This window comes from Aegilops tauschii, chromosome 4, assembly GCF_002575655.3.
Source record: "Aegilops tauschii subsp. strangulata cultivar AL8/78 chromosome 4, Aet v6.0, whole genome shotgun sequence".
Classification (NCBI taxonomy): Eukaryota; Viridiplantae; Streptophyta; class Magnoliopsida; order Poales; family Poaceae; genus Aegilops; species Aegilops tauschii.
Genome location: NC_053038.3, coordinates 159517194 through 159589282, shown reverse-complemented (window position 1 = coordinate 159589282; position 72089 = coordinate 159517194).

Sequence of the window (72089 nt, the reverse complement as noted above, 5' to 3'; positions counted from 1 at the left end):
ATTAATTTAAAATGGAGGACATGCCCTTCCGACAGGCTGTGGGTGCGGGCAAAAGTCTTCCAGCCTCGACGGAAGTACATGAATTGAGGCGCGGGGAAATCTACATCCACCTGTATGCTGCCATTCCCACAGCCCCTCATGTGATGTTTCAATGCACGCGGCTACTCGAGCTCCATCGCCCTTGCAAATGGGGTGGGGAGACGGAGACGGCCATGCGGGGGCTTGTACAGCCTGATGACGAACTCCAGGTGCTCGTCCCCAATGCGGCCTTCCATCGAGGGAGGAGCATCCGACGCAAGCACGGTCGAGGCTCTGCCTCATCCCCCCCGGCCTCGTGCACCATGACGACCTCAGCCATGTCCCCTTCCACCTCCTCTCACCACGGGCTCAGCACCCACATCGTTAGAAGGAGGAGGGAGGCGCTGTCGAGCAGAATTTCTCGTCGCCACTGGAGAAACACCAGATCCCGGACCTCTCGCCATGGTAAGTAGAGGCTATGGTTAGAATGGGGGAGCACGAGGTACGGGAAAGCGTCTCCTCCGCGTCCCCTTTTATATGTGGGTGAGGGTAGGGGCTGGGTTTTTCCGTGGAGATCACCGCCATGTTCGACCAATCCGACTCCTCACCATTTGCGGCTAGAAGAATCAAGGCCGACCCTCTACTCCAATCCATGGCGCCCAGCATTCTGCCAGGGCACGCATTCACGTAACCTCCTCATCCGCCACCAACCCTGCGCAATGCATGCAGTACACGTGGCAGAAGCGCTTGGAGCGTGAAGAATAGTGGGATCACAGTTACCGCCCCGTGAACGTAGGACGTGGGGCACTCCGCAAGGCATGGCCTGTTATATACCTCACTACAATTGGCATTCCACGACGCGCAGGAGAACCAGAAACAGACCTGGGCTCAGGTTAATGAAGAAGCAAAGAAAATCTCAAAAGGGAAAGCCACCACTACGCTCCTGCCTGTGCACTGGTTAGGGCCTACCCCGACGACGCCCGGCAGCATGTTCGGGCCAGCCTGGGGGCTCCTGTCGGTGCAACAAACCCTGGGTTCATTGCCAGATTGTGCACATGCCTAAGGACAAGTTTGCAATGCCCAAGATCAAACCAAGCACGAAGGGGTCAGCTCTTTGAAGAATCAGAGAGCTGGTCAAGAAGACCAAGTCAAGCCAGAGAGACAAGGTTTCACTAAGGGGAAAACCTCCCTTGCCGGGGAGGCGAGCCTAGCGGGGTCGGGGTTACCTCGGAAGCAAGCCTCCAGATCGTCCCGGTAGGCCTACCGGGGCTTGCGGAGGCGAACCACTCCACCGCACCACCTCACAGCGACGCAAGTCATTGATCAGTGCGGTGTCAAGGCCCTAAGTGACTAAGTGGCTGCTTCCTTTCATATGGAAGCCACTTCCTACAGAAAACACCTCCATATGACACCCGTCCTGAGACATGTCAAACAAGCAGGCGCGAAGCTGGCAAAACAGCCCAGCAGGGCCTGCCGGGCACGCTGTGATGTCACACTAAGCGGTGCTTTTAATGCGCTATGTCTGCCTGCATAGTTAGGTATGATAGCACTGTTTGCTCTCTAATCGGTATGTAAAGACTGATTTGCCACTGTGGTGACCCCTTCATCAATAAAAGGAGGCCCATGGCAACCGTAGAAAGGATTCGGACCCTCGCGTATTCATACGCGGGTAGCCACTCTTGCCCCGAGGCAACCCTGCCGGGAGAGAGCGCCGCGTCCTCCACCATTATCCACCATCAATCCACCAAAGCAGGAGTAGGGTTTTACGACTCACCGTGGCCCGAACCTGGGTAGAACTGCCCGTGTGATCTTTGTCGTGCTGTGTTACGTTTCTCCGCTCTTTGTGCAACGTGCCCATCCCTCCGCCGAACCAAAAGGGGCTCATGGCCCGATAGGTGGTTGTGGTTTCCCACGACAACAGGTTAAGGGACTAATGTGTTTATGAGTATACATAGGTGTTATAGTCCCTGAAAATTTGAGTTAACCGACGAAAGACGACCCCAAAAAATGTATTTCTTCAAGTGAAGAATTTGGTGCGGCCTTTGAAGAAATTGATGTGAAGACTTTGAAGCTTGAAGACTTTTGCTTTTGTATTTTCTTTCTTCGTATTTGAGTCATAGGAAAAACCGTTTGATAAAGGGGGACTATGTGAAACATATATCATACTTCTAATGTGATGCTCAAAACTATACACAATCTTACCGCTTCGAGTGAAGCCTTTGGAAACCTCCAATACAGCTTACAAATTTGCTAGCAGTAGTGACGCAGTTCATCTGGTTGCTAACAAATTGTATCCGGCTAAGGAGTTAGGATTTCAAAAGTGCGATTTGCCTATCGTGAGTAAATTCAGTGCCCTGACAAATTTAGAGTTCAATTCTCCTACCGTTGCTGCGTCGCGTGCCAGCTCTCGAGTGATCCTTATCCTGACAACTGTCATGTTTGATGCGTCCATTTCGCATCATGTTTTCCTATTGTTATTTATAGTGTTCTTAATCAATATAACACATTGTAGAGCAATTCTAATGCCTATTCTCTCATAATATGCAAGGTTTACACAAAGAGGGTGAATACCAGCAGCTGGAATTCTGGACCTGAAAAAGCTATGTCAAATATACCTATTTTGCACATATCCAAATGAGCTGAAACTTTACGGATATTTATTTTGGAATATACAAAAATTATTGGAGAAAATAAATACGATAGGGGGTCACCCAGGTGCCCACTAGGCACGAGGGCGCATCTACCCCCTAGCGCTCCCTGGTGGGTAGTGGGGCCCCTGGCCAGCCTTCGATGCCCATCTTCTGGAATATAAGCCCATTTGCACTAGGAAAAAATAAGGATAAGACTTTCGGGATGGAGCATCACTGTCTTGAGGCAGAAATTGGGCAGGAGCACTTTTGCTCTCTGACGGAGAGATTCCGCCAGGGATACTTCCCTCCAGGATGGGGAAATTAAAGCCGTCATCACTGGTACGCGTCGGTCCTAAACAAACGGTTTTTAACCCCTTTCCACGACGGCATTTGGAACCGTTGCCAAGTGAGGGTGTGCGATAGGGTTTCCTTCCCACACGACCCAGAAATCATTGGGGATAGGCCCTCCTGGGACCTAGGCTGGGGCCGTGTGCGATCGGGCGAGGCATCGAAACCCAATCATTTCCGTAAGTATGTACATCCCACACGGTAATCCGAGAAAATCATTTCCATAGGTATGTACATCCCACATGATGAATCCCAGAAAAACATTTCCATTCATATGTATATCACACACAGTCTATCCAAGGAATACATTTCCGTTCTTATGTACATCCCACACAGTCAATCCAGGGAACACGTTTCCGTTCGGACGTACATCCCACACAATTTTATGTGTAGGCTCGTGTGTGAAAGGTGTAACTATCACATACGGTCTGCCTTGGTTAACTGTTTTCTTTTATCAACTATATCACACACGATTTTATGAAGAAATTTGTGTGGCATTGGGCTATCCATCGCAAGCGCTTTTACTGCCAGAACCATTTGCAAAGTTCCATGACCGTCTGTTCTCTTTTTATTTTTGCCTGTAATTTATTATTCTAATTGGAAATTTTGAAATACGAAACGTGCAATTCAAATTCTCAACACAGTGGTTCAACAACGAATCCATAAATAAAATTGCCAGTACAATATGTTCCGTAATTACAGGATTAGGCAGCAATTAACTATGATGAACCACAGTATTTAAAGGCAGTAAAGGTGAAGAGACAACTGTAAATCATTTTGACTGCAGACGGTCTTGAAGAAGCGGAATGCCCATAATGTGCCTTCCTGCATTCCATAGGCACGAACCACTTTTGTCCAACCCCTTGTGACGATCACCCGCCCATCCTTCACTGCCATCAGGAAGACTTCTAGAGCATTATCATGGTAGCATGAATTATATACTTTAACCTTAGTTGCCTCCACTCTGGTCATGTAGTTTGCAAGGTAATCATCAGTAAATAGCTTCAGAAACCACTGAAAAGAGAAAATATCAGATACTGAGGTCTAATAGAGTAACTTGTTGTGGGCAGGGGGAAAAGGCAACACATTACTTACCATCCTAAAGTTCACTGTTGTCTTCGACAAAGTGTAAATAAAGAGCTTAATTCCAATCATCCGTTTCTTTCGCCTAACAATCTCTCTTAGTTTCCTCACTTGACGCTTGTTCATGAATATCTCATTACCCCATACGGAAAAGGGATCGAAGCGTGGATCAGTACCGCTCATATATGTACCTACAAGCAACAAGTAAATGTTAGAAGCTAAACTGAGATTGCACAAATGATGTAAAATAAAACTACCTATGTTCCTAAGTATAAGTATTTTTCTTTGAGATTTCAATATGAACTACATATGGATATATAGAATTATAGATATAGTTTAGATTAGAATCTAGATTCACTCATTTTGCTCCTTATGTAGTATATATTGGAATCTCTAAAAATACTTATATTTAGGAATAGATGTTGTATAAGACATGGGATGTGGCTAACCTCGACGGCAAACAACAGCATCGCCCATTGCAGCCCTGTGTAAGTACATGGAAAGCCAATGTTAACTACAACAGGGTTAACATCCAACAGAAATAGCAAATGGTAATAAAATGAGAACATCTGTAGTGATATCTTCATTTCGAAAGAGTAGCATAGTAGCAAAGGGACGGGTTAAAAATGGATACAAGTGTTAATTGCAACAGGCTTAACAACATCATAATTTATGTTTTGTAAGTTTGTAGCCATTGAAATACAACTCTTTAAAAATGGATACAACTGTTAATTGCAACAGGCTTAATGGGCATTGAAACCGGTATTGATAAAAATGCAATTGGCAGAGTGAAACATCACAGGGCAGGTGCTGCAAGAGCAGATAATGGCCCAGTTGTCTATAAAAAGGTAAGGAAAATGGCTCAAACATGTTAGGCATGTTTACTACAACATGCTTAATACATCAATAGTACAAAACATAGCAATTAATTGCAACTGGTATTGGTAAGATTGAACTGGTGGGTACATACTTGGTAAGTCCTGAGAGGTAGTTGCTGGGGCACTTCATCTTGGCCAGAGCCCGCCCAAAGTCAGCGGCGGCGGAGGCGAGCTGTTCCTCCGGGTCGAAGCATGGATCAGTGCCATTGACATGTGTATCTACAGGCAACCAGTAAATGGTAGAAGTTAAACTGCAATTGCACAAATGATATGAAATACTGTAAGACATGGGATGCAACTAACCTTGACGGCAAAGAACAGCATCGGCCGTTATGACCCTGCGTAAGTATATGGACAAGCATGTTAAGTAAAACAGGGTTAGCATCCACCAAAAATATCAAATGGGGCACCGTCTCTAGTATATCTTCATTGCGGAGAGTAGCATGGTAGCAAATGGACAGATTAAAAAATGGATACAACTGTTAATTGCAATAGGCTTAACATCATCCTAAGTCATGTTTTGTAAGTTTGTATCCATTGAAATATAACTGTTTAAAAATGGATTCAACTGTTAATTGCAATAGGCTTAATAGACATTGAAACTGGTACTGATAAAAATGCAATTGGCATAGTTAAACATCACAAGGCAGGTGCTACCAGAGCAGAGAATGGCCCAGATGTCTATAAAAAGGTAGGGAAAGTAGCAAACATGTGTTAGGCATGTTTACTAGAACATGCTTAATACATCGACCATACAGAACATAGCCATTAATTGCAACTGGTATTGGTAAGATTGAACTGGTGAGTACATACTTGGTAAGTCCTGAGAGGTAGTTGCTGGGGCACTTCATCTTGGACAGAGCTCGACCAAAGTCAGCGATGGCGGAGGCGAGCTATTCCTCCGGGTCGAAGCGTGGTTCAGTGCCACTGACATGTGTACCTACAGGCAACCAGTAAATGGTAGAAGTTAAACTGCAATTGCACAAATTATGTGAAATATTGTAAGACATGGGATGCAGCTCACCTCTACGGCAAACAATAGCATCGGCTGTTATGAGCCTACATAAGTACATGGACAAGCATGTTAAGTACAACAGGGTTAGCATCCACTAAAAATAGAAAATGGGCAGCATCTCTAGTGATATCCTAAGTCATGTATTGTAAGTTTGTTGCTGGTATTGGTGAAATTGAGCTGGAAACGGTAAAATTTGAACATCACACAGTGTGCAGTACTGAAATAAACAAGGAACGAACATGCTTAATACATCAACCGTACAAATCATAGCTGTTGCAAGTCGTATTGGTAAGATTTAGCTGGCCAGATCTTACCTCTTAATTCCTGGGGGTAGTCGCTGGGGGACTTCATCTGGGCCAGAGCCTGCACCATGTCGGCGGCGGCGGCGGAGGCGAGGTGTTCCTCCGGGTCAACAGGCACAGCGGCTAGCGCGCCATGGACTGCCATCAGCTCCTGGCGGGGGGGGGGGGGATTTGGAGGCATGAGGATGTTTCGCAGGCGCCATTTAAGCAATCCAGCCGGGGACATGATAGAGATCGGTGGGTTACCTGACTGGATCCGAGCAGAACGTAGATGTGGTTGTAGCTGTGGTTGCAGCGACGGCGGTTTGAGATGCCGGTAGGGGGAGGCGCGAGGGAGGGGGGATACTGAGGGGAAGGGGATGTGGTTGGAGGAATAAATTTTGAAATTGCGCGCCTAATGAAAATTTCGGTGCGAAACTTGAAACTTGGGCGGGGGAAGCACACAACGCAAACCAAGCGCGTAAAATACTCATGTGCAAGAAAAAAGAAAGTTGCAGATCCCGTCTCCAAAAAAATGTACACGTGTACTTGATTTTTTCTGTCAATGGTACGCCTGGTTTATTAGGAAATATCGCACAGGTAACTGACTTATGGGTCATTAACGCAAAAAAACGCCGACGGGTACGGCATAGAAACCGTGTGTTTTGTGATCTTCTAATGATTAACGCAAAAAACGCACACGGGCACACATGCTAATCAACGCTCAAAGCCCTCAAAGGATGCTCTTACTGACATTGAATGTTAATACTAAAAACTTAAAGTACTACTGGTAATTTGCTCTAATACTACAAACTTAAACTACTTCTCACATGCTGCCATCAGGGCATGCAGGCCAGACGCCGGCGTTCTCCTTCCCTCCCTTCTAGGCGGCAACCCACCGTGCTTGGATCTCCGCCAAGCTCTCCTCACCATGGCGTGCAGCCTCTTTTTTCTTGCGGCGGCGGGACTCTCTTTTCTTGACTGCTTTCTGCCTTTTCCGCTCCTTCTGTGCGGCTTTGGCCGCCTCTAGATCCACCACCCATTCGGCCATGGCAGCCTCAAAGTCCGCCCATGTAACTGTCTGGCCGCCGCCGGCGATGAACTCAGCGCGGCGAGATGCCATCGCTTCCTTACCATGTGTGCGGTCGCGGGCGGCGAGGAACGTGGCCCGGCGGGATGCCATCGCTTCCTTACTAGTTATTGTGTGCCGCGGTGCCATGGATGACGCCTGGAGAGAGCTCTGGGACGGAGGGGCCGGGCAGCCGTACAATGCGGTGGTATTCAAGATCTCAACGACAAACGACAACAAAAGTTTAGCTTCCCTTATAATTTTGCTCGTTCATTATCGCACACGGTTCATCTCCGTCGCTTTCGAAAACAGTGTGCGCTAAGCCTATTGTGTGTTGCGTTATGATTGGCCGGAACCCCAGCCATGAGGATCACGAGTGTGCACCGTTGGATGCGCCGCGATCGAACGGCAATCCACGTCCCTCACATCACACCCGTGCACCTGTAGCTGGATTGGATTTATATGCGCTAAATGCCTAGAAAATGCATATAATCCCCTAAATATGGTAAATGAGCCCGGAAAAATGCCAAATTTGAACACGGTGATTTGCAGGTTCTATGTTCATTGTAGAAAAAACTCATGGACAAAGGAAATTTGGACCCCCCCCCTTCAATCTTGGTGATTTCCCGCTTGAAACCATGAAACTTCCTCGGTGATGGTTCGATTTATGAAAGGCGCGCATCACGACATACGGAAAACATTCTCCAATTTTTACCAGGGCATGGTGAGGCCATAGCATGGCACCACGCCAGGCGTCATGTTTTCCAACCATGTGTTTCATTTTCTGTATAGTTGTTAACCGAATAAACGACGCGTTTATGGTTGACTATTGCCACAGAATTCCTTGAAATATCTTCCCATTCCTTGTAAAAGGCATGAGAATGTACTAAATAACACGAGCATGGTTTTCCAGACCGTTCTTGTGCACCTTTTCATGCACGGATTGTTCAAATTTGGATTATGTGCATTAATGAAGGGCATGCATGATGACATAAGCCAAACCTTCTCAAATTTTTACCACGGGAAGGTGAGGTCATACCATGGCACCATGCCAGGCATCACTTTTTTAAGCATTTATTTCATTTTTTCAATAGTTGAAAACCCAACAAACAAACATTTGTGGTTGACTATTGCCACACATTTCAACGAAATATCTATCCATTATCCTTGTAAAAGGCATGAGAATTTACTAAATGGCATGAGCATGGTTTTCCAGGCCGTTCTTGTGGACCCTTTCATGCACCGATTGTTTGAACTTGAATTATGTGCATTAATGCCTAGGAAATGCACATAATCACCTAAATATGGTAAATGAGCCCAGAAAAATGCCAAATTAGAACACGGTGATTTGCAGGTTGTATGTTCATCGTAGAAAAAAACTCGTGGACAAAGGACAAAGGAAATTTGGACCCCCCTCCATCTTGGTGATTTCCCCCTTGAAACGATGAAACTTCCTCGGTGATGGTTCGATTTATGAAAGGCGTGCATCACGACATAAGGAAAACATTCTCCAATTTTTACCAGGGCATGGTGAGGCCATACCATGGCACTACGCCAGGCATCATGTTTTCCAACCATGTGTTTCATTTTTTGTATAGTTGTTAACCGAGTAAACAACGCGTTTATGATTGACTATTGCCAAATATCTACCCATTCCTTGTAAAAGGTATGAAAATGTACTAAATAGCATGAGCATGGTTTTCCAGACCGTTCTTGTGCACCTTTTCTTGCACCAATTGTTCGAATTTGAATTATGTCCATTAATGCCTAGAAAATGCACATAATCCCCTAAATATGGTAAATGAGCCCGGGAATATGTCAAATTTGAACATGTTGCATTTGAGGCGGTATGTTGATCATTGGAAAAAACTGAATGACAAACTAGGACGGAAATTTGGATTCTCCTTCAATCTTGGGGATTTTCCCTCTCAAAAGCACGGAACTTCCTCGGTGATGGTTCGATTTATGAAGGGCGTGCATGAAGACATAAGCCAAACCTTCTCAAATTTTTACCAGGGCATGGTGACATCATACCATGGCACCATACCAGGCGTCATGTTTTTAAGCATTTATTTCATTTTTTCTATAGTTGAAAACCCAACAAACAAACATTTGTGGTTGACTATTGTCACACATTTCAACGAAATATCTATCCATTATTCCTTGTAAAAGGCATGAGAATTTTCTAAATGGCACGAGCATGGTTTTACAAGCCGTTCTTGTGGACCCTTTCATGCACCTATTGTTTGAACTTGAATTATGTGCATTAATGCCTAGGAAATGCAAATAATCCCATAAATATGGCAAATGAACCCGGAAAAGTGCCAAATTTGAACACGGTGATTTGCAGGTTGTATGTTCATCATAGAAAAACACTCGTGGACAAAGGACAAAGGAAATTTGGACCCTCTTCTATCTTGGTGATTTCCCCCTTGAAACCATGAAACTTCCTCAGTGATGGTTCGTTTTATGAAAGGCGTGCATGACGACATTTTTACCAGGGCACGGTGAGGTCATACCATGGCACCACACCAGGCGTCATGTTTTTGCAAGTAAACGACGCGTTTATGGTTGACTATTGCCACACATTTCCTTGAAATATCTATCCATTCCTTGTAAAAGGCATGAGAATGTACTAAGTAGCATGAGCATGGTTTTCCAGACCGTTCTTGTGCACCTTTCCAGGCCCCGACTGTTCGAATTTGAATTATGTGCATAATTAATGCCTAGAAAATGCACATAATCCCCTAAATATGGTAAATGAGTTTGGAAAAATGTCAAATTTGAACACGTTCCATTTGAGGCGGTATGTTTATCGTTGGAAAAAAACTGAATGACAAACTAGGACGGAAATTTGGATTCCCCTTCAATCTTGGTGATTTCCCTCTCAAAAGCATTGAACTTCCGCGGTGATGGTTCATTTTATGAAGGGCATGCATGACGACATAAATAAAACCTTCTCAGCCTTTAACCAGGGCACGTGAGGCCATACCATGGCACCATGCCAGCCGTCATGTTTTTCAAGCACATATTTCATTGTTCTATAGTTGATAACCCAGTAATGACGCGTTTGTGGTTGACTATTGCGACACATTCCGTTGAAATCTCTGCCCATTCCTTGTAAAAGGCTTGAGAAATTACTAAATACCACGAATATGGTTTTTCCAGACCGTTCTTGTGCACCCTTTCATGCACCGATTGTTTGAATTTTGAATTACATGCATTAATGCCTACAAAATGCACATAATCCCCTAAATATTGTAAATGAACACGGAAAAGTGCAAATTTGAACACGGTGATTAGCAGGGTTTATGTTCATCGTAGAAAAAAAACTCATGGATGAAGGACAAAGGAAATTTGGATTCCCATTCAATCTCGGTGATTTACTACCGCACACGATTCAACTTCGTCGCCTCTCAGAACCGTGTGTGTTCACTCACACTTGCGAAAGGAAAAGAAAACCCTCGCCCACTTCATCCTCACTCACTTGCCGCGGACTCCTCCGCAACTCTGCACCCTAAGCTCGACGACTGTTGGCGGCAGGCGTAGGTCGCGCTCCAAACGGCACCGGATTTCGCCTCCACCGCTTTCCGCCGCCTATCTGCACTGACATTCTAGACTCTGGTCGACTGGGGTTTTCTACGGGATTGGGCCGGGGATTTTTCTCATGGAGAAGGTAATCAACTTAACTAGCTAAATATTCACTTATCTCTTATCGCAGTCCGTCCGTCGCTCTTAATCAACCGGCGGAAATCGCCGTGGAATCATTTTTGTTCTAGCTGATTCGTGGGAGTTCATTCATGTGTCCACAGTGCGAGCACAAATCGGGCAACTGTGGTCATGGCCAGTCGGAAACGAAGTTCTATCTCACCATTCCGGATGACTTCAGGGAGCACTCGATATGTTCAATCTCAACCTACCACGGTCGGCATGGCCTAAATTTTTGAAAATATCGTCTATTGCTACATTGTCTATATATTTGCACCAAATCTTTGTTACATTATCTATTATTAATTCTATATTTGTGTACTTTGCTTTCATCTATCTATATATATATATATGGATCTGTTCTATTAGTTACTCTCATGTTTGCATCTTGCTCTGTTATTTCAATATATCTAATTTACGATCTTAATTTTCATTTCAAGCAGAACATCCCTTGCTTTGCAAGAATAGGAGTAGGAGGAAATCCTTAGCTTTACTTTGCTCATAACATCCCAGGATGTCATATTGGCAACGCAGCATGGATTTACAATGACAGTTAGTGCAAAAATTGATAAAGATGGTCACTCCTATTTTAATGCGGACCTTTGGAGAAAAATGTCTAAGTGTTATGAACTGAAAGCTGGCAATAAAATTCTAGTGCGTGCACCACAGCCTGGTCTAATTAACATGGATGTTTACTTCCCCGACGTCATCAGCCAATCAAAGTCTGATCGAGGTTAGTGTCCTTTCAACTTTCTCCTTGCTTTCATATTATTATTTAAGCAACCAATTGATCACTATTTAAGCAACCAATTGTGATATCATATTCTGACTGCATTCCTGGGCAGTAACAAATTATATGTACCAATTTATGTGCACTATATATTCTTCTGCCATGTTCTGAATAAACAATACCTTTCCACCTTTTAAGCAGGATATGTTGGATGCATAGTGAACAATCTGTATGTTACTAAGCGTACCAACTTTCACTGGAAGGACTTGAAGCATGTCATAAACTTTGTTGATAATCTGACAGAGATAGCACAACGTATGAACGATTGATTTTGGATGGGATTAATTACACATATGGTGCACACACTGAACAAGACCAATTGTGTGCACAAACGCTGGTAAAAAGTCTTATTTTAATGTTGATGCTCATAAACTATATATATATATCTTCAAGATATGTTACAATTGTTTTTATTCTACATGTCAACAACAATTGCCCCCTGTAGCAGTTCCTTGTCGGTGGAAACGACACCTATGGGATCACGGGGAATCCCTTCTACGGTCGGCGGGCGCGGGGCTGTGGAAAGAGCGGGTTTAAGAGATCAACACGGGAGATTTATCTAGGTTCGGGCCGCAAGTGATGTGTAATACCCTACTCCTACTGGCTTGTGTTTATCTGGTGTTCTTGGACTAGCTACAAAGCGTGCAGGGTCCAAAAAGTCAGAATCCTCTCTTTGTACACCGTGGGCCTCCTTTTATAGCCAAAGGAGGTGGAAAGTTGTACACTGTACAAGCTTATCGCCTGACATCACGGGACAAAACGCATTCAATGTGCTACTTAGGTCTCCTCTTACTTTATCAGGGATGGCAATGAGGCCCGTCCCGTCCGCCGCCCCTTCGCCTTGCTCTGAAACGCGTCCAGGCTGACTAGGCGCCCAGCGCCATGCTGGCTGGCTGGCTACTGAGTTGGCGCGATGGCAGAGTCTTCACGAAGATCTGCATGCCACCACGCAGGTGCTTGCCGAGTTGGCCTAGAAGCCGCACGTCGCCACGCAGGTGCCTGCCTTGTTGGCGGGTTCACTTCTGTGTTGGCACGGCGGTGGAGACATGGCGGGTGGGGGCCGAGCTGCGGCCCCGTAGATGTCCCCGGCAAGGGTCTTGCCGGGGCCCCGGCAAGGGCCTTGCCGGGGCCTCGTAGGTGTCCCCGACAAGGGTCTTGCCGGGGGTCTCCGTCTTCTAGTTCTCATCTACTACTGCATATTCTTGGTCTTCACAAAGATCTGCATGGCACCATGGAGGCGCCTCCCGAGCCACGGTTCCAATGTGGTTGATGGCGTCGGAACTTATAGACTCAAGGGTGGCGGGCCTGTTGGTGTTGGGCAAGTTGCCCCGGCAAGGATCTTGCCGGGGTTGTGAAGGCCGCCCCGGCAAGGACCTTGCCGGGGGAGTTTCACCTCGCCTCTCAGCTCCTCATGCTTCTGGTCTTGAGGATGGCTCTGGTAGTCTTTACTTCTTCCGCCTCGCCAAGCGTGGCTGCGGGCGTGTTGCTGCGACTGCCCGCGCACAAGTAAAGGGCTACAAAAAGGACCACTACTTTTGTACACCGACAGGAGCTCCAGGCCTGGGTCACATATAAGCACGGAGCGTTATTGGGCCAGGCCCATAACGGAGCGCGGGCGTTCGCGCGGCAGCGTTTTACCGCAGTAACTCCCTTGCCAGTTGCGCTTCCCCACGACCTGCGTTGAATGCGTGACGTTGGGGTCGTGCGTGGGGTGGTGGCAGCACGCTTGCGTCACATTGTAGTAAATGGTAAAGAGGCGGCCCGCGCCCTCCCATAAAAAAGAGGAAAACGCAGGGGCGCGACTCATTTACTAGGTGGACTCGAGTCGCGGCCTCCAGGGCGCCCGCGCCTGACGATCATGGGGTGGAAAACAGTCGCTTCACCTGTCTTGTCGACTCTGGCCTACTCGCCACGTGCCCCCCAAGCCCCGAGGATGGTAGGTGGTGGACGCGGAGGGCACGGGCCTTAATGGTCGAGGCGGGAAACCGGGTCGTCGCTGATTGGAGCAGTGGGTCGGTCCTGATTCCCTGCGCCCTGACGGCCGGATTGGTTAAGTTGGCGGCCGAGCCCCGGCCCCTCCCCTTTATAAGAACAGGAGGGGGGATGCCACACCTCAATCCTTCAACATTCAGCTCCTTCCACCTTGACTCCTTCCTTCCCTTTGCTATGGCGAGAGGGCGCGTCGGCACTCCGGTGGCGGCGACGAGGGTCTCTGCTCGACAGCGTGCCCCTCCTTCCCAAGAGCTCGTGGCGGCGGAGCCGGCTGCAAGAGGAAGAGGGAGGGGGCAAGGCCGAGGCTGCCGTGGCGCTCGTGGAAGAGGAGGACGGGGTGGCGCACTGACCTCGCCTCCGCCAGCGGCCCCTCCTCCAATGGAGGGCCATGTCGGAGACCAGCCCCGCGAATTCTTCATCAGGCTGCACAAGCCAGCGGGCCATCGTCTTTGTCTCCCCACTCCGTTCGCTCGGGAGATGGAGCTCGACCCGCCACAGGCTTTGAGGTTGCCTATGAGGGGCTGCGGGAATGGCAGCATGCGGGTCGACGTCGACTTCCCTGCCCCCCATGTTATGTATCTCCGCCGTGGATGGAAGACCTTCGCTCGTGCCCATAGCCTGTCGGAGGGGCTCATTCTCCACTTCAAATTAATGGAGAATGGCCTACTCTCCGTCAAGGTGTTCGGGCACTTGGGAACTCGCCTAAGGTGTTGCGTGGAGGGCTCCTCCGATGATGAAACCTCCTCCTCGAGCGGGAGTGACGAGGAGGACAACGACAACGACGACGAGGGCGTCAAGCGGGAGGACGCCGACTCCGACTCCGACTAACCTTGTCGCCCCCTCCCTCGGACACGCGCCCTGCCGAGGGTCTTCCTCGTCAAGCTCTCCATCGGCGCTTTCCCCACCGCTTCCTTTTTGCCTTCACCTGCCGCACCTGGGAGGAAAAGGGCAAGAACGGAGATCACGGGGCACCCATATTTCTTTTAAATTGTAGGTACTTGATAAATCTTAATTTCTAGATAATGTAATCTCTCGAGCCCATGCTTGTGCCTCATAACCTTTGTTCTTGTATCAGCATATTAATGAAAAATTCCAACCTTGCCGGGAACCCGTGCACGTGTACGCTTGTGTACGGGCAAAATGCCTCCTTAATGTAAATAAACGAGTCCTCCCGGCAAGCTGTCTTGCCAGTGCCCACTGCGCCTGCCAGAGAATCAGATCTGCCGGGTTACAGACAAAGGGTCCAGCCCCCCGTCCACTTCCTTTTATCAAGGGCTACTACGACCACTCCGACCGAAGCAGCGTTCGGGAAGGAAAATGGGAGCATCCGAGTTTTTAAAGGAGGGTGGTGAGGTTTTCTAATGCACAAGTCATACGTTACGAATACGAATGGGCAAGAGGTAAACTTTATCTGTTTAGTTTGCCGGGGATCGCCGCGCCGGGCGGTCTTCTCGACTTCTTGCTGGAGCGGGGTCCTTGGCGGGAACGCGTGCCCTTGCCGTGGCTGGAAAGAAGATATGGCAAGAGCATGGAACCTCGGTGGTCCACTAACATTTATTGGAATCAAAAAAGTAGTACAATACCCTGGACAAGCATGCCTATACGTATACACATAAACATGGAAATCGACAGGAAACTATACATACTAAGGGATTCCTTTCCTTGACTGCGCTTAGGGTCTGCGCCTGGCTCTGTACATAGGGTTACTTGCCTTGCCGGCAAGGCTAGTACAAAATGGGGGTTGCCGGGGCTCCCGGCAACCGCGCCTTAGGGGTAAAACTTTCAAAGATGTTCGATATTCCAGGAATTGCTCACCGGAATGCCATCTTCTGTCTCCAGGCGGACTACGCCGAGCCTGGTGACTCGTATTACCCGATTAGGGCCTTCCCACTTCAGCGTCAACTTGTTTCAATTGTTGGCGGACTGGATCCGCCGAAGAACAAGGTCGCCTTCCTCAAGGCTTCGGGCACGAACCTTGCGACTATGGTAGCAGCGCAAGGCTTGCTGATAGCGAGCGGCTCGCACAGCAGCCCGAAGATAATCTTCCTCAAGGAGTGTGGCATCATCTTGGTGCAACTGCAATTGCTCAAGCTCATCATAAGCGAGCACTCGAGGTGACCCGTATATGAGTTCAGTGGGAAGAACTGCTTCTGCCCCGTATACCAGGGCAAAGGGTGTCTAGCCAGTGGCTCGATTTGGTGTCGTCCTAATTGACCAAAGAACCGTTGGCAATTCATCAATCCAGCGCCTTCTGCACTTGTGAAGCTTGTCAAAAGTTCTGGTATTGAGGCCTCGCAACACTTCTGCATTCGCCCTCTCAGCCTGGCCGTTACTTCTAGGATGAGCAACAGAAGCAAAACAGACCTTGCTGCCGAGGTCTTGAATGTACTACATGAAGGTGCGGCTCGTGAACTGCGTGCCGTTGTTGGTGATAACTATGTTTGGCACACCAAAACGGCAGACTGATCCCTTGAAGAACTTGACGGTTGACTGCGCTGTCACCTTTCTCACTGGTTCAACTTCCGACCACTTTGTGAACTTGTCAATCACGACGTGCAAGTACTCAAAGCCCCCGACAGCACGGGAAAAGGGGCCCAGTATGTCGAGCCCCCAGACCGAAAATGGCCAGAAGAGCTTGGGCTGGTTGATGAAGCTTCTTTGAATGGAACTGGCATGCTTCACACTTGGTTACTAGCGTAGTTGCATCCTTGAGGGCGGTGGGCCAGAAGAAGCCTTGGCGGAATGCCTTGCGGGCAAGGGCTCTCGACCCTATCTGGGAGCCACACATCCCTCCATGTATCTCTGCCAACAGCCTCAGTCCATCTTCCCGAGGAATGCACTTCAGCTTCACATCGTTCGATCTCCTTCTATATAGGGCATCATCCACAAACTGGTACACGCTGGACCGACAGGCTACTTTCTCTGCTTCTTCCTGCTCCTCGGGGAGCTCTCCTGTTTGGAGGAAACAGACGGTGGGCTGCGCGCATGCCGAAGCCTGGGGCTCGACGACAAGGACTAAAGGCACATTCTCGGCCTTAAGGGCAGCTGCCTCTACGGCCAGGGCTTGAGGCCCTGCCGGGGGTTGCTGCTCTCCGGCAAGCTTGGGACACCTGGCAACGTCCTTGCCGGTGGCTCCTGGGAGCTCAGTGGGAAAGTACTTGCCGGGGCCTGCCTTCCTTCGTTTGCTCCGTCCTACTGATGGCTCGACGGATGGTTGAGTTAATTGAAGCGCAAAGGTACCTGGTTCCATATGCAACTTCAGAGCAACGCGCTTCGACAGGTCGTCAGCAATGTTGTTCTCCGCTCGGGGGACATGTTCTTCTTGCAACCCGTCAAAACACTCTTCCAACTTCCTCACTTCATCCACGTAGGCTTCCATCAACGGGCTCTGGTAATCCTTGTTGACCTACTTGATGACGAGCTGTGAATCACCCCTGACGATGAGCTTCCTGATTCCAAGGTTTGTCGCAATCCTGAGACCGGCAAGCAGTCCCTCGTACTTCGCCGTGTTGTTCGTTGATTTTTCCCGAGGAAAGTACATCTGAACTACGTGCTTGAGGTGCTCTTCGGTGGGCGCGACGAGTAGTACGCCGGCACCAGCACCTTGCCATGAGAAAGCTCCATCAAAGTACATAATCCAATCACGGCACGTTTCCCTGCCGGGAAGGGTGGTCTCTTGAACTTCCTCGTCGGGCGTTGCGGTCCATTCTGCTATGAACTCTGCCAAGGCTCGGCTCTTGATCGTTGAAGTACTTTCAAACTTAAGGCCAAAACTCGACAGGTCCAATGCCCACTCCACAATCCTCCCAGTTGCATCTCGGTTGCGCAAGATTCGTTGCAATGGGAGGCGGGTGACAACGGTGATCTCATGTGCATGGAAATAGTGGCGCAGCTTTCTCGAGGCCATGAGGAGGTCGAAAAGTAGCTTCTACATACCAGAATACCTTGACCTAGCCCCCTGCAAGAGGGAACTTACAAAGTAAACTGGGTGCTGCACCATTTTCTTCTTCTGCCCCACCTAGCCCATCTGCTCAGACTCTGCCTTGCCGGGATCGGGTCTTGCCGGGTGTTCCGCCTTGCCGGTGTCAGGCCCTGCCGGGGAGGGCCCCGGCCTCCCATCCGATGGCTTCGCTGCTACGGCCGCTTCTTCCTCAAGTTCCCTTTGCGCCACCAGCGCAACACTGACCAATTGATTCGTTGCTGCTAAGTACAGCAGCAACGACTCTTGTGGTTTGGGCGCGACTAGTATTGGCGTGGAGGGGAGGTACCTCTTCAAATCTTGCAGTGCAGCCTCTGCCTCCAGAGTCCACTTTACTGGACCCGCCTTTTCCAAAACTTTAAAAAAGGGAAGGGCGCGCTCAGCAGATTTGGAGATGAACCTACTCAGGGCAGCAACGCAGTCGGCGAGCCTACGGACGTCTTTGACCCGTTTCGGCGCCTCAATCTGCTCGATTGCTTTGATCTTGTCGGGATTTGCTTCGATTCTGCATTGAGACACAAAGAACCCAAGAAGATTGCCGGAGGGGACACCAAACACACACTTCTCTGGGTTGAGCTTGAGGTTGATCTTGCACAGATTTGCAAATGTTTCTTCTAAATCTTGCACGAGCGTGGCCCTATCCTTGGTTTTGACCACTATGTCGTCCATCTAAGCTTCCATATTTCTATGTAGCTGGGCTCGAAATCAATTTGGACCGCTCGGGCAAACGTAGAACGAGCGCTCTTCAACCCGAAAGGCATTCATACAAAACAGTACGTACCACATGGGGTGATGAACGCGGTCTTCTCTTTGTCTTCCTTCATCATGAAGATCTGGTGGTATCCATAATAGGCGTCGAGGAATGACATTAGATCACACCCGGCAGTGGAGTCTACAATCTGGTCAATGCGTGGCAGAGGGAAAGGATCCTTTGGACAGGCATTATTAATATCGGTGTAGTCAATACACAGCCTCCACTTCCCATTTGCCTTACGCACCACCACCGGATTGGCCAGCCTCGTAGGGTGGAGCACTCCTCTAACCAGGCCTGCCGCCTCTAACTTCCTGATCTCCTCGATAATAAACTCTTGTCGCTCCAAAGCTTGCTTTCTGACCTTCTGCTTGACGGGCCGTGCATGAGGGCAGACAGCAAGATGGTGCTCAATCACCTCCTTGGGAACGCCGGGGATGTCGGATGCTTGCCACGCAAACACAATGACATTCTCCCGCGGGAAGGCGATGAGCGCGCTTTCCTATTTGCTGTCGAGGGTGGAGCTTATAGTGAAAGCCCCGCCCGTGTCGTCCTCCTTGACAGACACCTTCTTAGTCTCGGGTGATGCAGCCTTGGACTTCTTGCTCTTGCCATTGGAGCTCTCCGGCACGTCCTCGAAGGGAGCGCAGCACTCCGAAGAGGCACGCTTGCCGGAGTGGGTGCAACAGGTCTTGCCGGAAGAGGTCTTGCCGGCCTTCTTCCTTCCCGGGGCTTCTGTGGCAGGAGCAAGTGCCTTGGCGGCAGTTGCTCCAACTGCCTCTCGGTAGAGTTGGTCGGCGCGGATGAGCGCGTCTTTCTTGTCAGAGGGGACGGTGATGATGGTCAGCGGCCCCAGCATCTTCAATGTGTTGTAAGCGTAGTGTGACGCCGCAATGAACTTGGCCAGTGCTGGGCGGCCAAGGATCCCGTTGTATGGCAAGGGGATCTCGGCGACATCGAAAACGATCTTCTCCGTCCTATTGTTCAGCTCGCCCCCAAACGTAACGGGCAGCGTGATTTTTCCTTTCGGCTGACTCCTTCCCGGGTTGACCCCTTGAAACGTGCCCGTCTCCTTGAGATCTCCATCAGGAATCTACAGCTTCTTGATCACAGCGGGCGAGATCAAATTCAGACCGGCCCCACCGTCAACCAGCACTTTCGTCACCTTGAGGTTGCATATTGTTGGCGAAACCAACAACGGCAAACACCCGACCGCAGTTGTGCGATCAGGGTGATCCTCGGTGTGAAAAATGATGGGCGTGCAGCACCACTTCAGTGGCTTCTGGGCATCACGATGGCTCCGCTGCAGTGACCTCACGCGCCCATTGCTTCAGTTGGCGGTGAGAGGTGTGCAGCGAGGCGCCACCGTAGACGCACATGGCCTCTATAGCTTTCTGGAATTCGTGCTCACCGGACTCGTCGTCCTCGTCGTGATCATCATCTTCCTCCTTGTCGCGGCCCCAAGCGGGCCTCTCTTGCTGATTATCTTTTCCGCGGCGACCTCCTTGGCCGCCATGCTTCTTACCGGACCCCTCAGCACCATCCTGACCCTTCCCCATGTCCCGCCTTTCATACTCAGCTTTCTGCTTCACTTCAAGCAGCTCAACCTGTCGGCAGTTCTGGAGTTCATGGCCCTTGGTGTGGTGGATCTTGCAGTACTGCTTGTCGGAGCCTCCTGGCTTGTTGGCGGCTCGGGGTCGCCGGATCCCTCAACGGCAAACACAGTCTTGCCCTTACGCTTCCAGTTGCGGCGCCGACCCTTCTTCGTCGGGGCGGCGGCATCTTCGTCCGTGGAGTCGGTTTCCGCGCTGGCGTCCTCGCGGGGGTACTTCCTTCCTCAGCCCGAGCACACCTATCAGCCAGTACATAAAGTTCGGCCACATCCTTGACCTTGTTCATCGCCAACTCTTCACGCATCTTGCGGTTGCATACGTTCTGATGGAACGCACTGATGACAGCGGCGGGATGAACATCTGGGATGGTGTACTGCACACGGCTGAATCATTGTATGTACTTACGCAGGGACTCACCATCCTTTTGGGGGATGACATGCAAGTCACTTGCCTGGCAAGGAGCTTGGTGGCCTCCGGTGAAGGCGCCAACAAACTCGTGGCACAGGTCCGACCAGGAAGAAATGGAATCCACTGGCAGGTGCATCAACCACGACATGACATTGGGCTTAACTGCTAACAGAAAATAGTTCGCGAGCACCTTATCGTCCCGAGCCCCGGCGGCCTGCATCGCGATGGTGTAGATGTTGGGGAACTCCGACGGGTGAGTCTTCCCGTTGTACTTTTCCCCAACATCAGGCTTAAACCTGCGGTGGGAGGGCCACTAAAACTGTCGTAGCTTTCGAGTAAAGGCCGGACAATCCACCTTGTAAGGCAGGCCGCCAGGGCCCCCCAGCGCTGGCTGGTCCATAGCAGGCCCCGCACGCCGATCTGACTGATGGCGTGCCTCCCGCCATCGCTCGATGGTAGTTCAAGCGTCTTCCTGAGCTCGCTCTCGAAGAACTCGACGTTGATCGCAGCGGGCACGCGGGTCGGACGACGCCGTGGAAACGTTGTCACAGGCGTCGGCCCGACAGGCCAGTGGCTGCTGTCACGGCCACGGGGGAGGAGAGTGCACCGTAGTCGCAGCATCTCTGGTCCCCCCCACCACCCGCATGCACCGGCTCGACAGAACGCTGGCATGAGGGTCCCGTTGGGAGCGGCTCTTCTTTGTTGGCAAAGTTAACAAGGCTTCGGATGGTGGCCCTCCACTCGTCGAGCTTCTCCGCAGCAGGGGGGAGTCGAGGAGCAGTTGCACGCACGCCAGCGCTTCTGCTGGTGTAGGCGGCGGCGAGAGCAGTTTAGAAGGGGCTCTGTCACGGTCTCGTGGTCGCACGCCGCTTCCGCCCGCGTCCGAGCGCGCACGCCGGCCAGGTGCGTCCTGTGAGAGGCGCACAGGGCTCTTCCCGCGGCAGTGCCCGGGGGCTCCAGCATCGCAGTTTCTCTCATCACGCGCGACCTGGGAAGGCCGCGGCGCGGGTGCCAGCTGGGGCGCCCTAGAGGTTGCCGCGTCGCCCGTGGGTAGCACAGCCCCGCCCCCGGACCCACCGGCGGGTGGCTCGTCGTCCTGGATTCAGAGGACGCCGCTCGCCAGGCTCCGATCGCCAGAGTGTCGTGGATGCTCGCGGGCCATGTCTCCGACCCCATCCGTGGCCACTAGGTCGCCTGCACATGCTGGCGCGGACGGGCCAGCTCCGGGCGACCCGATCGTTGTGATCCCCTTTCTCTTGGGGGCCATGGTGATGATGAAGTCGATGCGCTGACCTTCAAACCTGATTTTCACAACTTGCGCCCCCTACCTAGCGCGCGAAAGATGTCAGTGGAAACGACACCAATGGGATCACGGGGAATCCCTTCTACAGTCGGCGGGCATGGGGCTGTGGAAAGAGCGGGTTTAAGAGATCAACACGGGAGATTTATCCACGTTCGGGCCGCAAGTGATGCATCATACCCTACTCCTGCTGGCTTGTGTTTATCTGGTGTTCTTGGACTAGCTATAAAGCGTGCAGGGTCCAAAAAGTCTGAATCCTCTCTCTGTACGCCGCGGGCCTCCTTTTATAGCCAAAGGGGCTGCCAAAGTGGCACACAGGAGGTGGAAAGTTGTACAGTGTACAAGCTTATCGCCTGGCATCACGGGACAAAACACATTCAATGTGCTACTTAGGTCTCCTCTTACTTTATCGAGGACGGCAACGAGGCCTGTCCCATCCGCCGCCGCTTCGCCTTGCTCTGACACGCATCCAGGCTGACTAGGCGCGTAGCACCACGCTGGCTGGCTGGCTGCTGAGTTGGCACGGTGGCCGAGTCTTCACGAAGATCTGCATGCCACCACGCAGGTGCTTGCTGAGTTGGCCTGGAAGCCGCACGTCGCCACACAGGTGACTGCCTTGTTGGCGGGTTGACTGTTGTGTTGGAATGGCGGTGGAGTCTTGGCGGGTGGGGGCCGGGCTGCGGCCCTGTAGATGTCCCCGGCAAGGGCCTTGCCAGGGCCTCGTAGGTCTCCCCGGCAAGGGTTTTGCCGGGGGTCTTTGTCTTCTGGTTCTCATCTAGTATTGCATATTCTTGGTCTTCACAGAGATCTGCATGCCACAATGGAGGCGCCTCCCAAGCCTTGGTTCCAATGTGGTTGATGGCGTCGGAACTTGTAGACTCAAGGGTGTCGGCCCTCTTGGTGTTGGGCAAGTTGCCCCGCCAAGGCTCTTGCCGGGGTCGTGAAGGCCGCCCCGGCAAGGACCTTGCCGGGGGAGTTTCACCTCGCCTCTCAGCTCTTCATGCTTCTGGTCTTGAGGATGGCTCTGGTAGTCTTTGCTTCCTTCGCCCCGCCAAGCGTGGCTGCGGGCGTGTGGCTGCGACTACCAGCGCACAAGTAAAGGGGTCAAAAAGGACCGCTACTTTTGTACACCGACATTCCTGGATCGATTTCCCGGCGTGGTCGAATTACACTTGTGCCTGCTAATAACGCCAAAGTGATTGCAAGGTACTGGATTTCCCGCAGAAATGGAACCATTCAAATTAACAAATTCTCGCTTCTTGTGGCAATGCATCCATATTGGAAAATTCGAGACACTGTTCTACTCATGATCTACCAAGGCACGGGAGGGCTCTTCCTTTTCATTGACGAGATGTCGAGTGGCTGTGATCAAGCTACTTCCAGTGGATAGTTGTGGTTGTGGGCCCTCAACCTCTTAAAATGTGCTAGCTATTACTATATATGTTAAGTATGTAGATATGGACCATATGGTTGTTGGCCCTTAGCCTCTTAAAATGTGATAGTTGTTACTCTGTTAAGTATGTAGATATCGACCATATGGTTGTCAAAACTGTGTTACAAAGATCCTCCTTTTGTCGAATAGTGTAACCACTATATATATGTTACTCAAATGTTGTTACCTAAGTTCATAAATTTTCATGGAAAGTATTAGTATCGTACACAGTTCATTGAGTTTAAGCGTGTGCCCGATGACCAGAAGGCATTTGTAGATTAAATGTCCATATTGCAAATTCACACACATGTTAACATAAGGAAACGTATGTGTAACATACTAATCATCGCACACGAGTACTCGCAGTCGCATCATGTGCGATACAACGCACCGCAAGCAACTAGTTTGCATTTTTTTTAGTTTTTTGTACACACAGTATCACACACGAAGTAACTGCATTGACCGTCTGTGTTGTAATTTCTCATCGCAAACAGTTCATCCGAGTCGGCTATTTGCCACATATCACACACATATTGTTTACATGACTCGTTTGTGTTCGTTTGGCTCATCGCAAACAGTTCATCCATGTGAACTGTATGCCGCATATCACACACATCTTGTTAAGTTCAACCGTTTCTGATGTGTTCCCTAATCGAAAATAGTTCGTCCGAGTTCGTATGCCGTATATCGCACACACATTGATATGGCTGCCCATTTATTTTGTTCTACCTCATCACAAACAGATAAAATGGATTAACCCTGTGTCCTGCATTGCCCACACATTGTTATGGCTGCCCGTTTCTTTTGTTCTGCCTCATTGCAGATAGTTTGAATGGATTAACCGTGTGTCCTGGATCGCACATGCAACTAAAATCTGAACCGTGTTTGATGGCTCCGCCATTGCAAAAAAATTGCACCTTTTTTGATGGGTTTCTTACACCACCGTTTGTGATTATTGCATCGCACACAGTTTCGGCATAGGGTCTCTGATCGTAGTGTCGCGTTAGCAGTATCCTGCAGTAGTGCGTCATCACAGGAGGGCCAATCTTCATCAACATCTTCAACAACACCATCTCATCTCAAAACCCTAGTTCATCTCTTGTGTTCAATCTTTCTATCAAATCCTCAGATTGGTACATGTGGGTGACTAGTAGTGTTGATTACATCCTGTAGTTGATGCTAGTTGGTTTATTTGGTGTAAGATCATATGTTCAGACCTATTATGCTATTCAATACCCCTCTGATCTTGAACGTGAATATGTTTAGTGAGTGATTACTTTTGTTCTTGAGGACATGGGAGAAGTCTTGTCATAAGTAATCATGCGAATTTAGTGATATTTTAGTGATCCAAGATCACATTGAGTCCATAGGAAAAGCCAATGCTATTAAAAAGGGATGAGTGTTGCTTAATGGTCTACTTGCTCAAAGTGCTTAGTCATATTGCTCCAAAACCCTCAACCACTTTCTCACTTCCAAATATGTCGAAAACCTTAAGTCAAACTTGGCCCCGCTGATTTGGTCTATCTGGTGCCACCGAGTTCTTTAGACATAGCGACAGCCAGAAACCCTAGAAAATTCGGTCTCACCGATAGGTATCTCGGTCTCACAGAGATGGCAATGCAAACTCTCTGTTTCCCTTCGTAACGTTCCGGTCTGACCGAAGTGAGTGATCGGTCCCACTAAGTTCGTAATGCAAACTCTCTGTTTCCCTCCGTAACATTTAGGTCTTACCAAAATGAGCGATCGGTCCCACCGAGTTTGCCTGACCAATTCTCTGTTAACTCATTGCTGAAATCGGTCTCACCGAGTTCATGCAATCGGTCACACTGAGATGAGGTTTTGCCCTAGCCCTAGCACATTGGTCCCACAGAGTTGATCATATTGGTCCCACCGAGATTCCTAACATTCACATTTTGAACTGAATCGGTCTCACCAAGTCGTCCTATTCGTTCTGACTGAGTTGGGTCAAATGTGTGTAACGGTTGGATTTTGTGTGGAGACTATATATACCCCTCCACCCCCTTTTCTACTCAAGAGAGAGCCATCAGAACGTGCCTACACTTCCACTACTCATTTTCTGAGAGAGAACCACCTACTCATGTGTTGAGACCAAGACATCCGAATCCAACCACAAGAATCTTGATCTCTGGCCTTGCCCAAGTTGCTTTCCACTCAAATCATCTTTCCACCATAGCCAAATCTATGAGAGAGAGTTGAGTGTTTGGGAGACTATCATTTGAAGCACAAGAGCAAGGAGTTCATCATCATCACGCCATCTATTACCATTTGGAGAGTGGTGTCTCCTAGATTGGTTAGGTGTCACTTGGGAGCCTCCGACACGATTGTGGAGTTGAACCAAGGAGTTGGTAAGGGCAAGGAGATCGCCCACTTCGTGAAGATCAACCCAAGTGAGGCAAGTCCTTCTTGGGCGATGGCCATGGTGGGATAGACAAGGTTGCTTCTTCATGGACCCTTCGTGGATGGATCCCTTTGTGGACTCACGCAACCGTTACCCTTCATGGGTTGAAGTCTCCAGCAACGTGGACGTACCATAGCACCACCTATCGGAACAACGCCAAAAATCTCAGTGTCAACATTGCGTTTGCCTTCCCCAAACCCTTCCCTTTACCTTCGTATGCAATGTTTTACTTTCCACTGCTGCACTCTTAGAATTGCATGTGTAGGTTGATTGCTTGACTTGTGCTAAGTTGCTAAAATCTGCCAAGACTTAAAATTGGGAAAAGGATAGATTTTTATTTGGTCAAGAAGTCTAATCACCCCTCCCCTCTAGACCTGCTTTTGATCCAAAAAGTGGTATCAGAGCTTTGGTCTCCATTTGCCTTGATTTCCATAGCTTTGGAGATCATAGCCTTGGTTTCACAACCTAGGAGAGTATAGCATCTAGAGAGGGAAATTACCACCGTAGAGGTCCTTACTTTGATGGTACAAGTTTTGCTAGTTGGAAGCATAAGATGAAAATGCATATTCTTGGTCATAACCCCGCCATTTGGGCTATTGTGTGCATTGGTTTCCAAGGTGAATACTTCGAGGATGGAAGAGAACTGGATCGTGAAGCATCCGCCGAAGAATTGAAGATGTTGCAATACAATGCTCAAGCTTTCGATATTATTTTCAACGGATTGTGCCCCGAAGAATTCAACAAAATCAGCCGCCCTGAGAATGCAAAGGAAATTTGGGATACTTTGGTTGATATGCACGAAGGTACCGAGTCCGTCAAAGAATCCAAATTGGATGTGCTTCAAAGTCAACTTGACAAGTTCAAAATGAAGGATGGTGAAGGAGTAGCTGAAATGTACTCTAGGCTTGCTCTCATCACAAATGAGATTGCCGGCTTAGGAAGCGAAGAGATGACCGACAGATTCATCATCAAGAAGATCCTAAGAGCATTGGATGGAAAATATGACACTGTGTGCACATTGATCCAAATGATGCCCAATTACAAAGATCTCAAGCCAACGGAAGTCATTGGTAGAATTGTTGCTCATGAGATGTCACTCAAGGATAAGGAAGAGCTTCACAACAATTCTAGTGGTGCTTACAAAGCTTCATGTGATGCTCCTACAACATCAAGTGAGAAACAAGTCTTCAATGAAGAATTGAGCTTAATGGTGAAGAACTTCAACAAGTTCTACAAGAGTGGAAGCAAAGAGAGAAGTTCCAAGTTAAGGTCCTACAATGACAAAAGATCTTCTAGTCGTGATCGCAATTGCTACAATTGTGGAAGACCCGAACACTACGCTAGTGAGTGTATGGCTCCCTACAAAAGAAGAGAAGACTCACCTGAAAGGAGAAGTAAAAGAGAGGAATCACCACCAAGAGAGAGAAGGAGTAGAGATGATCGTTATGAACGAATACTCTCTCATAGAAGCAAGGATTCGAAAAGGAAGGACAATTCATCAAAGATCTACACAACACGAAGACATCACGCTCATGTTGGTGAATGGGTATCCAGTTCCGACTCCGACAACTACTCCGAGAGAAGTTGTCACTCCGACTCCGAATATACTCAAGATGAAGGTGTTGCCGGTCTTGCACTTGTGTCATACAGCTCCTACGACATATTTGACTCACCAAATGTAGGGATTGGAAGATGCTTCATGGATAAAGGCCCCAAGGTATCAAACCCCGAGTATGTTGATTTCAATAGTGATGAAGATGATTTGCTAGGTGATGATGATTTACTTGTTAACAACACTAGTGATGAAAACTATGATGAAATTGCTATTGATCATGCTAATCAAGATGAAACGAATGACAATGATAAGAAGGGGATTGAGCGTCTAACTAATGAACTAAACACTCTCAAGTTAGCTCATGAAACTACCTTAGAGGATCATCAAGAGCTTTTAAAGACTCATGAGAAGCTACGCTTTGAAAAGCTCAATTTAGAGCAAGAGCATGGGTTCTTAAAAGCAATCAATGATGTTCTTCGTAAGAAAAGTTCTTCTTACATTGCCAAGTGTTTTCTCTTGTCTACTTACATGCCACAAGTAAAATCTAGCAACAAGAGAAAGAAAGATTCTTCTTCTAGTAGTAACAATAATCATGCTAAATCCAATATTGTTGCTTCTAGTAGTTCTCTTGATTCCACTAATGATTCTCTTACCAAGTTACACTTGAGCAAGAAAATAGCTTATTGAAGGGAATTATAGAGAAAGGTATTTACAAGAGCCTTGCGGGAAGTAAGCAATTTGAGGAAATTGTACGCAAGCAAGGAAGGCACCAAAAGAATCAAGGTGTTGGTTTTGAATGCTAGTTGAATGCCAATGGAGTTGAGTGGGAAGAAGATCAATTCCACAAGACGAAGTTTGTTCCTCAACAAGAGAAGTATGACCCCACTTCTTTCAAGGGAACACAAGCTCAAGATGATCTTCCACCACAAGACCACAAGCTAAAAGGCAAGGACAAGCTTTGAGAAGAGATTGATTCATTTGAAGAAGCTCCAAAGGCCTTGGTCAAGTGGGTTCCCAAGACTACATCAAGTTCTACTTCATCAAGTACGACTACAACTCCAAGGATCCCCGTCAGGTTGATGTGGGTCCCAAGGAAGAAGAACTAAAGATTTCTTGAGGGTGACTCCGCCAACATACTTCACTCATATTAATTTTGGTGAGGACAAGTGCAATCAACTTTCATATCTTGCACTAGTTCAAGGAGTCACAAACCCTCGTGTTGGTAAGGCAAGGGACAAGGTAACCTAATGCTTTCATGGACATCATCATATGTGTATTTCACTCTATGTCTATGGATATTCTTGCATTTCCTTGTGGGACTAACCCATGTAGGTATTCAAAGTGCAACTCACTCCAATGGATTGCTCCAATTGATCTACATCAACATTGAGCATCCGCATCTTCAACATCTACATGAAGTCATCATCAACAAAACCCAAGGTTATTTCATCCCTCTTAGGGGGGATATCACATCTAGGGGGAGCTTTGCTCTAGGAATTGAGCCAAAGCAACTGTAATGGTGTGAACACAACAATGCTTTATCTAAAAGTGGTAACCCTACTTGTGCTTAAATGATGAGTATGACCTATGATCAAATGTTCTCATTTGACTCCTCAGTCAATATACTGATATATAGATGACCTATCATCTCCAATTGCTTGATAGATGCTAGAGTGTTCGCGCATGCTTCGCCACATATTTTGTTTGATATCTTATTGTGTGAGCATATTGGTTGCATAATTTTGTCCATTCGAGGACATCCATTTGTTGCTTTGATTGTTTGGTCTTCTCTCTTTGCCAAATGGATGGACAAGAATGCCTAAGAACTCCCTCTAGATATCTATGCTTTTCTCGTCTCAAACTCTATTCATGCTACATCACAAAGTTTGAACAAGTCAAGTTCGGACCCTCCGGGTGAGGAGCACTCGGAGCCACCGATCCGTCAAGGGCTTAAACTTCCAAAACCTCTTAATGGCTTTCGGTTTGACTCTTTTTGGTCCCACCAAAATCATTGAGTTGATCTAGGTTTTCACCACGGTGCAACCGATTAGAATAGTTCAGTCTCACCGAGTTGCAGTAACCGCTTGCGATTCTACATCTCGGTGCCACCAAGTCGTTCCACTTGGTCACACCGACAGTGACTGGGTATATATACTCCGTAGGTTGAAAATTGGAAAATTCTTCAACCACTCGAACCGCGCCTACCCAGCTCTGCCGCCCTCCTGGTCTCTGGATCGTCTCCGTCGTCGCCAGCATCCTCCCGCCGCTAGTCTCCACTGCCGTCAACGGGTATCTCCACCATTGTTGTCTCCATAGCGAGTTCGTCGCCAATTTATGGTACGGACTCGAACTCTTTGTGCTTTCTTTAACTCCGATTCTTGCACAAAGATCCATGCCTGGTTTCTTGCCACGATTGAGATAACTCTATCCACTGAAAACTTCCTCTATAATAGATTTGATGCAAAAACCTAGGGTTAGGTTTCTGCCAAACTCATCTCAAATTCATCTCACTGATTTGGCTCCGGCCATTGCACATGTACTACTTGGTCTGACCGAAGTGTACAAATCGGTGTGACCGAGTTCACTTTCTTTGTGAAACCCTAGCATCTCGGAGTCACCGAACTACATTTTGGTCTGACCGAAACTATGTGTTTAGAATCTGATAGTGCTTCGGTGTCACCGAGTTTGTCATATCAGTAGCTCCGAAATGCTTTCTGTAGAAAACAAAAATTAAGTTTTTGTCACAAATTTTTGCAAAAACAGTTGTGCTTTGTGATGCTCATCCACTACCTATACGTATCTATTACCAGGGTCAGATTCAGAGATGTTAAAAGGAAGTGACAGTTAGAATAGGTCAGAGGAGCAGGTGAATCTCAGGGAGGGCACTAGTCCCTCAAGCAGCTATGACGAATGAAGCAGAAGCACACCAAGCAATTTTCCTAAGGCTGCTACTAGGCAAAGCAAGGAGATAACCTCAGAATATGAATATGAGGACTTTGTTGCTGATGAGGAGGTGACTTCAAAGAAGAAAGTGCTCAAGAAGGAGCAAGCTGCTGCTGCTGCCATCAAGCCTGGTATGCATAAGAAGGCTCCTGCCAAGAGAGTCCCTTTGTCAAAAGCCATAGCCTCAACTCAGGAAACCATGGATTTCACTCTTGAACCAAGAGAGGAAGAGGCTGCTGGAGGAAAGAAGAGAAAGCAAAGAGTCAAGAAGACTATAGCCAGAGTTATTGGCAGATCATCTATGATGAAGGATCCAGATGAAGATGATGAGGAGGAAGAGCTGGCTGCACCACCTCAGAAGTCATAGAAGCTCATGGGGGATGCTATCAAGTCTGGGGCTGCTCCATCTAAGCCCAAGTCTGCCCCAAGCCATCTACTCAAACTCAAGCTCCAAAACTATCTGCACCCAAGAGATCCACCAGAAACATTTCTGCAGCTGGGAAGAACAAGGCCCCAGTGCCTGAAGCTCAAGAAGATGAGGAGTAGCAAGTGCTCAGAAAATTGAAGCCCAAGATTCCTGATCATAATGATGATCATCCCGTTGCTGAGAACATGAAAGGAAAGGAAAGGTGCAAGTCTGAGATTGTGGAGACAGACTGGTCCATACGCTACAAGGAGAAGAACTGCTATTGGTTATCGTTTTCACACCGCATAATAGTAAGATTTCTATGAGACAGTCTTGTTGGACAAAAAGCCTATTGTCTTCGACATGAAATGGGTTGGCTGGAAGTACATTCATGAAAATGAGGATTACTTTCCAGGAGTTCATGAATGTTTCAGAATGAATGGTGTTGACACTTTTGTTGGTCAAAAGCTGACTAAATGGAATGATGAAATGATTATGCAATTCTGCTCAACTGATCATTTCTATCCAGATGGCAAGATAGTCTAGATGATAGAAGGCACAAGATATCAATCAACAATTGCTGAATGGGCCAAGTTGATCAATGCCCCTAAGGAAGAGGAAGATGACATAGATGTGTATGCCAAGCCCAGAAAGGTTCATAACTCCATGGCAAACATGTATAAGCCAATTCCTGATAAAGCCTTGGAAACTCATAAGTTTGGATCCATCAATTATATGCTGCCAGGTCTAGCCACGATGAAAACTATACCGAGGCACACTCTGTTGCCCAAGTCAGGAGATCATAGGATGATCCATGGTCACTCAATCAACTTGCTTCATTTGTTTTATGTGCCACAAAAGTTCAAGGTGATGAGTTTGATAGTTGAAACAATGAAGAGAACAGCAGCTGATCAAAAGAGATCATGTGGATATGTCATTTACATTAAAGTATTGATCAATTCCAAGATGGGGACAGGGACATATCTTTTGGACAAAGAGCATCTTCCCCTGAGGCCAGAATTTGACGAGGTTGTCATGGATGCATCACATCCTACTTCAGTAGAAGTCCAGGAGAAGAGAGAGAGAGAGAGAGAGAGAGAGAGAGAGCAAAGGCTGCTAAAGTAGCAAGGGGAAGATCAACTTAGTTATCTGCTTGAGGCCACCGTGATAATTGAGAAAGGACTAGCCACCCTGACTCAAAATCAAGAGAGTCTTGAGAGGATCTTTGAGACTAAACTTCATGATATAGATGTGAAGGTCATCGAGAACCAGACCATTATTGAGAAGCTCTAGGAAAAGGTTGAGGACAGGAGTGATAGACCGACCACTGATGCTTTTCAGAGGGTGCCAATGGAACAAAGGTCTACAGTTGTGCCAGTTGTTAGAGACTCCAGAGCTACTATACTTCAGCACCTGCAGCAACCGCCATTGTTGTACCTCTAGTTGCAACTCCTCCAACTCCTCAGATATCATCAGAAGCTTTTGCAGACGGACTCCTCTCAATGCCATCTACGCACACCGGAGATTGTGCCTGGAGTGCCGCATAGCACTATGCACTTTCGAGCTTTTTGGTAACTTGTTGCCAAAGGGGGAGAAAGTGTATAGATCATGAGGCTTCGAGAGAGAGTGTGTTTTGCCTTTTGTTGCCTCTCTTTCTACTTTATTTGCTTTGATCATTTGCTCGTTTGATTCCTATGCTACAATGGTTGTTATGCTCGCGAGATACTTTGATGATCATGTGTTTGATCATACTATGCTTTAATGTGTGCTTGAATGCTTATTGCCATTATCTGTGTATGATCAATCATGTTTTCCTTGGTGATGAGTGCATATTCTTTATATCTTATCATTTTGAGTGCTCCACCAAGATGTATGTGACAGGGAAGAGTGACCGGTGATGCTAATTGATTATGCATTTGCATTCGAAAGCAAATTCTAAATAATGCACAAATTTAGGGGGAGCTCTTGCTTATCACATACTTCTCAAAGTGACGATGTATTTCATTCATATTATCATTTGTCGAAGCTTTGATCTATATGTTGCCATCAATTACCAAAAAGGAGGGATTGAAAGTGCAACTAATCCCCGGGTGGTTTTGGTAATTCATAACAACATATAGCTCATTGAACTAATACCTTTATCTAAGTTGTTGGATTTCGAGCTCCGCAGACCCTGGATAGATACGAACTCTGGGGTGCGTGCGAAGAACTCAACATCCCCTGTATGCCAACTCGTCGATCCCACGGCCTAGCTCAATGAACTGGAAGCAAAAGGGACACAGCCGTTTACCTAGGTTGAGGCCACCTTGCTGTGTAATACCCTACTCCTGCTTTGTGGTGGATTAGCCTCGAGGTGGGCTGAAGATGAACCAGTACAGTCGAAGAACAACCTCAGGAGGTGTGTTCTTTTGTTTGTGTGAGCTGGTGAGTGTGAAGATGGGCTGGGTCCGGATCCCCAACTATGGTGGTGGCTAGGCTCTATTTATAGTGGCCTTGGTCCACTTCCCAAATGAAGGCGGGAAGGGATCCCACAATGGCCAATTCGAAGGGGGACAAATAGTAAATCTTATCTTTACGAAAGGTGGTCTTTGCCTGCAATGCTTCTGGTCATGACACCGTGGTGGGCTCGGCGATGACCTCCATCCTGCCGTCCTGGCGGTCTTGGTCTTGTAGCATGGAAATAAAAACCTTTGCTTGATTCCTCGGGACACCACGCCTGTGCTTGCCTCTATAGGACTAAAGAGGAAACCTGTTGTACCGCTCTCGCTGGCACCCGCCCGGCCTTGGTTGTCATGGCTTGCGTCATCCGAACCTCACGAGGCGAGGGCTCACATATAAATCTCTGCTCCTCAGGAGCCAGCCTGAGGAGGCCGCTCCCTTTGGAGGTCTTGGCGTCGTCCACCTCGCGAGGGTCTTGCATTGTCGGTGTTAAATATGGGCCGTACCAGGCCGTCGATGGAGCCACGCGGTGGGCCGTAGGCAGGCAAGTCTGGGTACCCCGGTTCCCAGAACGCCGACTGTTGTGGAATTGTCATGGCAGATGTCCTAGCAGAAGGACTTAGTCGTGGAGCCATCACAACTAGGTTAGCTTAAAGGGGTTAAACGGAACAAAGGACACAGGATTTTATACTGGTTCGGCCCCTTGCAGTGAAGGTAAAGGCCTAGTCCAATTTGAGGTGGTATTGCTTGGGTTTCGATTACCAGGGAGCGAATACATTTGACCTAGTTCTCGATATCTTGTTTCTTGTCCTAAACCGCCGCCGGGTCGTCCCTTTATATACACAGGTTGATGCCCGGTGGCTCATGGAGTCCCGGCCGACTTATACAATGTGTCCGACTCGGTGACTAATTACACATGCCTTACAATACAAGTTACACATATATGGCGGTTTACACCTGTGGGCCTTAAGTCGCCTTTGGGCTTCCAGACCTTCAGTAAGCCTGCTTCATGAACCACCATCTTCAACATCTTCATGGGCTTTGTTAATGATGAACCACCAGTGGTATGACCCGGCTCCTCCTGGGCGGGTCATACCCTTTAGTTATATCCCCAACATTAGGCCCCAGGTTGATATGAACTTGTTCGTATCAATCTGCTGATACCTAGAAAAAGTCCTTCATTTGCTCGTACAAAATCTTGTAACCCGCCATGACGTTACCTCCTTGGATTTTGGTAAACTGCCGTGACGTCACCTGTCATTAATATTATGCAAGGCCCAAACTTTAATATATCTTCTCTTTTAATGAACTTCCAAAAATCGAGGCGTCTGTGTTGTCACATATCCATTTTATCGCCTCCTCAATTCTCGTGCATGCCGCTTATCCTTTTCAACCTTATAAATAGGGCCAGGGGTCCCTTTCACTTTCCCCCCTTGACTCTTCGTTTCTTTCTTCTTCCTCGCGTCGTCTCAGCGCCCGAGCTCCGCCGCCATCGACCTTTGCCCCTATTTCGAAACTAGCCGCTGCATCAACCTGAATCGATCAGAGTTCGTCCGTGTGCCTCCGCTGTTCATCAGCTCCGGTGAGTTCTCCTCCTTCCCTTTCCTCTAGATCCCATTAGGGTTTCCTACGAGTTCATCCTTGTTCTTCGCTGAAGCTTGTAACTTTTGATTCAAACTTAGCACGCCTCCTGCGCGTTGGTAATCGTGGTACTTATTTTTGTTATTAGACCATCTCCCTTGCGTAAGAAAACCAATCTGGAGATATGAACTGCTTACGTACTGCAACTTAGGTCTAAATATTTTCCATTATCTGATGTGCGGTAGATCCAAAATCATAACATCAATTTGTGAAACCTGTTTTTCCAGCACTTAGCAATTTTCCCTTTCACATATCTGTAAATCAATAATTATGCGGGCGGCTTAACTTAGAAATCATAACCCGCCAGGTATCATTAGTCCCCTCTTAAGCCGCCAATAGCTCATCTTCATAATTTCAATGCCATCTTCTGGTTTACCACTTATGCATGCTTCATTGGTATTCACCTTGTAACTCGTCAACCGGCTTAATCATATAATGTTGAACCGACAAAATTTTTCTTTCAGCTCATCGACAATGGCTAAGACATATTCTGCTTGTAACTGGGTGCAATCCCGGGTTACTGAAGAAGACCTGAGCAACCACATTAAAACTGGCGCTCTAGCCAAAAAAGAGGTCATTCACTGGAGGGTCCCTGGTGCAGAAAATCCTCCTAAGCCCAAGGATGGAGAAGTTATTGTTTTCATTGATCATCTGAGTCGGGGGTTCAGCCCACCCGGCTCAAAGTTTTTCCGGGATGTACTTCACTTCTTCCAACTTCACCCTCAAGATATTGGACCCAACTCCGTATCTAACATTTGCAATTTCCAAGTGTTCTGTGAAGCTTATCTTCAAGAGGAGCCCACAGTTGATTTATTCAGAGAATTCTACAATTTAAACCGCCAGACTGAGTTTGTTGACGGTCCCCACACTGGACTCAGTGGGATTTCAATTCAAAAGAGAAAGAGGTCAGCTTTTCCTATGCTAAGCCACCAAGTCACCCCAATGACTGGAACCAAACTTGGTTCTACTGTCAACACACATCTCCAGCTGACGAAAATCCTCTACCGGGTTACCGCGCACCGGCTTAGCAGCACGCATCCACTCCCCTCACGGCTAAGTGCGAAGGATCGGGCCAAATATGTGCCATCATTTTCAAAGCTCAGAGCCCTTATGGCCAATGGTTTAACCGGCGTCGACCTCGTCCGGTGCTGGGTGTCCTGGAGTATCTTGCCATTAAGCCGTCGCCCCGGCTTAATGTGCGAATACACTGGCGATGTGAAATATCCCCAGTGCCACTGTGATATTCAATTGTCTGATGCAGGAATTAATGAAGCCACTAAGAAATTGCTGAAAGAGCCTTTTAAAGAATGCAGCAAAATAGGACTTAGTCCTTTTAGCACCTTCAAGAAGCCGCCAACCGTAAGTGTTGCACAATTTCCGCTTAATCAGTATTTTCAATAATTATGCCAGTTATGATCTTTTTGACATTACCAGGCTGATTCTCCATTTTGGAAGAAGAAACCGCAAGATAAGCCGGCCAAACCGTCTCGTACCAAAACTAAGGCCACCAAGAGGCCTGCCAAGAAGAAAACCATGGAACTCGTGGGTTCAAGTATTGATGATGATGAGTCAGAGGTAGAACTTGACTCTCTTGGCTCATTTTCTCTACATCTCATTGACAGTGATTATTATCAGGACGATGCAGAAGCCAGCCATGTAGATGACACAGAGGTAATTACTCTTTTGTCCAGCTCAGAACCTCTACCAACACAGAAAACCCGACAAGCAAACCGCAAAGTAAGCTTTTCTCACCCTCTAGCTCACCTGGATCCCAACTTTCTTTTGAAGAAACAGCAACACGAAGCTCGCCGTACCACCCGGCATAGCGGTGGTGTAATCACTTCATCCGGCTTACCAAACACACCGGTTCGCAAGCGCCGCCCAGAGGTCTTACCTATTTCTGATATACTTTATCCCAAGGCGGGTCATTTCCGACAACCTCTTAACCCATCTGATTCAAACTATCAGGGGACTTCTCATTCCTCCTTTGGCGAGTCAATGGGCACTCAAATCCCAGCTTTCAAGAAGGTACCTGGGTAAGAACATTTTCAACTATTCAACCTTATATCTGATCATTACATTGACCTCTTTATGTTTCTTATTTTCAGGGCCAGGCCAAACCCAGCAAGAAAGCAAAGTTGAATAAGCCGGCCGATGACGTCATCCTGTCTGAGCCGGAACAACAACAACCAGAACTCTCTCACCTAGCCGTTGACGATATTATTGATGATCCGCCGCCTCAAGACCATGAAGTATCATTAGACCATATGGATGTTGAGCCGGCTATTTCTAAGCCGCCAAGCCCGATTAAGCCTGCTGAGGAGAAGGCTGATGATGTTGTTGTCACTGGTTTTGGATTCACAGCTCCGGGTCAACCTACTGCCTTATCTAAACACAGTGCCAAGGAAGAAATTTCTGCCGAAGATAAAGGCAAGTGGAAGGTAGACTTGGACAACTATGCTCAGTTCAGCGCTCAAGATATCCATTCCAGTTATTTAAACCGTCTATACACCAGTCGTGACTTTGAAGCCGGCTTGGCTAACTTGATGAAGGAACGCTATGAGGAAAACGTTGCAACTCCTTTTTATATGAATATACTTTCATTAGCCGCCAAGTTTATTAGATATGATAGAATAGACTGTACTGTAAACTTCAATAGTTGCATAGATCAAATCCAGTAGCTCCCAAGTGTCGGTTTATGCTTTCAATATGAATCGGGACTTATAATACCAGTACATAAATTTCGCATTCGTAGCCCCCAAGGGCCGGCTTAATAAATATATTAAACCAGGACTTTTAAGTAGCAAAAATTAACTTTGCCTCCATAGCCGCCGAGGTCCAGCTTAATCAGTGATGAATAAGTCGGGACTAATCATCCTATTTAAAATCAACAACCCAATGTGTAGTCTTTATAAGCCGGATCACATCATTTGTCCGGGTCATGGGTTTGTCTTGGAACAGAGCAATAGGCATTAGCCCCCAAGTGCCAAGGATAATACTTGTATTGTGCTTGGGACTTTCAAAATTTTGTCTTAAAAAAAGGGCAATATGCATTAGCCCCCAAGTGCCAAGAGTAATACTTGTATTATGCTTGGGACTTCAAAGAGTAATCATGATCGTTATCTTTTCTGTGTATGCTTATGTTACAGACTGAGTTGACTGAAAAAGACTCACAGCTTAATGATCTTAAAGCCAATATCAAAACACAGCAATCAGAGACATCCAAGGCCAAGTCTGAACTAAAATCTGCTTTGGAGAATATTGAGCAGCTGAAACAGAACTTCAACTCTGAAAAAGAGGGCTGGGAAACTGAAAAAGCAGCTCTGTTGAAGAGAGCAGAGGAAGCGGAAGCCATGCTTAATCCGGTGACTGAAGAGTTATCCAGCTTAAAGCAACAGATTAATACTATGTCATCAGCCATCTTCGGTAAGAACATGCCTCCCTTGTATCGTAATAATCATATTATAAATGGCTGTCGGCTTACCCATAACTTTTAATGATATAGGTTTGCGGAGCACGAAGTTGGGCTCAGACATGCGCGTCCGGCTTAAGGCTGTCTACACTCTTGTAGAATAGTTATACACTGGTGCCCAACAAACCATTGCGTCTACGCTGCACAAGAAAACTCCCTCCATACTTATCAAGGATACACTGAAACAATTATTCGTGCTGCCGAAAAGAATTGATGACTTAAAACGGGGAGCTGCCAGAGCCGGCGCCTTGACTGCCTTAAGACGGGCAAAGGCATGGCAAGCTGATCTTGACCCGGAGGATTTGGCCAACGGCTACCCCATTGTCAAAGAAGACGGGTCTTCCTACGGTGCTGACGATTTTGCAGAGATAGCAAGAGCCATACGCCCCTTAGCAAGCAAGCTGGCTGACGAAACTAGTCTATCCACATACCAGGCGGCTTATGATGCTGACAACAAAAGGGTTAGCGTGCCGGTTCACGGGCCAACAGATCTTATCCCGCCGATTTGTAAGCATACCTTCGCTCCTGATATTGATCCATCAAAGCTTATTGATGATGAAGCTATATTTAGAGTGTTGACTGGTATCACCTGGGCTGCCGCCTGAATTCCAGCTGATGGATAAGCAAGGAGCTGAAGACGAAGAAGAGGTGCAGGAAGATCTGGAGGCTTCAACTCGCCAACAGCCATAAGCCAGTTTATTAAGCAGAATACTTTGATGTGTTGACGGCTCCAAAACACTTATTCTCGTTGGGCCATCAAATGCCTTGTAATAGGCTAGTTAAACTCTTGATCTGCCATGCCATCGTGCATGCTTTGTTTTGCATGATACTGTTGATCCACCAATTGAATATGGTACTTATGTTTATGATATCATCATGTAGATCAGCGGTTTATCCTTTTTTCCTGCATACAAACAAATCACAAGTGCCTTGGCGGTTTACCGCGGGACAGGTCATGATGCCCAGTATAAGTCCACTGGTGACCATGGAAGTCGATAACCAGGGTAGCGGGTAATATCCCAAATATGAGACATAACCAGGGCTGCTTGGCCCGACTTGAAAAAACCATATGGTGAGAAAAAAGGGTGATACAAATCCAAAACGAATAAAACCTTAAAAACATGAGGCTTTCATAGGCCGCCGAGCCAAAATATCTACTTCAATGAAACTAGCATGAGATGCACTGGAGTATCCGCGCTTTCTGTGAGACGGCTCTCACTTGACCCAATCGACATTTTAACCTGGATAAGTTCAGGGTCTTTAAAAGATTGACTTATCGAGAGTATGTGGGGTTGGAGTAGCATCGTGCAATACAGGCTGGTTTAACCAAGTTTCAAGGAAGGCGGCTTAATAGCCTGGGTTTATCCTTGTGTTCCGTAAGCCGGCCCTCACATGACAAACCGCCGTTTTAACCTTAACCAGTTCAGGGTCTTTAAAAGATTGACTATTAAGAGTACAACGGGTCATTCAGGATTACCTGATGGAGAAGCATCTTGCATACAAGCAGAATAACCCGGATTTTTGGTGAATACACCTGGCGTCCAAGCCAATCAAAACGGTGAATATAGCTATGTTCATTGAACAAGATGAGCGGTACTCAGTGGGTTCCTATGTTTGAGTTGTGCTGTGCATCCAACTCTCTTTTGTCCCTGTAACTCGGGCATTTAAGCCTCTCAAGTGATCATGTGAGATGACAATAAAGACTCAGTTTCGAAGAAATGAAACGACAGAGGCCCTGAATTATCAGGGATGCCGGCTATATTATACTCATTATAATATATATATCGTCAAAATATTTACATCACGAGAGCCAGTGACTCAGGTGTAATAAGGCCAAAGATGAGCAATATTCCATGGCCGGCGGGTCTCCTCCTCCAACGTGCGTGAGTCCTTGCGTCCTCGAACATCGATAAGGTAGTACGACCCATTGTTCAGGTTTTTGCTGACCACAAATGGTCCTTCCCAAGGTGGGGATAGTTTGTGCATATCAGTCTGATCCTGGATAAGCCGGAGCACCAAGTCGCCTTCCTGAAAGGTTATGGTTTTAACTCGGTGGCTGTGATAATGGCGCAGATCTTGCTGGTAAATCGCCGAACGAGCCACTGCAAGGTCACGCTCTTCATCCAATAGGTCAAGTGCATCCTGCCGTGCTTTTTCATTATCAGCTTCAACATAAGCCGCCACACGGGGGGAATCATGACGGATGCCGCTAGGGGGAACCACCTCTGCTCCGTAAACCATGAAAAAAGGCGTGTAACCCGTGGATTTGTTGGGGGTAGTATTGATGCTCCATAACACTGAGGGCAACTCTTCCACCCAACAACCTGGCATTCTCGGCAAAGGAACCATGAGCCGGGGCTTGATGCCTCTCAAAATCTCTTGATTAGCTCGCTCAGCTTGACCATTGGACTGGGGGTGAGCCACTGATGATACATCAAGTCGAATATGCTCTCGTTGACAAAACTCCTTCATAGCACCTTTGGACAGATTAGTGCCATTATCAGTTATAATGCTGTGGGGAAAGCCAAAACAAAAAAATCACCTTTTTGATGAATTGAACCGCCGTCGCCGCGTCACACTTACTAAACGGCTCTGCTTCAGCCCACTTTGTAAACTTGTCAACCGCCACCAGGAGGTGGGTCTTTTTATCCTTGGACCTTTTGAAAGGCCCAACCATATCAAGCCCCCAGACTGTAGACGGCCAAGTAATTGGAATCATTCTTAGTTCTTGAGCCGGCACATGAGCTCATCGTGAAAACTTCTAACACCCATCACATTTACTAACCAAATCTTCTGCATCAGCATGAGCCGCCATCCAATAAAATCTGTGACGGAAAGCCTTGGCTACGAGAGACTTAGAGCCGGCATGATGACCATAATCTCCGTCATGAATCTCTCGTAAAATCTCGCAGCCTTCCACAGGAAAAACAAAACATTGAAACGCCCCTGTGACACTATGATGATGCAACTCTCCATTGACAATAGACATTGACTTAGACCGCCGGGTTATCTGCCTGGCCAAAGTTTCATCCTCAGGTAACTCGCCCCGGGTCATATAAGCCAAATATGGAACTATCCAATCAGGAATAGCATGACGAGCCGCCACCAGTTGTGCTTCCGAGTCAGGAATAGCAAGATCTTCCTCTGTGGGCAATTTGACCAAAGGGTTGTGCAGGATATCCAGGAAAGTGTTCGGTGGCACCGGCATACGTTGGGATCCTAACCGGCTCAAAGCATCATCCGCCTCATTTTTCCTGCGATCAACATGTTCAACTTGATAACGTTTGAAGTGACCTACGATAGCATCAACCTCTTGACGATAAGCCGCCATGGGTGGATCCTTGGAATCCCAAGTACCAGAAACTTGCTGAGCCACCAGATCTGAGACGCCAAAACACCTCACCCAGCTTAAGTTCATCTCCTTAGCCATCCGAAGACCATGGAGCAAGGTCTCATACTCAGCTGCATTGTTAGTACAAGGGAACATCAACCGGAGAACATAAGAAAATTTACCACCTCATGGGGAAGTCAAGACAACTTTAGCCCCCGAGCCCTCCAATTTCCTAGATCCATCAAAGTGAATAGTCCAATAAGTGTTATCTGGTTTCTCCTCAGGCATCTGCAGCTCTGTCCAATCATTTATGAAATCCACAAGCACTTGAGACTTAATGGTTGTTCGAGGCATATATTTCAAACCATGAGGTCCAAGCTCAATGGCCCACTTGGCTACCCGACATGTGGCTTCTCTGTTCTGAATAATATCCCCTAAAGGAGCAAAACTAACCACAGTGTTGGGATGACCCAGAAAATAGTGCTTGAGCTTTCGACTATCCATGAACACCCCATACACAAGCTTCTATCAATGCGGATACCTCTGCTTGGACTCAATAAGCACCTCACTGATATAGTAAACTGGCCGTTGAAGCAGATGCTCCTTGCCTGAGTCCTTCCATTCCACCACAATGGCTACACTAACATCTCAGCTATTGGCAGCCACATATAAGAGAAAAGGCTCCTTATCAATGGGAGCAGCAAGAACCGGTGGCTCAGCCAATTGTTTCTTCAAGGCCTTAAATGCCTGATCAGCAGCATCACTCCAGACAAAGTGATATGTCGTCTTCATCATTTGATACAGAGGGATAGCCTTCTCACCCAACCGGCTTATGAACTGGCTTAAGGCCGCAATACGACCCGCCAAACGCTGAACATCATTGATACACGCCGGCTTAGCCAGGGAGGTGATAGCTTTTATCTTCTCTGGGTTAGCTTCAATACCTCGTTCCGAAACCAGAAAACCCAAAAGTTTACCTGCTGGCACACCAAAAACACACATGGCCAGGTTAAGCATCATCTTATAGACCTGGAGATTGTCAAAGGTTTCCCTTAAATCATCTATCAGGGTCTCCTTCTTCCTGGACTTCACCACAATATCATCCACATAAGCGTGAACATTGCGCCCAATTTGATCATGAAGGAAATTTTGCACACACCGTTGGTAAGTCGCCTGGGCACTCTTGAGCTCAAAAGCCATAGACACGTAGCAGAAGGCTCCAAAGGGAGTAATAAAACATGTCTTCTCCTGCTCCTTAATTGCCATCTTGATCTGATGATAACCAGAATAAGCATCCAAAAAGCTCAGACGCTCACAACCTACCATAGCATCAATAATCTGATCAATATGGGGGAGAGCAGAGGGATTAGCCGGACAAGCCTTGTTTAAATCCGTATAATCGACACACATGCGCCAGGTGCCATTTTTCTTAAGTACCAGCACCGGGTTAGCCAACCACTCGGGATGAAAAACTTCAACAATAAACCTAGAGGCCAAGAGCCGGGCCACTTCTTCACCAATAGCCTTACACCTCTCTTGGCTGAAATGGCGAAGGAATTGCTTGACCGGTTTAAACTTTGGATCAATATTGAGAGTGTGCTCAGCGAGTTCCCTCGGTACACCCGGCATGTCTGAAGGCTTCCATGCAAAGATGTCCCGGTTCTCACGGATGAACCCGATGAGCGCGCTTTACTATTTCGGATCCAGATTAGCACTGATGTTGAACTGCTTGGATGAGTCGCCTGGAACAAAGTCAACTAGCTTAGTGTCGTCTGCCAACTTAAACTTCAACAAGGGGTCATGCTCTGTGGTTGGGTTCTTAAAAGATGTCATATCCGCCGGGTCAACATTATCCTTGTAAAATTTCAACTTCTCTGTTGCACAAACAGACTCAGCGTAAGTAGCATCGCCTTCTTCACACTCCAAGGCTACCTTGCGACTCCCATGCACTGTGATAGTGCCCTTGTGACCCGGCATCTTCAGCTGCAAATAAACATAACAAGGCCTTGCCATGAACTTAGCGTAAGCTGGCCGCCCAAATAGAGCATGAGAAGGGCTCTTGATTTTAACCACTTCAAAGATCAACGTCTCAGATCTGGAGTCATACTCATCTCCAAAGGCAACCTCCAAAGATATTTTACCCAGTGGATATGTTGACACCAGGCACCACACCGTGAAAAACAGTGTTCGATGGCTTAAGGTTTTTGTTGGTCAATCCCATGCGACGAAAAGTTTCATAGTAAAGGATATTGATGCTGCTGCCTCCATCCATGAGCACCTTAGTGAACTTGTACCCTCCAACTTGAGGTGCCACTACCAGCGTCAGGTGACCCGGATTATCAACCCAGGGTGGGTGGTTCTCACGGCTCCAGAGAATGGGGTGTTCAGACCATCGCAAATAACGGGGCACCGTCGGTTCAACAGTGTTTACTGCCCTTTTATGAAGCTTCTGATCTCACTTACACAAACTCGTGGTGAAGAGGTGGTGTTGCCCACTATTCAACGGCTTTGGGTTACTCTAATAACCAAATTGCCGCTGCTGATTCCCCTGATTGTTCTGTTGGTTGTAACCACCCTGATTACCTTGGCCTTGAAAGCCGGAACTTGAACCGCCGCCTCCATGACCCGGACCATGAGGGCCGGACCCTGAACCGCCATCCGGGCCATGGTTATGCTGGAAAAGATGAGAATCCCTGTACTCTTTCATGATAAAACAATCTTTCCACAAATGGGCCGATGGCCTCTCATGTATTCCATGCTTTGGACATGACTGATTCATCATTGCCTCAAGGGTGAATTTTTCCCCTCCAGACTGAGCCGGCCTCCCTTTGCGACGCACACCAGTGTTGGCCATGAAGTCTAAATCCCCTTCAGCTCTGCGCTTACCATTGCCACCCTGACTAGCTGGGTTGTGTTGCTGCCCTTCCATGCTGCTACTCTTCTTTCCCTTGCTCAGCCTTTCATCGTCGGACTCGGGGCCCTTGGTACCATCAGAGTTGTCATACTTGATAAGGGCCGCCATGAGCTCCCCCATGTCACTACAATGGCGCTTAAGCCCCGCAAGCTTCTGTTTGAGAAGGAGGACACGGCAATTTTTCTCCAACATTAAAACTGCTGAGCCGACGTTGATATTTTCTGATGAGTGTATGATAGCTGAGATCCGACGCACCCAATGGGTTGTTGACTCGCCCTCCTCTTGAACACAAGAGACCAAATCCACAATTGACATAGGCTGCTTGCATGTATCTTTGAAATTTTGAATAAAACGGGCCTTCAGCTCTGCCCACGACCCAATGGAGTTGGCGGGCAGCCCCTTCAACCAAGTACGAGCCGGCCCTTCCAACATCATGGTGAAATACTTAGCACACGCAGCCTCACTAACCTCCAGCATCTCCATGGCCATCTCATAACTCTCAACCCAAGCTTCAGGGGGCTGGTCTACTGTATAATTAGGCACTTTACGAGGACCCTTGAAATCCTTGGGCAAACGCTCGTTACGTAGAGCCGACACCAAACATGGTACACCCAAGGTTCTAGAGGTCATGCCTGCTTCCACCGAAGTCATGGGGTAAGCCAGAGCTATTGATGAGCCGCTACCTCGGCCTCCCGATGCGCTCTGCCCTGATCCACCAGAGTCTGGGCATTGGCACCACCGCACGCCGGGGCATGTCCACGGGGCTGGTTGCGGCGTTGTTCAGTACTTGAAACCGCTGGTGAGTCAATGTGCCTGCTGTAACTCCGGCTTGGACGAGGGGTTGAGTGAATCTGCTCACGAATATAAGAATACGCCGCTTGCTGCTCCAATGCTGTCTGAAGAAGTTCTCTGGCCCTTCACGTTTCAACCGCCGTCGGAGACTCGCCTTCAAATGGCAGAGCCGCCAATCGTGTCGCCACAACAATCATATTGTCCAGAGGGTTGGAATAATGACCCGGCAGCGTCAAAACATGCCGAGGCGGGGTATTATTCACACGTGGAGAGCCCATCACTCGTGGCTGAACTCGCGCTCCACCCCAGGCGCTTCAACCGCCCGGTTTACCACCGGCGGGTCACCGGTCCCTGCGCCAGGCGTGTTGAAGAGATTCCTCGCCTCGTAAACCAGAGGCAGATGAATCCGGTGTTTCCTCCTCATGACTTCATTTGAAGCATTCTGATCCAACGTGAGCCGGAAGGAATCGGCTTGGATCCGCAGTGCCTAAGCCTCCAAAACAGCCTGTTTTACAGCCATCCTAGTGTTCTCTGCCGCCAGCTCTTCCTTGGCTTGAGCTATCTCACCTCGCAGCTTGGCCACATCTACCTTGTGTTACTTCTATCTCCATCCGAGTCGCCAGAGCCTGCAACAATTCGGTGAGAACTTGAACCGGCAGGCGTGCAGAGCCGCTAGCACCATCCGCCATTGCAGCCATTGAACTGGAGGTCATAGCCGCGGCAGTTGTTGAACCAAGCACCGGTTGTGTACCGGCCATGAAGATTGCAACCCTGTTCGGCGGCTTATAGGGGTCCGGAATGCTGTCACCATCGGAATAGCCCCCAAGCCGGCCGTCTTGCAGTTGATACAAAGAAGTGGTCTCGCCCGTGGACGACTCACAATTAGAGTAGATGGCTATCTCACCGCCAGATATAGATCCGTTTTCAATTTCCACCCCATGGATGAAACCGACGAAGGTACGCTTCGTGGCTGGTTGAACTCGGGCGGGTCGTGCACGCTGAGCCGTCTCGACGATGTTGGTGCAGATGTCCGGCTCTGGGCCCGGTTCGCTAATCTTGCCGATGAAGACGTGGATTCCGCCGAAGGGGACCCGGTACCCATACTCGATTGAGCCGGCCTCGGGACCCCAGCCAGCATCGTCGATGTAGAGCTTGCTGCGACGACTCTTGGTCATCCGGCCCACAGCGTATCCATTGATCCCTTCAAAGCTGCCCTATAAGAACTTAAAACCACCGTGCGATGGCCCCACGGTGGGCGCCAACTGTCGTGGAATTGTCACGGCAGATGTCCTAGAAGAAGGACTTAGTCGTGGAACCATCGCAACTAGGTTAGCTTAAAGGGGTTAAACGGGACAATGGACACATAAGTTTATACTGGTTCGGTCCCTTGCGGTGAAGGTAAAGGCCTAGTCCAGTTTGAGGTGGTATTGCTTGGGTTTCGATTACCAGGGAGCGAATACGCTTGACCTAGTTCTCGATCTCTTGTTTCTTGTCCTAAACCGCTGCCGGGTCGTCCCTTCATATACACAGGTTGACGCCCGGCAGCTCATGGAGTGTCGGCCGACTTATACAATGTGTCCGGCTTGGTGACTAATTACACATGCCTTACAATACAAGTTACACATATATGGCGGTTTACACATGTGGTCCTTAAGTCGCCTTTGGGCTTCCGGACCTTCAGTAAGCCTGCTTCGTGAACAGCCATCTTCAACATCTTCATGGGCTTTGTTAATGATGAACCACCAGTGGTATGACCCGGCCCCGCCTGGGCGGGTCATACCCAGTAGTTATATCCCCAACACCGACAGTAGCCCCTAGGCTCAAGGCGCGCTCGGACTTGGCCTCGAGGCCAAGCCAAAGGCCAAGGGTGGAGCGCCATGGGCCTCAACCACCTGTGGCCTTGGTCGATGCGTGGTGCTTGATGCGATGTGGGCGTCTCCGCTTCACCATGCAGCCTTGGCAATCGTCCCGGGCTGACAAAAAGGTTGGCGCCTGCCGCTGAGCCTTCATTGCCTTATCTTCATCTTTTCTCCAGATCCCCTTCTCTCCCTGCTCAGAGCGCCTCCAGATCCGCTGAACCTTTCCCTGAGCTCGCCACTGATGGCCACCGATAAGGTGAGCCCGCCGCCCTTCTACGCGCTCGGCCTCCTCGTACGAGCCAGCCCTCAGTACGTCTACCATCACTGAGGAGAAACACCTTGCCGCTATGCTCCCGCTGACAGCGAGCAGTGGAAATGAGGGAGGAGAGGCGGCGCTCCGGGTTGGCTCCTCCAAGCCAGAAACCCCTTCTTTTTGCACAGCATCTTTGTTGGGCTCGTCCCCTCTTTCTCAAATTTATTCTTCGCCGTCCTCAACCACACTACCAGGTCCACGCCCTTCATCTTCATCCCAACCACATCCTCCTCCTGTCGATCTTCGCCTTCTACTGCGAAGCGTTTGTGGGGGTGATGCCCTCTATCGCGCTGCTCCACCACTTCTTCTTCCTATGGATGGGCGGCTCCCAGTGCTCCGGGTGCGTCTGCTGCGTCGCATCTCATAGAAGCAACACGATCTCAGGGGCCGGGAAGAAGGTGGAGGACTTCTGGCACAAGTGGATCTTCATGGATGCCAAGCGCTCTCATGCTCAGCTGCAGCTGCCGACTGCCTTGTTGGTGAAGCTGGACCGATGGGCTCACGAGAAGCTCACCGACCCTCGGGCGGAGCTGCTACTGGAGAAGATGACGTTTGACCTAAAGGTGGAGAAGCTGAGAGGGGCCATGCTCGTCAGGGAGTTCCCGATGCAGTGCCTGGCCCCGCACCAGGTGCACTCGCGCCCTCTATGGAGCTTCAAGGGCGTGGAAGACGACCTCCGGCTGCGCCCGGACGACCTGTCCGGCGACGAGCTGAGCAAGGATGTGCACACCCTTCTCAAGAAGGACTCGGGCGGCCTCCCCGAAGCCTATCTCCCGCTGTACCACCGCGACGATAGAGAGAAGGTAGTCGCCGCCATGCCCATCTTCAACGAGCGGGGCTTGTGGCGCTAAAGCCTTCCCAGCTCCCTAGCTCCCCGGTGTCGGTGTCCTCTGGAGAGCACTCCGAGGAGGAGGGGAAGGAGGATTCGGAGGCGACCTTGGAGGTGGTGGGGCGTACGTCGTTGATGATGAGTAAGTGGTTTACCTTGTTTCTGCTCCTCATCTTTGATGCCGTGCTCACGACACCCTCCTCCTGGTGGCCAGGCTGCAGCCGGTGCTAAAGAGGAAGAAGGAGGAGGCCAGGACCGCCGAGGCCAAGCGGCCTGTCGCGGCCACAGTGACCCTGGTGTGGGAAGAAGAGGCCGCCTCGCGTCTAGAGTTGGCCTCTCGAGCCTCGGGGGTCCAGCCTCAGGAGAAGGTGTCACAGCGCTAGCATTGGCCTTTGCTTGTCATTGCATATGCATCCATGCATCATCCTAAATTCAAGGAAATTGAATTGAGGGAATTCTCAAGCCTCACAAATCTTTTAAAAAATGATCAACATTAAAATCTTTTCAAATGAGCCCAACAAAATGTTCCTGCTAATCTCTAAAAATAGTGGCAAGAGCTAAAACTCAAACCAATATTTTTGGAATCACAGAAATAATTATTCTTGGGCCTTTGAATTAATTCACTAGCTATTTGAATTGGGTTTATATTTACTATAAATAGATATAAGCCCAATAATTTTGAAAGTTTGTATGTGGCTCTGAACTAGTTTCTGAAGTCCACATAATAATTTTCAGAAGCATAAAAATTGGTTTGGTCTGAAATCCAAACTCAAAACAAACTTCAAAAAAATTGAAAACAGAAACAAACAGAATAAAAGAGAGAGAGGAAAGCTTACATGGCACTTACCTACAGCCCAGAGGCCCAGCACCGTGCAGCCCAGGAGCTGGCCCAACCCACCACCGCTGCCAGTTGTCACCCACCTCGCGCCAGAAGGACGCGAGGCGTGTGTTCGCCGCACGCCAACACGCGCCCGTGCCACCTCCTGCCTGACTGCCTGCGTCCCAGACGCCCTGGACGCCTCCAACGCTGCCACGCAGACTCCCTGGCCCCTCTCTCACTCTCCCCGTGTCCATCCCCCTCCTCTGCTCTCTCCGCACAGCAACACCGAACGCCACCATCGCCGCCGCTCGCCGCTGCCGCGGCCACAACCATCCCCTCACCCCTCTATCGTGTCCACCAGCACCGCCGTTGAGCTCCGCCTCCCCAAGCTGAAGGAACCGAGCCCGGAGGCCCTGCATCGCCTCCACGCCATCGTCTTCAACCTCGGGCACCACCGAGATCGCCGGCGACCGCACCTCGTCTCCAACCCCTCCCCGAGCTCGCTGAGTCCTCCGTTCAACTCGCGGTGAGCCCCGCCGTTCAACTCACGTAACCGGCCATTAGGGCCTAATCACCCCACTAACCAACCCCCTGGGCCACTGACGCATGGGCCCCACACCCTAATTAACCCCAGCTTTAATTCTGCTTAGATTAGTTATCACCCAACGGGACCCACACGTCAGAGTTGACCATGCTGACGTGGCCGTTGACCGGTCCCACCTGCCTGTGGCTCTAACCAGCCCTGAGTCACTGACCACTAGGCCCCACTGGTCAGGTTTGACCTGGACCGGCCCCTGTTGACTTGCTGACATCACACCGATGTCATGTTGACACAGTAAACGATTTTTGGTATTTAAATAATCTAAATGATTTATTTATTTTTAGAAATATGGGTAAACTTCTAAAAATCATAGAAAGTAAACCGTAGCTCAGAATCAAATAAATTATATATTAAAAATGATTAGAAAAATCCAATCTATCCATCTGTACTGGTTTCATGTATATTTAAACAACTTAACCTTTCTGTTTAGATCAAAACATGATAATGCACTTTATAAGTTCTTAGTTTGAATTTGAATTTGAACCTTTGGTTCAAATCAACTCAAACCCTTCTGTTCTTAGCTGCATTAGCTCAAATCACAACATATTGACATGTCATGATCATGCATCATATTGTGCATTGCACTGATTGTGTTTCCTCTCTGTTGCTGGTAACCGTTCCCCCTCCGTAGACGTGGTTCCGACGATGAGTTCGATGACACCGATGAAGAGCTATACTATCTTCGGAAGTGTCAGGAAAGCAAAACCCCCTTTTTCATTCTGATATAGTCCCACTCTCTTGCTCTGCCCTCTTTTACTGCATTAGGACAACAACGATTCAACTGTTACATGCTGCGATAGTTGAACCCCTTTCCTCTGCATGACCTGTCATTGCCACAGTAAATAGATGAAACCCACTAGCATGAGTAGGAGTTGTTTGAGCCTTGATGTGCCTACTCACTCATGCTTGCTTGTCATGCCTGCTATTCCTTAGAGTTGTGTCAGGTCTGATTCATCGGGGATGAATTGGAAAGTTGTGAACATGTCCTAATGTTGAGACCTAAGTGTGTGAACACGATTTGGTAAAGGTAGCGGTGAGAGCCATGTAGGAGTACATGGTGGATTGTCTCATTGAAATCGTCCTCAGGAACTGAGTTCTGTGTTTGTGATCCATGAACAGGTACTACCACACATTGGGTTCCGGTAACTCGACCCCTCTCGGCTTATTAACCGCCTCGATCTCTATCCAGGAGTTGCATCTAGTTTGTGGTGTTTGTTGGTTGTGTTAGTAGTCTACCAAGTGGCACCCGGTACAGGTGGGCTTGGGACAGACTCGGCTCCATGGCATGGTGTACGAAGCATAGATCCATCTGTCGAGGTTGGCTTGGGAACCCTGCACACATCGTTTGGGGCCGTGAGCGACACCCCGGCCGGATCTCCTTGCGGATGGAACCCGAATAGGCGATAAACCTGGACTAGAGACTTGTGTGGTTAGTCAGGTCCTGGCCGACTCCCTCACCAGGCTTCCGCTTGAAGGTTGCCGAGATACCCGACGTGTACATGGTGGTAAGTGGCGAGAGCGTGTGTGAAGAAGTACACCCCTGCAGGGTTAACATCATCTATTCGAATAGCCGTGTCCGCGGAAAAGGACTTCTTGGTTGCCTATACAGTTCATAGACAAGTGAAAGTGGATACTCTAAAATGCGCAAGATAAGCGTGAGTGCTATGGATAGCGTTCTCGTAGGAAGATGGGAGCGGATCGATAGTGGGGTAATGATATGGTGAATATGTGGACTCGTGTGCGCCACCTCAAAAGAGTTACTTGCAGTCGTAGTTCAGGATAGCCACCGAGTCAAAGCTAGCTTGCTGCAGTCAAACTCCACCACACCTTTGTTGATACTGATGCATATGTAGATAGTTCTGATGTAAGTCTTGCTGGGTACATTTGTACTCACGTTTGCTTAATTTATGTTTTTGCAGAGAGACGTCAGTCTCACTAGTAGTTCCCCGTGGACTTCGACGTTTAGCTTGTTACCTCAGCTACGATCTTGTACCCTTGGGAGGGTCTTGTAGATAGTCAGGCTTCTCGGCCTTTTTCATTTGTAGATGTAAGTACTCAGACATGTTTAGCTTCCGCATGTGCTTGTTGCTTGTATGCTTTGTATGTTGGGTCATGAGACCCATGTTTGTAATACTTGGCTCCTCGGAGCCTAATGAATAAATACTTTGAGTCATAGAGTTTTGTTGTGATGCCATGTTGTATTTACACATATCGGGTATATTGTGTGTATGATTGAAATGCTTGGTATGTGTGGGATCTGACAACCTAGTTGTTTATCCTTGGTAGCCTCTCTTATGGGGAAATGTAGTATAGTGCTTCCACTGAGCCATGGTAGTCTTCTACAGCCCGGTTTACCGGAGTCCTGCTAGCCCAGTTACTACTGCTCTGGAACACTTAGACTAGTCGGCATGTGATCCACTTCGTTCCTATGTCTGTTCCTTCGGGGAAATGTCACACGGTGAGTTCCGAAGTCCTGCTAGCCTACTACAGCCCGGGTTCCCGGAGTCCTATTAGCCCAGTTGCTACAGCCCGGATTCACACACTGATGACCGACACGTTCGATGCTGGTTCATGTATGCATGTCCCCGTAAGTTAGCGCCACTTTGGGTTCACGACTAGTCATGTCGGCCCGGGTTCTCTATCATATGGATGCTAGCGACACTATCATATACGTGAGCCAAAAGGCGCAAACAGTCCCGGGCCATGGTAAGGCGACACCCGTGGGAATACCGTGCGTGAGGCCGCAAAGTGATATGAGGTGTTACCGGCTAGGTCGATGTGACTTGGAATTGGGGTCCTGACAGTTTTGGTATCAGAGCCTAACTGCCTGTAGGATTACCAAACCAAACTGGTCGAAGTCGTGTCTAGAAATGTTTTAGTGATATAAGGGAATTGATTGTGGAAGGGAACGTAAGGCTCTTTTACTCCTTATACCTTATGTCCTTCTGATCTGAGTCATCCTATCCTTCCTACGGGGTTAAGAACTAGGCTTTCTCTTTTTCTATCAGGGTCACTTGTTACTAACGTGTAGACTTATAGGATTGATGGATTCAAGTCTCAGTTCAGTTTCTATTACTCCGTGTGTTCATAGCTGGCCTCAGAACCTTGATATTGTGATGTTGAGTGGTTATGCCACCATTTTGCAAGATGTCTCAAATCTTTTTGAGCATTTACAGCCGTTATGCTGTCCGAGTCATCCCAGGTTTCTAAATAGTCTAATGCACTTGCAAATCCCTTCTTTCCGTTCCCGATGTTCCGTTGGGCCAGATTAACCACACTAACCAGTGAGTTGAGGTACTCTATTGCCTCGACATATATGTTGGAACTATTATTATGACCCTAGGTGTTTTAGGGAGTTACCTAGTAATCTAGCCATGTTTTGTGTTCCCAGTGTGATGATTCTGGCCATCATTCTCGAAAGCATCACGTGATGCTACTTAGTAATAGGTATTCTACTCTCGGGTATCTGAACCCGAGATTCACCCTACTTATTTCATGTTGATAGTGTTGCTAGTTCCTTTAGGATATTAGTAACCTTTGCGATAGTCCTCTAGGTCCGTGGTATTTCCTTCTTCCAAATACCATGAACTGCTTATGGCAGAAGTTCTTTTCAACCAAAAGTTCACAACCAGAGTGCTCTTGATGAGTTCTCCATTCTACATTGTGAATCTGCCAGTTCTACCTTTCTGCATGGGTTATCCGGAAGAAATGTTGAGCTTTGCTCGACATACTAATCTATGCATCCACAACTCAGAAAGATATATGTTCCTTTGAGTTGTCCCTCTTTAGTCGTTATCCTGATCTCCCTCTATCATTTGATAGTCAAGAGCATGTCATGCATTCATGCTCATCGATACCTCATATTCTTGTGGTCTGTCAAGCCATTCTATTCTGGAATGACTAGGAGAAACAAACTCCAGTACCTTGTCCACTTCGAGGATTGGGTCAAAGTAGTTGTATTCCGTGGATCAAAATGCCAATCCAGCTTTTGCTCTGTTCTACCTTGAAGTGTTACCATCTTTATGTCAAGAATGTGATGAGAATTGCACCACCTCTTATGAATTCTTGACGGAGTGATACTTCTCACCATCATTATTCATTCCTCAGTCCCGTGTTGTTGTAACCGGAATGCCGACAAGTGAACTATGATGTGTGAAATCAATACTACTAGCAACCTCGTTGCTTGGTAGTTAATGGACAATACTCTCACTCTTAGCGTGCTGGTTATTAAATCATCATCCTAAGATTGATCGTGCTACCTAGTCATTATTTCCAGTGCGCACTTCGATCAGTGAGTTAGGATTGTGCCAATCCCTCGCTTATTTGATCATATCGTCTTACCCTGAAAGCAGGGTTATTCCCGAGCTTAATAACATATCGGTGGTTCGTGATTTTCTGAATATCCTCTCAGAAGTATCACCGGGTTGTCCCTGACCGTTATGTTGAGCTCGCGATCAAGTTGGTTTTCTTATAAACCACCCCTTCTCCAAGAATCTGTGTTGGATATCCCTGAGCTAGTTGGTTGAGCTAGAGAACAACTTGGAGAGTTGGAAGATAAAAGCTTGTCTGACTTAGTTCATTTTAAGGGATATCTTTTGGAGTGTGTATTGAAGAAAGATGATATCTTCATCAATTGTTCCTCGTGATCGGTTGTTGAATCTATCGTCTTGTCCAAACCTTGATTTGAGTGTGGGCTATCGTCAAATCAAGTTAGAACCAACGATATTCGTAATGTTGTCCTACTCGTGGTTGTTCCTCGGGCATACACCATTCCATCTTTTGGTCTGACCAATACTATCACATTGTTCACATAATAGTGGAATCCCAGTGATATGGCAAATTCCGACGAGTTGCTGTTGAGCCCATCAGCAGCATTTTGTCTCCTCCATGATTCATGTTGAACATCAAGTTAGTGTAGGAAACTTTTATAAGCATTACCTTCATGTCCCGTGCATGAAGCATATGTTGGATGAAAGAAGTGACTTCCTCTAGGTTCATGTGCACCTGATGCAAGTTGCCGCCGTGAATCTGAGAGAGAATGTTTTGCTTCCTTTGGAATCATCCAAAATCAGTCATGTATGCGTGAAGTATTCTATGGTTTGATAGGTTTGGCCACTTGCATTCCATAGGTAATTCCTAGCACACCAAGCCACTGATTGATTTGTTCAAGATAAAGGAGTCTGTTCTAAGTTTATCACCTTAGACTTCCGCGCGGAGACTTCAACATCATTAATCATGGTTCCTAACCAGAACTCGATAGTGTTTTGTTGTAAGACTACTATGTGGTCATGCTTGTCTGGGACAGCGTGTCCACATGTATGTAGCAGAACCAGCTCATGTTTTTGAGCTTACTGTCGTAGTTCATTTCCCGAGAATCTCGCAACGTCATCCCGTCGATTTGTGTTGCAAACTTTCTTTTCCAGACATGTTGTCTGAAATATCCCGTTACCAAGAAGATCTGAATCTCAGGCAGATATGATGGTTGGAACATTCCCAGCATTTCCATTTTGTTCCCAGCTTGCACCGCCATTGTGCCAATCTCCCTTGGGCTTCCCTTCTCAACAGTTGCTGTTCAGGATCATCTTCAAAAGTGGTCCTACCATGTGTCCCATCCATTTCCGATGATAGGCAAAAATCATCCATTACATTGTCTTCAACAAGGTAGTCCACATCATCCATCCTAGTCCGAGTATGGCACTCTTTCGAACTCCTTCAGACGATCGATTGTGATTGCCTTAGGCTGGTATAAACAGTTTCAATGATCTATGGATCAAAATTAATTCTTTTTGCCACTTAAGGGAATAATTCTACGACTCACCTACCCCGAGGTGTCCCATTATGGAATCATGGCAATTATCTCCTCGCTACTTTGAAACCATGCACCATCCTACTTAAGCATGGAATTGTTGCCTACCAAATTGAACCTTTATCATCCACTTCTTTCCATCACCCCTGATGTGTGCTTCGTGTCTCAGCTCAAGAGTTGTTTTATATCTCACTCCATGAGTTGATCTTGAATGCTCAATCTTCGAGGAGACCGATTTCTGTAGAGTTTCCCTCCATCGTCATAATTGGATGAAGATCTCGAAAGCAAAGATGCCAATGACAACATGAAGCAGTTATTCAACATCTTCGAGAAGGGCAGTTGGATCATGAAGATCGTGTTATTAGCTTTGTGTCCCCTCTGTCTTCTTACCTCACGTCTTGAATCTCGGGACGAGATTCTTGTTTAGTGGGGGTGAGTTGTCACAGCCCCAGCTTTGGCCTTTGCTTGTCATTGCATATGCATCCATGCATCATCCTAAATTCAAGGAAATTGAATTGAGGGAATTCTCAAGCCTCAGAAATCTTTTAAAAAATGATCAACATTAAAATATTTTCAAATGAGCCCAACAAAATGTTCCTGCTAATCTCTAAAAATATTGGCAAGAGCTAAAACTCAAACCAATATTTTTGGAATAACAGAAATAATTATTCTTGCGCCTTTGAATTAATTCACTAGCTCTTTGAATTGGGTTTATATTTACTATAAAATAGATATAAGCCCAATAATTTTGAAAGTTTGCATGTGGCTCTGAACAAGTTTCCGAAGTCCACATAATAATTTTCAGAAGCATAAAAATTGGTTTGGTTTGAAAACCAACTCAAAACAAACTTCAAAAAAAAATAGAAAACTGAAACAAACAAAATAAAAGAGAGAGAGGAAAGCTTACCTGGCGCTTACCTACAGCCCAGAGGCCCAGCACTGTGCAGCCCAGGAGCTGGCCCAACCCACCACCGCTGCCAGTTGTCTCCCACCTCGTGCCAGAAGGACGCGAGGCGTGTGTTCGTCGCACGCCGGCACGCGCCCGTGCCACCTCCTGCCTAACTTCCTGCGTCCCCGACGCCCTGGATGCTGTCAGGACCGGTTTTCCAATAAAACATTTATTGAGAAACCGACTCTTATATCAAACCAGTATAGAAGAATCCTTCTTACTGGTGGACAAATCCTTGATACAGAAATCCAGAAGTACTAAATATTATACAGGGTTGAGCTGAGGCTGCTCAACAATTTATTACAAGCACACCGATATTATACATAAAGGCGGATATGACACAAAGGGGTATGGTGGCATAACTACTGACTCGCAATAAAAGTGGTGGTGGATATGTCACAGTGAAGTGGGTGACATGACTCCTAAATCTTAAAACTCATCGAGCGTCGGAGTGAGGCTCGATGACTTTTATTCTGGGTAGCGGAAGCGTATATAATACAAGTGACCAATTCCAGGATCGCACGGAACTAACTGGGACTCCTCTAGGCGTCGGACTCGCTATCGAACTCTTCATCCATAAGATCGCCTTCGTCAACATCTGGCCAAATCAACAAGCCAGGTGAGTACTTTGAATGTACTCGCAAGACAGTTTGGACATAAGATATAACAAATGCAAACATGATGCACATGAGCAGATTAGTAATGCGCACTCAGATAATAAATTGCATTGCACGATAAATAAAAAGGAAGTCAGGCGGTAGTCCTCCCGAAATCCCAATAAAATAGCTGAAGACCGATCGGGTGTCTGGAGCGACGCCTCGAAAGGTAAAAATAAATTAACAATGCCGCAGTCAGGCGTCAGAGCGACACCACATAAAGGGCTCATATTGAAATATAAACGACAGTGCGTGCCACAGTCGCACGTCTAAGCGACATCTCAAAAAGGGCTTATATCAAAAGTAAATAGAAAGAATGCCACAGTCGGACGTCTGAGCGACATCACATAAAGGACTTATATCAAAGTAAATAACAAGAGTGCCACAGTCGGTTGTCTGAGCGACATCACATAAAGGGCTTATATCAAAAGTAAATAACAAGAGTGCCACAGTCGAACGTCTGAGTGACATCACATAAAGGGCTTATATCAGAAGTAAATAACAAGAGTGCCACAGTCGGACGTCTGAGCGACATCACATATAGGGCTTATATCAAAAGTAAATAACAAGAGTGCCACAGTCGGACGTCTGAGCGACATCACATAAAGGGCTTATATCAAAAGTAAATAACAAGAGTGCCACAGTTGGACGTCTGAGCGACATCACATAAAGGGCTTATATTTCATTATTCGAATTCAAGTAGCTCATGAATTTAAATCATCTCAAGGGGATACTCATGTATGTAATAATAAACTGGTTAGTCCATCCATAGGAATAACATTCACCCGGGTTTACCATTCATGTTTATTCACCGGGGATTTTCACTGAGACTGACACAGAGACTGACGCTGAGACGGACGTTGAGACTGACACTGACACTGATATGGATATGTTGACCAAGATCCTTGACCATGGACACGGTTACTCGGATGGGTTTTGACTCTGCAGAATTTGTACTCTTTAACCACAGCCAACGGATTTCAGTAGTCACAAAGGACTAGTTCCGTTTACGGTATTTTAGGAGAAACACATCTAACCAGTACAGACCCATTCCACATTCCGCTGCCAGGGATCACCCTAGGCAACGTTCAAGAAAAACTTTAAGACGGGGAGGCCACAACCTTGAGTAGCATGGGATCAAATTTATGTCGCGCGCCCTAAGGGGTGCCCCCCCTCTCGGTCCTAACCGGAAACACCCATGCCCCCTGACCTGATGACGGGCTTTAATCCAGGGCCATGGAACCCTCATCATGGCCCCTCTATTTGGTGTGTACGAGGAAAGAGGTTTGCAACTTACTAAACCGTATTCTTTGCAGTAAACATGTGGCAGCACGAAAAGGGGACGGACGGTAACGTGGCTTGATCCACGTTAACACTGGAGTTTAACGGTTGACATAAGACTGGCATGCTTCCACAATACCATCTTACCACCTTTCATGTCACCACATGATCATGTTATCTCCCATCAAATGATCACATCAAGTTTCGAAGCATACTGGTAGTTGCCTTGCATGCAATATAACACTCACTGATGCTCATATAAACATGCCATGAACTAACTATTCAAGCAAACATGCAAAACACTCATCATATCAAAGGTTCAAACATGCTTGCCTGGTTCGGAGTAGTCGGAGTCTAGCTCGGCGAAGTTCGCGGTTCCGTCACCTCCTCCGGTATCTACGGTATAAAGAAATCGCATACTACCGTAAATACCGTGTGTGTATAAAAATTACTCCAAAAAAATTCAAATAAATATTATAAAAAACTAGACATAAAAACAAAGATGACAGAAAAAGAATCAACTCAAAATCATCTTTTGTTTAAAAGTTATAAAGGTTTTAGTACATGGACTAATCTGTGATGAAACGGAAAGTTTCCAGGGGCTAGTTTATAAAAACAGAAGACGTACTTTGCTCGAAGGCGCTTTCAGAAAACGGTTCAAATAAGAGAGAGAGGCTAACAAGGGGGTCCCACCTGTCAAGTTTAAAATCAAAACAGAGCACCCGGCGCCCGAGGGCCGCGGTGGTCGCCGGCGGCGATCCAGGGCGAGGTAGGGGGAGTGGATTGTACCTACGGACTCACAGTGCTCTCCCGCGTCTGTGGGTGGTGGAGTTGGTCGTCGGCGAGCACCACGTCGACTGCGACCTCCACTCCGGCGGGCGGTGGTTCGGGCGGTGGTGGATCTCGCCGGGGAGGGCTGCAGATGTCAAATTGAGGCTCGGGTTAGAGGAGTGGGTGTACTAGGAGGCGACTGGCACGGTCTGGGAGGCGGGGGTGGTCTCACCAGAGGGAATCGTGCCGGAGCCCAAAGCGGATCCGGGCGGCCGGGGTCGGGGAAGAAGGCCTCCCCGAGGTCTTCCTAGTAGCTAGGCGTGGCTCTGGTGAGGTGTAGGAGTGGTGCTGGGTCGAAGGCAAGCTCGAGGCTCCTTTTTATAGCCGGTCCGAGGCGGTTGCCGAGAACGGGATAACTCCGGCGATGATTACGGCAAGGCAGTGGTCGAACGGGGGTTTAGGGGTCGGGGCAGCTGCGGATTGGATCACTGGCTTCATCCCGTAGCTAAACTTGGCCAGACTTGGGCGATACTCCAAGTCTTCGACGGAATGGCCTCACGGGCCCGTTGGCGGCAGAGAGCGTGCTTTGCGCCTCTCAGGCCACGGCGACTGTGCTGCAGCATGCACAGGGAAGAAGACGGCCACGCGTAGGCTTCTGGTGGTGTGGGCGGTGCTGGACGGCGCCGTCCCTCGCTGCGCCTCTCTGGCAGCCGCAGCAAGTGCTGCTGCCGCCGCGCACGGGGGCAATGCACCTCTGCCAGCTCACTGCCGACGCTCGCAACCGTCCAGGCGACCGTGTGGCGCAGTGGATAAGAAGGAGGAGCAGGGAGCAAGGCGCCAACGCGTGCACCGGTGAGATTGACGCCGCGGTTCTGAAGAAATGACACTGTCGTGTGAACTGAAACACTGAATTTCTGAACTTTTCTGAATTTGACAGAAACAGTGCATGCCAGGTGTTCGACGACATGTTTCAGCTGAGAAGGCGGCTACGAGGGGCATGACGCCTTCGTTTCCCTCGAGTTGAGGTCCCCCAAGGCGCTGAAGTTCCTTTACAGGAAGGGTACGAGAAGCCGGAGGAAAGCCCCGCTGGGCTGCTCTCCAAGCTTGCCGCGGTGCTCGAGGGCATCGTCGGCGGAGTGGGCCCCATGGTGGAGGGAGAGGCCACGCACTTTTTACCTCGGCCGCGACGCGCATCTTCAGCCACCTCCATCTTCGGGATGCCAACATTGACCTTGGTGCGCTGCTCGAACTGGTGGATCCTGAACTCCACAACGCTCCCACCAAGGCCGTGAAGAAACAGGTGGAGGCCCTATTGCAGAAGTTCCTCTGCATCGACCCTGTGGTCGCGGCTGATGCCAAGGACCAAGGCTGAGGAAGGGGCTCAAAGGTGGCACTTCCTCCTATTTTAATCCTGCAACATTTATCGTGCCTCGTGGAGGCGTAAGAACTTATGCTTTGAGCTTCTAAGAGATAGTATGTTTTGTAATAAGTTGCTAGGGCTTCACGATTTCGTTTTCGTTTGCTTTAGTGTTCTGCATTGGCAGGGCCCAGCCCTGCGCATACATTAGCCGCCATTGGGTCGTCCGGATCACTAGGACGAGGCCAAGGGATGAGGGGCTACGTGACCAGTGAGGCTCCTGAGTCGCGATGCTCAGGAGTCTCCCTTGATGTATGAACAGCCCTCAGGAAGGAGATGTGGGTGTAGGTTTTAGTGTTTTGCGTCAGCAGGGCCCGGCCCCGCGCATACCTCAGTCGCCGTTGGGGCGTCTGGATCACCAGGACGAGACCAAGGCGTGAGGGGCTATGTGACCAGTTAGGCCCCTGGGTCGCGATGCCCAGGGGCCCCCCTTGACGTACGAACAAACCTTCATACATTTCCTCACCGAGCTTTCGCTCGGGAAGGACGCGGGAAGACCAGGTCCAAGGGGCTTTGTGAGGGGGCGTACGCCAGGTGTGACCTGAGCGTAGCCCCCATGCCCAACCCCCGCGCGATGCCTTCCTGAGGGAGAAGCATTGTGGTGAGGCTGAGTGGCGAGTCTGGTGGCTCTCCTGAGGTTACTGCAGCGCTAGGTTGCCCTTAGTTGTTTATTCACCAGTGGGGAGCATGGTCCTTCCGCTCTTGCACGGGCATAGCCGCTCCTCGACCGTGTTGTCCACCAGCGCGGAGCATGGGGCTTCCCCTGGTGCGTGGGTGGGAGTTCCCTCTAAGGGGAGACTCCGGGGTGAGTATAGCTCCGTCCTGGCACGTGGCATGCACGGCAGGACTGGAGGAGGTGTGTATGGGCACTCGTGAGCCAACGCGGGACTCACGAGGCCCTACCTCGAGGTGGGTTGCGCCTGAATTTCATTCGGGACACTTGTGATGGACCTACGAGATGGTTAAGCAACCTGCGCCGAGTGAATCTCCTGAGGATATCGCATGAGCAGGCCAAACACCAACGACCCCAGGAGGTGACGTGAACGGGACCGGCCCGCCAGACAGAGCTCAGCCATTGGGTTTGTCGATGCTGCAGGGCCGGACCGAGCACAGACATCATGCCCAGTCTTCTCATGCAAAGATCCTGAAGAAAGACAACTGGTGTGCGGATCCCGTGGTGGCGAGGCACCGGGTCGCGCGCCCTAACTTATCCGCCCCCGATTAGTTCATGCGAGAACAAGGCACCAAAGACCATGGGGGTGACGTGCATGGGAGATGGCCTGCGAGCCTGAGCTCAGCCACTTGGGTTTAGCAACGCTGCAGGGACGGACCCGAGCGTAGGCGTCGTGCTAGTCCTTAATCATGAGGCGGTCGTGGGCGGGTTTGCAAGGGCGCATGATGTTCATGGCAACAAAGCACCGGACAGGCAGGTGATAATCATAAAGCAACTCATCGAAGAGGTAAAGCTAGTTCTGATAAATGCAAAGAACGATACATGCCACAGGGACGGACCCACACGACATGGGGATAATGCAGCCCGAGGGGCGCCCCCAACTGAACAAACCAAGAAATGTCACTTGACACCGTTGCTGAAGAAGTGTTGAAGTAGCTGAAGACGCGTGCTGCAGAAGACACCACCAGGACACCCCGCATGTGGCGCTGGTGCGTGGCAGCCCTATTCAGCAAACCGAAGGGCATGCGAATTTAGCTGTGAGGGGGCCCTTGCACCGGCCAACGCAGGACAGCCAGAAAAGCTCCTGAGATGCGATTCAGTTGAGCCTGGGATGTTAACGCAGGCGCACAACCCGTTGCCCTCGTCAGGGGAGGGAGCTGCGCCGGGTGGTGAAGGGCGATGGTTGCCTCGCATGGCTCTTGCCTCCTGTAGCTCCTTGGTTGCCTCGGTGATGAACTCTTGAGCGCCTGGCGCCTCGCGCCCTGCGCTCTCCTCATGCAAACGCGCGTTGAAGCACGCCTCCACATGGTGCCCGAACGCCTCCCTCGTGACGTTGGCCAGGTCGGAGGCCCTCCAAAGGAGAGCCCCCAAGCCCAGCCTGAGAGGGGCGTCGGGTGCGCCTTCCTATGCGAGAAGGGAAGGTGCACCGTCAGTAGGTGCAGGGCCACCGGCTGCCCCATCCTCCTGAGGTCCTCGATGGAGTAGCTGCTTCTTCTTCTTGGGGACGGCCTCAGGAGGGTAGACAGCCCCCTCACCATCTGGGTTCTCGACCGCCGTAGCCTGGTAGGTGCGCTCGAGGGAGAACACCCCGTCCTTCTCGTCGTAGGCGACCGTGATGATGCCACAGCTTCCTGGCATCTTGAGGACATTGTAGCCATGGTGACTCATAGCCATGAACTTGGCCAGGGCCGGATACCCGAGGATGGCTTTGTACGGGAGGCGAATGTGAGCGACGTCGAAGTCGATGAGTTCAATGTGGTAGTTGTCGCGCTTACCGAAGGTGACAGGGAGGCGGATCTGCCCTATCGGGGTGATGGAGCCGTCGGTCACTCCTGAGAAAGGCTTGGTAGGATGAAGCTGGTCGGATGGCACCTGGAGTCTGTCGAACGTCTCGATGGAGAGAACATTGAGCCCCACGCCGCCATCGATGAGTGTCTTAGTGGCGAGGACATTGCCGATGGTAGGCGGGCAGAGCATCGGGAGGGCGCCAGCAGTGGCCGCGCACTTGAGCTAATCAATAGAGTCGAAGGTGATGGCGTACTTGTACCACCTGAGCGGACGCGTCGCCTCGAGCTTGGGGAGGGCCGCGTTCACTTCGTGAGCGAACTGCTTGAAGATGCGATGGGAAGCAGGGGCCTGAGCGCCGCCTAGGATGCAAGCGATGGCACGAGGCTCTTGGAAGCCCCCAGCCCCATCATCTTGGTGGTGGTCATCATTCCTTCTTGGCGGTGGCGGCAGTGGGGGAAGGCCAGCGTTGCCCTGAGGACGGTCCTCACGATGCTGATCCCTCCAGGGACCCTCGCGAGGCTGGCTAACACGTCTCCAACGTATCTATAATATATGAAGTATTAATGCTATTTTATTATCATTCTTGGATGTTTTACAATTATTTTATAGCAAATTTATATCATTTTTTGGGACTAACCTATTGACCCAATGCCCAGTGCCAGTTGCTATTTTTTGCTTGTTTTTTACATCGCAGGAAATCAATATCAAACGGGGTACAAACACCACGATACTTTTTGTGGATTTTTTTTGGACCAGAAGACCACCGATGGGCCATAGCAGCACCTGGGGGGTGCCCCGAGGGGGGCACAACCCACCAGGGCGCCCCTGGCGGCCCAGGTGGGTTGTGCCCACCTCGGTGGCCTACCGCACCCCCTCTTTACCCTATATATAAATTACCAAATATTCTGAAAACCCTCGGGGTTAACCAAGATCAAAAGGCCCGTCGCAGCAAAGCTCTGTAGCCACCGAAAACCAATCTACACCCGATTCCGGCACCCTGCCAGAGGGGGGAATCATCTCCAGTGGCCATCTTCATCATCCCGACAGCCACCATGCTGAGGAGGGAGTAGTCCACCCTCGGGGTTGAGAGTTTGTACAAGTAGCTATGTGTTTAATCTCTCTCTCTCTCATGTTCTTGAGATGTCACGATCTTGATGTATCGCGGGCTTTGTTAATATAGTCGAATCATATGGTGTTTTCCCCTCTCTATCTTGTTGTGATGAATTTATTTTTCCCTTTGAGATTTCGTTGTTATCAGATTGAATACTTTTATGGATTTGAGAGCACTTGATATATGTCTTGCATATGAATACTCGTGGTGGCAATGGGGTGTCATATTGACTCACTTGATATGTGTTTTGGCATTCAACTCACGGATTCCCGCGGTGACATTGGGGTAATCTATGCATAGGGGATGATGCACGTTCTCGTCTTTTGTTTCTTCGGTAGAAATCTTGGGGCACTCTTTGAGGTTCTTTGTGTCGGATTGATTATTATGAATCTGAAATTATTTGGTGTTATTTTAGTAAGAACTCTTGGATTGATCGATCGGAAAGAATAGCTTCGAGGTGGTTTCATACCCTACAAACCATTTCTTCGTATGTTCTCCGCTAGATAGGAACTTTGGAGTAATTCTTCGTTGCACTTTGAGGGATGGTTATATGATCCAATTATATTAGCATTGTTGAGAGATTGTGCACTAGAGAAAGTACGGACCCTAGGCCTCATTTTCAAGCATTGCAATACTGTTTTCGTGCCTGTTTACTATTTGCTACCTTGCTGTTTTTATTTATTCAGATTATAAAAATATATTTCTACCATCCATATTACACTTTTATCACCAACTCTTTGCCGAATTAGTGCACCTATACAATTTTCCATTGTATTGGGTGTGTTGGGGACACAAGAGATTTCTTGTATTTGGTTGCAGGGTTGTTTGAGAGATACTATCTTCATCCTATGCCTCCCACGGATTGATAAACCTTAGGTCATCCACTTGAGGGAAAATTGCTACTGTCGTACAAAACTATGCGCTTGGAGGCCCAACACGTGTCTACAAGAATAAATTTGTGTAGTAGACATCAAGCTCTTTTCCGGCGCCGTTGCCGGGGAGGTGAGTGCTTGAAGGTATATCTTTAGATCTTGCAATTGAATCTTTTAGTTTCTTGTTTTATCACCAGTTTGGTTTATAAAAGAAAACTGCATAAAAAATGGAATTGAGGTTGCATCATATTATTGATCATCTTTATAATATCTTTCTTGAAAATGATGGATCGAAAAATTGTGCTCAATTGTTAGAAGAAGAAGTCAATAAAATGTTTGGCACAAAATATTTGAATGATGAGCATGATTGCAGTGTTGTTAGTATGAATGCTTTGAATATCCTAAATGCTAATGATGATCACACAAGTCATGACAAAAAAAATTCTTATAAGCATGTCAATTTTTGTGAAGTGCATAAAGTTTGTGAAGACGTCCCTTATAGGGAAGATATATTTTGCAAGAAGCATGAACATGATGAAACCAATTCTTTGCTCAAAGTGATAGATGAATTTGCTACAAAATCATGTTCTCTTTGTCCTATTACTTGTGAACTTTGCAATAAGGTTGGTCATCTTAATTTCCAATGCAAACTTTTTCATGATCGAATCATGGAAAATATTGTAATGATTTGATCACCCTTGAACTTTATAATGAGCTTTGTCTATTTTTGGGGAGTGAAGAATTGACACATAAAAATAGTTGGTTTGAAGTATTCATTCTCACGGACGACATTGAAGCAAAACTAAAAAAATATCCATATGTTTTGCATGGTAAATTGCAATGAGAATGCTTATATTGCCAACTATAAAAAGATGGGAAAATCAATAGAATATAAATGGAATACGAATGAAAGGTTAAAGATTTCCACTGTCCCTCCTATTGTCTCTCATGATGAAATAGGTGACGAGGAGGAGCTCCCTATTCAACCAATCTCATCAGTAAGAAGTTTGAAAAAATTAATTAAACCCACACGTGAGGTGGTGAAGAATAAAAGGAAAAGAAGAAAGAATAGAGGTAAAAAGGTATCTCTCCCAAATAATATTGCTCCCACACTTGATGATTATATTGCTTCTATCTCTTATGGCACAATGTCCGAAAGCACTGTTGATGATGATTTTTTTATGCCCATTGCTTGTTGTGATGATTATGGTTGGGAAGATAATGATACTTCTTATAGTCTTGGAAATCTTTTTGGCACCAACTTGGGAAAGTATGATGATAGCAATTGTTATACCATTGGTGCTATTCATACTATTACTGATGAGAGTGATTATGCTTATGATATGCCAAGCCACAAGCTTGGGGATGCTATGTTTGATGAGAATAACATGTTTGATAATTTATTTGCTGCAATTAAAATTTGTCCAAAGCTTGGGGATGCTATGTTTAATGAATATGATATTTTTAGTCCCCCTACTTTGAATGCTCAAATTTGCTATGATGTTTGCATGCCTCCTACTTATGATGTTTATTGTGACGATTCTTATGCTATAAAAAGTAGTGATAATTATCGTCATAATTTTGAATATCCCTTTTATCAACATTACTATTTTAATGTGGAAACAATTTATAGTATTCGAGTTTCATATGATGCTCCCACCAATGTGAATGAGAATAAAATTGCTCATATGGAGAGTAATAAATTTTCTATGCTTTTGGATCATGAAAAGAATGTTTTATGTGATGGTTATATTGATGAATCTATTCATCAATGCTACTGAAAATTATTGTGAGAGAGGAACTTATGATTCATGAGGCTCTCTTGCATGTTTCAATTCTTATCTTTTATGCGAGCATCATTGAACTCATTGTGCCTAGCTAAAAGGCATTAAAGAAAAGCTTGTTGGGAGACAACCCAACACTTTTACCTACTGTTTTTGTGTGTTAACATGATTATGCTACTGTAGTGATCATGTTTTATTGCTTTTTTTCAATAAAGTGACAAGTAAAGCTTTTGGGATAGTGTGGATGATAGTTGACTTGAATCTGTGCAAAAACAGAAACTTTTGTGTCCAGTTAAGAAATTCTTGTATTTTACTGGAACGTGGAAAATTTCTGAAATTTGTACACGTAATAAATATAAAAATTCTCTAGGTTGTACTATTTTTTAAGAACTTTTGGAGTAGCAGAAATATGGTTTTAGTACAGATTACTACATACTGTTCTGTTTTTGACAGATTCTGTTTTCAATGCATAGTTTGCTTGTTTTCTAGTTTCTATGGCTTATATTGCTCAATATAAATTGTGTAAATGATATGATACAGTAGCAATTGTGTGGAAAAAAATATGAATCTTGTCTTTGGTAGTACCAAAGTGGAATGGTTTCCTCTTTATCATACTAACCTATCTCACGAAGTTCCGTTAAGTTTTGTGTGATTGAAGTTTTCATGTTTTGGGTGAGATGTCGATATGAGGAGAATAAGGAGTGACAAGACCCTAAGCTTGGGGATGCCCAAGGCAGCCCAAGTTAATATCCAAGAAATATCCAAGCAACTAAGCTTGGGGATGCCCCGGAAGCCATCCCCTCTTTCGTCTTCAACATTATCGGTAACCTCACTTGGAGCTATATTTTCGTTCGTCACATGGTATGAGTTTTTCTTGGAGCGTCATTTTTTTATTTGTATTTTCTTGCTGTTACTTAGAATAATGTTTTGCACTTTTCCTTTCAATAAAAATGTCAAGGATAGCCTTCACCATGCTTATTTTGCAAGTCTACATGTTGCTGTTTGAAAACAGAAAGTTTATCGTTGTTGCAAAAATTCCCTAGAAAAGTCAGAATGTGATAAAATTTTGAAACTTTTTTCATAATAAGCTCCGATAAATTTTCTACAGTGTGGTAAATTTTCGTAACTTTTGGACTTTAAGAAGTATTGATACTCTTGCATTCTTTATAGACTGTACTGTTTTGGTAGATTGCTGTTATGTTTGCATATGTTTGCTTGTTTAATGATTCTATTTGAGGATAGGAGTATTAAATATGCAGAGGCATTTAGTATGCAATGTTGAATAATAATTTTAGTGATTTGCTACAGTAGAGAATGATAAGGTTTTTACATTGGTTTATACTAACTCATCTCACGAGTTCTTGTTGAGTTTTGTGTCGATGAAGTTTTTAAGATTTAGGGAAACCGTGATATAAAAGGAATTAAGGAGACACAAAAGCTCAATATTGGGGATGCACAAGGCATCCCAAGATAATATTTCAAGAAGTCTCAAGTATCTAAGCTTGGGGATGCCCCAGTAGGCATCCCACCTTTCTTCAACAACAATTATCGGTTAGTATCGGTTGATCCTAAGTTTTTGCTTCTTCACATGATGTGTGCTATTCTTGGAATGTCATTTTATTTTGTTTTGCTTGCTGTTTTAATAAAATTCTTAGATCTGAAAGTTTTTAAATAAGAGAGAGTCCACAATTAGCTACCTATTTACTTAACTACTCACTTGATCTTCACTTATATCTTTTTGGAGTAGCTTGTCATTTACTCTTGTGCTTCACTTATATCCCATTAGTAAATTGTTGAATGAATTGAATATCATGAAGTTGGAATTATATCATGCCTAGTGGTAGCCTCACATTGGGTTTAGAAAGTGAAATCGTTTGAAGCTTGATAATCACAATATTGGTCGTATAAGCAATTCATGAATGATTACTGTAAGGAAGAGAACTTTCACATGCAAATACACTAGCATGGAAATCTTTTTTGATTGTGAGCCCCCATCAAAATATTATATGCCAAAATTGTTGACGTTGGACAAGGAAGACAACGTAATGGTTTATGGCTGTTCATATTCACATAGAAGTTATATTATCATAGATCCTTCCATGTGGTGCTTGCCCCCCATCTTTGCTAGAAAAAAATTCTGCACCAAGTAGAGATACTACTTGTGCATCCAAAAACCCTTAAACCCAAATCTTATCTTCAAGAGTCCACCATACCTACCTAAGGATTGAGCAAGATTCTTCAAGTAAGTTGTCATCGGTGCAATAAGGTAATAAAAATTGCTTCTAAAAGTGTGAGGTCATCTAGTGTAAGAGAAAATTGAGCGTTGTACGAACTTGTGATGGTGTAGAATAAAAGCGACAGACTGCATAATAAAGGTTGCCATCACAAGGGCCAATACAATCTGATGTTCTTATGCACTAAGGGGTTGAGCATACAAACAAATAAGCGCATGGCAACCTCTGCTCCCTCTACGAAGGGCCTATCTTTTACTTTTATGCAAAGAGTCAAAGTTTTTCTCTCTATTCCTTTTTATTTTTCTCTTTTGGCAAGCATCATGTGGTGAGGAAAGATCTCGGCACATATATCCAATTGGATATGGGTAGCATGAGTTATTATTGTTGACATCACCCTTGAGGTAAATACGTTGGGAGGTGAAATTATAAGCCCCTATCTTTCTATGTGTTCGGTTGAAACGTTTTGCTCATGTGTATGCCGTGAGTGATAGAAATCATAGAAGACTATATGATGGTTGAGTATGTGGAGCTCTTACTTAAACTCTGTTGAATAAGTTGAATTACAATTGCTCGGTGATTGAGAACATAGGTTGTTGAGTTTCAAGAGAATTCATCGTTTGAACCTTAACATGTGAATTGGTTGCTACTTTAACCTGAGAAGTTTTAAAAGAAAGCATTGTTTTCATGATGCTAGGAAAAGTGATTGAAATTATCATTGATCAAACTTATGCACTTTGCTAGCATTTACACTTCATAAATTATTTCTTTTATCATTTACCTACTCAAGGACGAGTAGGAATTAAGCTTGGGGTTGCTGATACGTCTCTAACGTATCTATAATTTATGAAGTATTAATGTTGTTTTATTATCATTCTTGGATGTTTTACAATCATTGTATAGCAACTTTATACCATTTTTTGGGACTAGCCTATTGACCCAGTGCCAGTTGCTATTTTTTGCTTGTTTTTTTACATCGCAGGAAATCAATATCAAACGGAGTCCAAACACCGCGAAAGTTGTAGTGGATTTTTATGGACCAGAAGACCACCAATGGGCCAGAGTAGCACCTGGGGGTGCCCCGAGGGGGGCACAACCCACCAGAGCATGCCTGGGGACCTAGGCGCGCCCAGGAGGGTTGTGCCCACCTCGGTGGCCTCCCGCACCCCCTCTTTACCTTATAAATTCCCAAATATTCTAAAAATCCTCGGGGTTAACCTAGATCAAAAGTTCTGCCGCCGCAAGGCTCTGTAGCCACCAAAAACCAATCTAGACCCTGTTCCGGCACCGTGCCGAATGGGGGAATCATCTCCGGTGGCCATCTTCATCATCCCGACGGCCACCACAATGAGGAGGGAGTAGTCCACCCTCGGCGCTGAGGGTTTGTACCAGTAGCTATGTGTTTAATCTCTCTCTCTATCTCTCGTGTTCTTGAGATGTCACGATCTTGATGTGTCGCGGGCTTTGTTAATATAGTCGGATCATATGGTGTTTTCACCTCTCTATCTTGTTGTGATGAATCGATTTTTCCCTTTGAGATTTCGTTGTTATCGGATTGAATACTTTTATGGATTTGAGAGCACTTGATATATGTCCTGCATATGAATACTCGTGGTGACAATGGGGTATCATATTGATTCACTTGATATGTGTTTTGGCACTCAACTCGCGGATTCCCGCGGTGACATTGGGGTAATCTATGCATAGGGGTTGATGAAAGTTCTCATCTTTTGTTTCTTCGGTAGAAATCTTGGGGCACTCTTTGAGGTTCTTTGTGTCAGATTGAGTATTATGAATCTGAAATTATTTGGTGTTATTTTAGTATGAACTCTTTGATAGTTCGATCGGAAAGAATAGCTTCGAGGTGGTTTCGTACCCTACAAACGATTTCTTCGTATGTTCTCCTCTAGATAGGAACTTTGGAGTGACTTTTCGTTGCACGTTGAGGGACCGTTACATGATCCAATTATATTAGCATTGTTCAGAGATTGTGCACTAGCGAAAGTACGGACCCTAGGCCTCATTTTCAAGCATTGCAATACCGTTTTTGTGCCCGTTTACTATTTGCTACCTTGCTGTTTTTATTTATTCAGATTATAAAATATATTTCTACCATCCATATTACACTTTTATCACCATCTATTTGCCGAACTAGTGCACCTATACAATTTGCCATTGTATTGGGTGTGTTGTGGACACAAGAGATTTCTTGTATTTGGTTGCAGGGTGGTTTGAAAGAGACTATCTTCATCCTACGCCTCCCACGGATGGATAAACCTTTGGTCATCCACTTGAGGGAAAATTGCTATTGTCCTACAAAACTCTACGCTTGGAGGCCTAACACGTGTCTACAATAATAAAGTTGCGTAGTAGACATCACTGGCCCTGCCACTGGTCCTCACGAGGCTGATCGCGCCAGTCTTGGCGGGGGTCACAGTTGTCCCAGCGACCTCCGCCTCGGCCTCCCCCACGGCCGTAGCCCCAGTCATTGCGCTCGGGGCGTCGGCCGAGGCACCCGTCGCGGATGGCCCTGAGCTCCTCATAGTCATTGGTGTCATGGTTGTGCACGTTGTGGAAGACGCAGAACGGGCGACTGCCCTTGGATGACTCCGGGTGGTCGCAGCCGCGCTTCATCTCTGGTTCGGCCGCGAGCACAGTTGACCCCTTGCGCTTCACATCCTTGTCCTAGGCTTTCTTGTCTTCTGGGTCAGCCTCTGGAAGCTCGGGGAGGGAGAGGCGGCCTTCCTTAGCTCTCGCTCATTTGGTTGCCATGTTGAACATCTCTAGAGCCGTGCATAGGTCCTCACGTATGGCGAGCTCTTCCTTCATCTTGACGTCCCGGCCACCATCAGTGAACGCCAAAATGATGGCCTCATCCGACACCTTGGGAATCTTGAGGCAAATGTTGTTAAAGCGCTGGATGTATTTGTGCAAGGTCTCTCCTGGCTGGTGCTTGATGCGCCACAGGTCACCCGCAGCCAGTGGGCTGTCGCGAGTGCCCTGGAAGTTGGCGACGAAGCGCTCTCGCATCTCATCCCAGGAGGAGATCGATCCCGTGGGGAGGATCAGGAGCCACGAGCGCGCGCCATCCTTGAGGGCCATGGGAAACCAGTTCGCCATG